This window comes from Stegodyphus dumicola, chromosome X2 (assembly GCF_044657685.1).
Source record: "Stegodyphus dumicola isolate Sdum_Otavi_A_Nest chromosome X2, ASM4465768v1".
NCBI classification, from domain to species: domain Eukaryota; kingdom Metazoa; phylum Arthropoda; class Arachnida; order Araneae; family Eresidae; genus Stegodyphus; species Stegodyphus dumicola.
The window spans coordinates 110,679,020-110,751,108 of NC_140781.1; the positions used below are offsets into that span (position 1 = coordinate 110,679,020).

At 32.3% G+C, this 72,089-nt stretch overlaps 1 protein-coding gene across 1 annotated transcript; it reads left to right on the plus strand.

Annotated features, from left to right (window-relative positions):
• Nucleotides 1-12,748: 12,748 nt before the first annotated feature.
• On the plus strand, nucleotides 12,749-48,202 carry LOC146992882 (uncharacterized). The gene is made up of 3 exons (XM_085809174.1): nucleotides 12,749-12,906; nucleotides 31,214-31,352; nucleotides 47,540-48,202. Exons 1-3 carry the CDS (start codon nucleotides 12,828-12,830, stop codon nucleotides 47,706-47,708), a joined length of 387 nt encoding a protein of 128 aa, XP_085665300.1. The 5' UTR covers nucleotides 12,749-12,827; the 3' UTR covers nucleotides 47,709-48,202.
• The last annotated feature ends 23,887 nt before the right edge of the window (nucleotides 48,203-72,089 follow it).

The window sequence follows — 72,089 nt, forward strand, 5'->3', positions numbered from 1 at the left end:
TTATTACATAATTTCGTTGTCTGAGTTCTCATCCCAGTACGCCGTTTAATTACAGTATCAATTTCCGACGTCATTTTAAGTTAACAGTTTAACTTAATCAATCAATAAATTACCATAGAAATGATAAAACAGCTTACTTCGAATCGAAACAATCCAGTCCAGTCGTCGGACGCCAGCAAAATGTAGATGCAAAAGATAAGCTTTCATCAATCGTGTTCAGATCAAAACAAAGAGACTTTCAAATTAAACTAAGTTTTATTAACAAATTTCTAAAATCATCATTATTATTACCAAGGATTTAATCTCGATTGAAATCAAAACTATCCGGATACAGCGCCGAAGACTCGCTTACAACCCTTATCTAATCTAATCTGCTTGACATACAAGAAGAAAAATATTTAAGGTTACATTAAAATAACTCGCCGAGAATAAAGCGCGCTAGGTTATTATTTCATTTTAGATATGCATATGGGAAGTTTTTTTTGGTTATTAGATTTAGGTATATTTTTGTATGAAATATTTTTGATCACATTAACTACTTCATACAGTCTTTCATTTGAATATCTTGGAGACATATAAGTTAATGGTTTTAGTTTTACTATGAAACACGAATAAATTTATAACTTGGGTTCAGGTAAAATACTTATTATGTTACCTTAAGAACCACTTCCTAATTTATCATGACAGGGGCAATTTTCAATGTCTCTGAGATTTAACAGAAATAAATGTGATAATGCTGTTATCAGAAACGCTCTTTTTTACCCACGTATATATCTCTACTTTTATTTATGTCTAATTGAGTTTTATTTACTTAAAACATACTATAAATGTTATATATTTATAATAACCACTTTCATAATTATTCTCACTTAAGGGAAAAATGATGAAATCTTAAATAATCGTAACTTAGAATTTAAGTTATCCAAAAAATATAGTTTAAAGTACTGAAAATAATTAAGGCTATTATTAATTATGCATATTTAGTCTAAAGGGAAAAATTGTATTATCTTCTGGTTTTAAAGAAATGATAAAATATTTAAACTTTAGAAAAATATGAGGAATACATACTTTTAAAAAAGAAGAAAAATATATTAATTATTAAACTTATTTTTCTGCATAAATCAATATGTAACACAAAGACATAATAACGATGTTTTCACAACTGTTGCAAAAAGGTGGAATTTTGCGAACATTTAGGCGTCGTTAAGCCGTCGTGATACGATGATGCTTTCACAACCAAAATATCACCTGCGAAAGACGCAATAACGACGTCTATGCGACAAAAACCTCATCTGCAAAGACGTTATAAAGACGTCTTTGCAACGGTTGCAAAAGTTTCGCGGACATCTGCGCGTCTTAAAGACGACATATTACAACGTTTTTGTAACATGACTGGCGACCAGTTTGCAACGTCGTAACGACGTGCCGTGCTACTTGGAATTGGTTTTTCTTTGTTATTGTCCTATTCCAGCTAAGACTAGGTTTTTATTAACTCTTTTCATGAACTTTTTTGCTATGTTTTTTGCTTCATTTCCAGTATAAACCGGGTTTTTAAAGTCTCTCTTGCTGCTCCTAAGGCCTTTTGTTAATTCACATTCTTCCACATAATGCCAGTTATTTCCCAGCTTTCCGCCTAGTAAACAGTTTGAATTTTCTTGAATTTTAAATCTGTTTAGGCAAGCCGGGAATCTACCGTGACCTGAAAAAATATGACAATGGTCTTTATCGATTGTAGTGTTAATATTTTTCGAGATTTCAATGTTGTCTAAATAGTCCTTTTTACGGTCTCAATCTTTTCAATTTTTATCCATTCTTTATATATATTTAGATCCCTTTTCCTTACTGCTTTCCGTTTAGATACCCGATAATTTACTCTTTCTATATTTACTTCAATAGTAGCCTCTTTTGCAAAGGCGTCCGCTCACTAATTACCCTCATATCCAATGTGCGCTTTCTCTCAAGAAAGTTTTAATTGATGCTTTGTGGAAAGATCCCTATAGAGTTCTTTCGCTTCTTGAGTATTGAAACTCGGCTGCTCCGGGCTGGAGGGGGCCTTTCTAATGCTGACAGGGAATCAGCTTTCTAATGCTGATAGAGTCTGGCATACCTGCATTTGTGTAAAATTAAGGAACTATTAAAAATGAATATTGGTATATATATATTATCCTATTTGTTTGTATATCAGGTTGGAGCCTTAAGAATTATAGATCGTATTTATTAAACAAAATCTAGGCTGTTATGTTTGTGGCTAATGTATGTAATGTTTAATTATGTTAAAAGGATTTGAATTAAATTGAATTCAAAACTATGTTTTTATCATTTTGTACCTGATTTGTTTGTTAATTCCTTTCATACAACATTGGTAAGCATGTTATTGGTATGCAGTTCTTAAGAGTTTCGCCAAAAGAATTATTGTCTGACCATCGGACTGGCCATCGGACCTACGAGAATAAAATCATTGTCCAGTGTCACTTGGCATGGGTCCGCAAAACATTTAACACATAAGGAGTAGACTTTATGTTTTTTTATTGCCGCTTTATCCAAAAAAATCCTTTACCCGAAGCTCAAGCTTTTAAGTGAAAAGGAAAATGTAACCTTTATTTGTCATCTCCTTGCTTTAAATTTGGCATCTTGAAAATTGTTACCTATTCTCTAAATTGAAATGTTTCGTTGAAAGACGCAATTTTGTCAGCGTTACAAAAGTTCGGTGAAATGAAACAAGAGAACGAAATAGAGCTCAACGCGTTTTCTTCTATGAAAGCATCTGGAATTGCTGTGAATATGTCAAGCTATAAAAGAACTAAAATAAATGTCTTTGAGACTAAACAGTCATAAAATTGTTTTCTTCAGATACCTTTTTTTATAAATGAATAACCCGCACTCCTGAATTAAAGCATGCTATTTCATTTCAATATGTTTATTTTGATCAAGAAATTTATTTATTTAACTGTATATAAAAGAAATATTAATCGCAAATCTTTATTACAAAAATTTAGACACGCAGAGCCATTAATTTTCAGCTGACTTCGTTTGAATTAAGTGTTGCAACTTATGTCGAAATGAAAAGCAAATTTGTGCTGAGCATTTAATGGATTTGATCGATGACGTGCAAAAGTTATTGCACGTAAATGAAGCAAAACTGCCGTTGCGTGTATAGATGAAATGTTTAATGGCTAAGAAAAACATAATATGAATTATATTGTTGTAATTAAAAATAAATAGCTCAATTAATTAAATTTTCCAGATAATAGAAACACAACAGAGAAAACGTCTGAAATTTATTTCCATCAGCTTGTAATTGAAATAAAATTAATTTAATTCTTCATAGATGGAATGGCTTAGAAGATTTTGACCTTACTGAGGTAAAGATAAGCTTATATAGTCTAAGAAAAACTTATTTAAACTTTTGTTATTCTACTTCTGAAGACACTAAACCGAAGAATATGGACATTAATCAAGCAGAAACATGTAAACCAGATTGAGTAATAAAACTAGATGAGAGATTTCGTGTTAGACAAAATATTAGTTTCTGTAATAATTCAACTGTATTATCTAGTTAAAGAATGTTTTTATTGCATTAAATGGTAAGGAAAACAATATTATAGTTTATTTTTATGTCAGAATAGCAAATTAATATTTGAATATTGTTTATATTCCACAGCAACTCGTTCTGAAATGCAAATTCCGAAATCAATATTTTAAAACAAGATGTATGCAACGTACATTAGTGGCATTTATGAAGTCTTTCGATATGGCAAAATAATTAAATTTGGTTTGGCTTATTTGATTATGGCAAAGAATGCGAGTTCTATCTATCTAAGAAGAAGAATGCTTTCGGGGAGGACTTTCTAAAATAAACTGGCTGGTATCCATGTTACACATGGAAGTGAAATTAAGTAAAAAATTTTATTACTGAAGAAAATTAGTACTGTAATAAAATTCTTATCAATGATAGATAACATTCGATTTTTTATATCTTAATTTAGAAAGGTTTGGTATAAAATTATCACCTAAAAAAGTTACTGCTTTAGGTTGTTAAGATTCCCCTTTAATATAATCTATAAATCATTAAATAAATGTAACAGTACTTAACAATGATATACAGTTGAAAGAATCTTTTTTTTTTTATTTGAAAAGAATACTGAAGAGAGAGAATTTTGAATCTATGATGAAAGTTTTAGTGTGTTTAATAAAAAGCCAAAAGGAAACGAAGAAGAAACTTAATTGAAATTAAATTTCATGTTTAAAAATAGTGAATATGTTTACATGCATTAAATATAGATCTATCGTAACAAAAGAAACTGTTTAGAACAACAATCTGAGAAAAAGTTTTATATCTAAAGGTAATTTATATTCCATTCAAACTAATTTTTATTTTTTAAATGGAAAGTTTCAGACACAAATTTGTTCTTTTTGTTCACTATTACCAAATGGATCATTTAAGTTTTTTTTATTTAAAAATTTATATCATCCGAAGATTAATATGAATTTTTTAAAGTTTTTTTAAATGGCTGTTTTGTCCTTAATCGAGATCTCATTTTGAAGAGGGAAAATTAATGAATTTCACAGAAGCCTAGTTCAAAAACATCATTGGAAAGAGTTTAGAATTTTTTTAGCGTAATACTTTAAGTTGTCTTTCTGTTTCCCATCTCATAAAACTGTGAGTAATCTTGCAGGTTCAGAGTCAGGTGACAATTTTTATCAGAGCAGAAGCAATTTATACCAGAATTATAACTAACCGCTAGAGTGTTTTTGAGTTTTTCGCCATTAATAGTTTAAAAGCAATATTACTTTTCACACATTTGTTACAGTAGTAGAATTGAAGAATATGAACTGTTGATGGTAAGTTCACAAAGAGAAATGTATTCAGCGAAGCTTCATGAAATGTAATCACTACTTAAAAACTTCGAAAAGGTCATTGAGAGTAGGTTCATGACGTGAAAGTTTTGAAAAACTATTATCTATTTTAGAGGTTGGGCTAAATTACTTTAATTACGGTAAAGCACGCAAAGGTTATCGGAAGGAAGAAGAGTATCTTTCGTAGAAGGTTTCTTAGAAGGAATAAGTCATTTACCTTTAGACTGCATGCAGAGAAAACTATGAGCTCATGCTGTTCTTGAAATCATGTTGAAGATAAAACTAATATCGCTCATCAGTTTTATGCTCTCCATCACCGGTAGGCCTGAAGTAAAGGACTAACTAGAGAATTTGCACCCATGATCGACCATAACATTTCGCGGAAGATGCCTTAATTGCAATCTTATTTCATTGTACAGCGCACGCAAATTGTGGAAATTCCTTGTCTACTCACATATTGATTTTCTTTACCCAAACCATAAAACAATAGACAAGATTTCAGACAGCCGTTATTGAGCGTAACAAAAAGGTCATTGCGTAATCGAAGTATTTCCTTTTCTAAATAATAGCACCTAAGCATTGCCGTGTAATTTTAAATTCTCGTAAACTGTATTTAACTGCGTTAATTTTTGAGAGAGATTTATACTGTGTTATTATAAGCAAACGAAACAGTTCTGATCGTTATTTATACTCTGACTCCATTTGTTTGGTCCTTATGATGTCTGATTACTCTTAACATTCTCTGATTCACTCTTAACAGTTTAATAAGCATAAACTCACTATTCATTATTTTGTGGCAATCATTGTCTGAAATGCATTAAAATTTCTTTTCTTTTTTTATTTAAACTGGCTATGTACGTTCTTCTTTTCCAATGTATAAAATCAATCTCTTAGAAGTCTTTATTATTCATCATTTGTACACGCAGCAAAACCTATTAAATGCAGACAGTAAATCTCCCAACATATAGTATTCAAAGACTTGAGAATTCCTAATTTTATCTGGGCTTAAAGCTATATCTTTTCATTTGTTGAATGATGTAACGTTATTCCATTTAGCTTAATTGTATGGTATTCCAATTAATGTCTAGATGTCTGTCTAAGGAATCATTAGCATTCATTAAAAACGTATAACATGTATTGCTTTTCTCCAATCTGCGAAACCTCACTGAAAAGAATTGTTTTAATTATTTAAGAGTATGTAACAATGCAAAACATGTGCTAAATTATTCTCTAGAAGGCGATAAACTGGGACATATCTAATGCCTGGCTCATCAACGTCTTTGTTCAAAGATCTATAAAGGAAAGAAAAAAAGATTTTGGAACAGAAATCGTAAGTTTTCCTCTGGGATAAATGAGCACAACACATTCAGGTTTTTACTTTTGCTCAGTAGGCAATGAAATTGCATATCGAAAACCAATAAAATTGCGTATTAAAGTCGTATTGCTTTAAGTTAATGCCAGTTAACTAGACATACAGTATAGGCATACAACTCTTGCTCTTATGCCAATTCTTACCAACATAACACGTGATATAACAAATATTTAACACCATAATATTCGTTTAACTCGTTTGAACAACATATTTTAAGTAAGTAAGTATGAATATATTCCGCACTCATTTTCAAGATAAGTTAACTTGTAATAAGAAATTACGTGGGGTTCATATTATTAAGGGATTTGTTAGAATTTCATAGCACAGCTATGAGAATTAGTCCGATTTGCTGAATTTTTTGTGGCTTATTTTATATTGCGATGCAATACTTTCATTTGCTGTGTCTCTACTAAGAAGATTTTCGCCGAGAAGAAGAATCTAAGATACATTTTACTCAGCATTTCCGCTTTTAGAGAATTAGACCTTTTTGCAATGCTAATCATAGTTGCAATATTCCGGGCTTACCACGTTTAGTTTTGCTTGTCTGGGAATCTGCATGTCTGTTTGTTGCTTCCTTCTTCTATTTAAAACTAACATACTATTATAAATATTTTACTGTAATAAATTATTTATTTAATTTTGATACTTATCTCAGTCGGAATAATATTAAATGTGCCAAATATGATTCGAAAGTATTGGTAAATAATTAAAGTTTCAGATTTATTTTTCATTCATCATTTATTTTTCAGATTTATTTCACAGTACAAAGTTTGTCTTACTCCCTTACAAGTTCTTATACTGTTAAGTATACACACGCATAATTAACTAATACATAAATACCTAGTTTATCATGCTTTCTTTAATAATAAAAGAGAACGCACGTCTGTGCTTATTTTAAATCCTAAAGTACTGGATCGGTTGGGGTACTTCTTTCTCCCACTCATACTCCCATATAGAAACCTTATTTTTTACGAAAGTGCTCTAGAACCTTCACAGACAAACAGCAGTTGTCCAAGAATTTATTTCTCTCAAATCACTTTAATATTAAGTTAGTAATAAGATATAATTATTCATTTAGTAATAAAACAGTAATTAATTACAAATTCTAATAAATTAATTGAGATAGTGTGAGAGAAAATAAAAAAATGAGCTAAATCCTTAAAGCGATGTTCTAATTTCATTCTGAACATGAAAGCTTACAAAATAAACCTTATAACACATTCTTAATATATGAAAACGATTTTAAACTGCAAGACATGCAACTCTTTTTTTTTTTTTTTTTTTTTTTGCTGATTGGTATTAAATAAATCTTAGACAATGGAGTCCAATAAGCTTCTACTTCGCACTAATTTATTTATGATGGCTTAGAGAATAACTGATTTGTTTCGTGCTTCAGGATTGAAAGGAATGAGGTAAGTGGTAATTAATTTATGCCATTTATAAATCGCTAAATTTCGAGAATGCTGATAACTTTGTTAGAGTATTACTACCTAGACGTTTTTCTTTATGCGAAGCTCATATTAAAGATAGACTCTGCCCTTTCAGGTAATTTGTTGTGTCTTCCTCGGGTGTCAATTTAATAAACAGTTCTTTTAAGCTTGTATTTCATTTCCGTACCTAATTCGTTGTGAGTCGTCGAACTTTCCTTGAAGTTCCCAGACAAATTGGAAGAACAGTCTTTTATAACCTCTAGTTTTCCACTTCTTTCAAAGTAAATTTTTATTCAATCTCATCCTTGGCTTCCCCTGAAATTCAATTCGGCGTTTTGCAAAATTTATTTAGGTTGAAAGAGTTGGTTCGTTCCTTAGTTTGTTCCTTATTTTCTCTTACACAGTATTGGAATTCATTTTACCTCTGTGTAGCTTTGCTCCGTTGCACGTCAAGAAGTCGAGCAGAATTTACCTCAGGACAAGAAGCTGATCTCCTGAATCTGATTGAAAAGTCTAGTTCGATAAATGTAAACTTCCGATAATATACCCTTTATTGTTCCTGTTCAAAGTCATTACTAAAGAATTCTATTCGCAGTGCAATCAATAATGTAACTGAAGAGAAAAACATCAAGCAGCACAAAGCATACAATTATTAAATAAAATTCTTTTCCTACAGTAGCAATCATACTATCTTCCTTATTTTAACTGAATGATACTGAAAGTCTGCCCGTGGAAGATTATTACATACAGTAAATTTTAATCATTCAGAATGTTTCAAGTAAGACAATGCGATGTGTAAAATTAATATTTATATTAATAATTAGTTAGGTAAGCGATTCTGTATGCTGATTTATCGCTTAGGTCAGTGGTCTCAAACTTAAACTGCACACAGGCCGAATGAGAGATCTGAAAACTGCTTATAAGGTATTTCTCCCGGGTTTTTAGCATGCCTGCGTAGTGTAGTGGTCAGCACGCTCGGCGCGTTATTGAGAGTCCCGTGGTTCGAGTCCCTGGGAAAGTGTTGCTCATTTTCATCTCTCTTTTCAAAAAAGTCCTAATAATATATATACAAGCTGAAGGGCCAGAATTGTTTTTTAATAAAATGAAATTTTTTTATTAAAAGAATAAAAATGATTTCAATAGATTTTAAGTTTAGCTCACTAAATATTTATCAAAATATATATAAGTAATAATAATAATAATAATAATATAACAAATGGAATTTGAATTTACGTTTATTTTGTGCTTTAAATCTACAGTTTGATACCTGTAATACATTTTTGCTGCTTACACTTTGTTGTTGAAATATATTGATTGCTAAATATTAAACTTTTAGACTGACGTTTATTTAGAATAGTTCTAACATATTTAATTAATCATTAAATAGCTTATTTTAATTTAAGCTGAAAATAAACAAATTATGAAAACTTTCTAACTGGGACAAAAGTTCGGAAAATAAATAAAAATAAAAATGTTTGTTTGTAAATAATTATAAATTTCTTTTATTTCTAACTAAAGATTTTGACAAAATTTGTAGCCTTGGAGAGAAATTTCTAGAAATTACCTTCATATTGATCAGTCATTTGGATTTCTTTCTTATGAATTTTCACAAAACCTCTTTGCATATAAATATATTCCTGAACAAACCTATTATTCTTAGTGCAAAAATTCGTCACTAAGCTGTATGTTTTGACAAGTACGAATAAAAGTTAATAAAATCTGTATCTTCAAATCTTTGAATAAAATTTATATCACACTGTAAGTTAATCTACTTATAGATTTCCTGGTGTTCAGAATCACTTTTAATGGTAATGAAACTAATGTAAACTTTGACTTCAAATAACTAAAATCTTGAGACTTTTGCAATACCGTATTTGAAATGAATACATATTTAAAATGTAGTAGTTGCGAAACGCATATAATTGCTTCGGGGGACGCAAGCCGCTCGCGGGTCGCCAATTTAAAAACCACTGGTTTAGGATATTATAAAAATGTACGTTATATAACATAATTAGCCTTTCTAATTTAGCAAAAATGAATGTATCATTTTTCAGATACATTGGTATGCAGGTCTGTAACATTTTTTGGAAGGAGTGCAAAGAAGGTATCAGTGCCATTTCGGACTTAAAAGTCCATTTTCAGATTAGAGTACATGATATTATTTGCCCCATAAACTATTTTACAACAAAGCTATCTGAAATCCACAGAAAGTCTTTGGTCAGAGCAAGATTAGTTTCATTAGTAAACGTGATAGAATTCTGCTTCTTTTGATCAAATTTTAACTGAACCATAGCAGAATTCTTTTAATCTGCGAATATCTTTTTTACGCAGTTAAGGTTTTCGCATAAAACTGCTGAACAGCAGCAGCTTTCTTGGGTTTGGCCCAAGCCAAAATTTCGAGTGAGTGGAGCTTTCGTACTTTCCTCCAGTTAATAATTGCCAATTTTCCTAGAGGGTTCTACGAAAACATTCGTCTTTATGAGAAAAATTGGTTAGTGGTTAATCGATGATAGTCTTTGTATTGTTAATGAGTCACTGAATAGTTAAGATTTTTATTTGATGTTAGTAGTATAAAAACCAGACCTTTTCTTAGTACTTTACGTAACGATGGTAAGCAAGAATATTGCCGTGTTTAAATATTTGATTCCAGTGTTTATAAGATTATAGCTAAATTAAATTAAATTTGCTGGTTATATACCAAGACTTGGAAAGGGTGAAAAAGCCGTTTCATTCAACTCAAGAAGTAATCTACAGACGAAACTCCTATTGCTTATAAACTTGGCCAGTACTTTTGGCTGCAACTCGAAATAGAAATATTAAATTAAAACTAAGTTTAATAATCAGCCGAAGCTACACAGAAGTAATTAACGCGAGTTGGCTCTTAGCCCTATCACCGATGTACACAAACCGGCAGTTAATATGCACAATCGTAAAAGAGCAAGCTTGACTCAGTGAAGTAACGCGGTTGAACGGCAGAACACGGTCTGTCTGAAGTAACTCAGACACCAGCTTAAAACAGTAGCTTTCTATCTTAATTTGCGTAACGCGCGAATTTGAAATATCATTCTGGCAGAGAATGGAAATGAGGGAAGATAGGGGAGGGAATGGAGAAATGTAACTGAACAGAACTGGTTAATTTAAAATTAAAATAACATTCCTTACAATAATTTCAATGAAAGGAGTTCACCGGCTTTCGTTGTATCACAAAGCATTTAAAAAGTCTTTTAAGCGAATTAACAACATTAGTATGATAATAATTATAAGAAAACGTTTAATCTGAGCGCACTTTAATTTCAGCAATAAGTGAGGATAAATTACGCACGATAAATTTTCTGTATGTAGTAACGGATATTTTAAGATTAGATTTAGGGCTATTGCTAAGTCTTCTTTACAGTAAAAGACTTGAAAAATGGAATAATATTCCATATTAACTAACTTTGCCTTTGGTATTAAATATTATAAATGAAACAAACTAGACGACCTTAAAGTGACTTAAACTTAAAGTGAGACTTCAAAAGAGACTGAAAAACTGTTGTCCTGGTTTTTATACTCATAAATACTGTATCAAGTCTTACCCATAGACAACGTAAAAGCAATATTACTTAAAGCTAAATGGGATTGAAATAACTCAGACTATCAGGAGAGCTTGGAATTAATGGCTTTACAAATGCGTATTTTGATCAAGGCAATTAACTCGTGGGTCATTTCTAAAGTTGTTAAAAGGATATTAGGTTGTGAAAACGCAGTAATCTTCAGACGCTAAAATATACAGATAAAGCTATTAAGATACTATTTAAGAAAATAATTTTGATTTGCTACAAATTTAATAAACAATATTTAAATTGTATAATGTTATTTTATTCTTGGGTGTAACGTTTTCAGTCATAAAAAATTTGTCTCTCGAGTTAATTCTTTAAGAAAATAAAATTCCTATCGTTTTATTTTAAAAACAGTAGTACTTTATTGCTGCCATTTATTGTAAAAACTTATCTGTTTAGGCCTAACTTAAAATTTAAAATTCTATCTTTAAAAAGTAAATAAAAAGCAGTGATCTCAGTAATTAGCAAACAGCAGCTATTTTGAAAACTTATATTTAACTAAAACTACGAAAGTATTACAAAAACGCTTTATATTTATATTTTCATAGGATACTGAGGACACTGTAAATGTCACGATGCTATTTTTAAAATTCTTATCCTCAACATGAATAGTGGTGTTGTAATAGCAAATAATAACAAAAATGAAATGAAATGCTTTGTAGTTTGTTATAATCAAAATAGAAACGGTTCACTTTTAAAAATTTTGTTATTATTTAATGCAATAACTCAAGCAGATAAAGCACCTGTGACGTACGTGTCTGGTTTTGATGGAAAAGGTTTTATTAGGATCCAACGCTCAAAAGGTGAAATCATTATAATATGCGTGAATGTACTTGCATTTTTAAAAACATTTTGAGCAGCTAGTTCATCTGAAAAGTAGTAAAAGAATGTATTTCCTAAACGTTTCTCGAGTTGTAGATTCTTCTGGGGTTCTTTTCAGTTTCTATTAAGGTTTCCATTATTGATGCTTAATTACATCCTCTTAGTTTTATCTAGATCTTCAAGATGTCTCATAGCTATTATTAGTAGTCTATAAGAAACTATCAAAAAGCCTATCTTCTGGATATATTAAAAGAACGTAAGTCTAAACAGAATCTATAGGCTTGAACAGTTGTAGGGTTAATTCATTGCGTATAAAATGATATTATAACAGAAGTGCAGTTAACGAAAAGCACTGCATTATTTTGTAAGAAATTTGAAGTTTTGGGTATTAAGCATAACTCTTGCAAGTATTTTTAAACTCACATCCACTTATGAAGAACATTTTAGCGGTGTTAAGGATCTGCATTTTCTGAATTACATTTGCCCTTACTACATACTCATTATACAGCAGATATTTTTAGATTCTTGCGTCCACGATCCGTGACCCTCACTGCAACAAAAGAGCAGAGGTGTGGCAAAAAGATTCTTGCGATCAATCTCGGAATCATCTGGTGTAACCATCTCTATAGCAACTCAAAACAACATATAATCCTAACTATGCAGGCATCCATTTCTTAGTAAATGACTTCAACTTGATCACAAACCATTTTCCAAGTCATCATCAGAACGGAATCTTCTTTTGAAAATATGGCTGTTACATTCATGAGGCGTTTATTGTGCATTGTTGTTCTCTCTGTCATCTCTGTTTACAATTGGAGATGTGAAGGTGAGTAACCGAGTGAATGAGCATTAGTAGTTTTTATGTTGTTGCCAATGATATAAAGGCTACAAAATAATGAATTCCAAAATGCTTGAAGGTTTCCATACGCCATTTCCTTTTAAAAGTAAAGCCATTACGATTAGCTTGTGATTTCGATGTAGAAATTTTGTATCATTTTTTAAAAGTTGTATATGACAAATTTAACTTGAGGTTTCTGAACGTAATTAGGTTTTTGTATCGTGTATTCCTATCTTGGTAATGTTGTGAAATATTTTATTATTTCATTGTTTCTATTTGTCATCGTAAGAGATATGTTGCAGGTCACGAGATAAAAAAGACAAGACTTCTTTTCTGTATATGTGCACACTAAATATATCATTGGCTTTCTATAAAAATATTTAGCAATGCCTGATGAATATTTAACCTATTAGTGAAAATATATTTGGATATGAGATTCACTAATAATATGTAAAAATATGCAAGAAAAAGAACAGTTATGGTCCACATTTGCTCTCTAATTACCTTTATGTTGTAAAAAAAAAAGGAATATCAATTTGTTGCACTGTAATTACTTCAGGAGATAGGAACTTTCTCCTGTTCACTTGAAAAGAATATTATTTTTTTCAAGAGAAAAATTCATAAAATACCACCATTGATAAAAAAGAGTTTTGTAGCAAATTGTTTGTATAGAAATGAAGGTGATGAATTGATAAAATCAAGTAGTTTTTGTAATATAATTTTGTAATATATTTGTAATATAAATATTATAAATTGTAATATAAATATTATAAATCTTCAAAACTATCAAAAACTTTAAAAATTTACATTGAAATGAATATTTAAGAAAAATCTGTTTTCCGTTGTTGCTAATATTATAATCTTAATTTCGTGAATACTGCGAAACTTCGTATCTTTATACATCTAGAAACATTAAAAGACTTACCTTACTTGAGCCATCTGCTAGAACTAAGTCCTGTTGACATCCAAATTCATTACCGCAGCAAACTGCATTAGGAGATCTTGCTCTTTGTCTTCATCAGCACTCGTGTTTACATTTGGAATAATATATTATATGTACTTGAATATTAATTAATATTTTTTAGAAAAGTTGTCGGATTTTAGTCCATTTTTTATTTCAGAGATTTTTAACGCCAACTTTATTGCATAATTTCTGAGTTTACTGACCATTCCATTTTGTTTGTGTTGTCAACAAAACAAGGCTAATAATGATAAATTTTATAAAAGTAAAATGGGTAAGTTTAATGTATACTGGGAATCATATTTCCTGTCTAAAGTAATACACTGTCTTCCTGATGGATAATAAAGTAGGAGGAGGTAAGATAAATGAAGTAGGTGGAGCACGTAGGGAAAAATAATAAGAAAGAAAGGAAAAGCTCCATAACTTAATCCTTAAAAAAGAGGCTTGGAAGATAATTATTACTAAAAAGTGCAAAATGGATAATTCATAGCATTTGTTAATTTTTCAGTTTTAAGGAAATTGTTTTGCATTATAAAAACATTATTTCTCGAATTCTAGATAAACTTTGTAGAGTCAATATGTTTTTTTTTTAATGTTGGAGACTGGAAAAATGCACAATGCTTTAGCCAGGACTCGAATCTTGGACCTCTCAAAAACGCGCTGAGTATGCTTCCAATTACACCAACTTCAAGGCATACGGAAAGAAGGAAGAAAATACCTTATAATTTAAAAAAAAAACTAGCATGAAGCATTATTAAAGAACTTGCTGTGATAATTTACGGTACACTTTTTATGATTTATTAGGTTATTCATTACCTTTAATTTTTTATTGTTCGACAGAGAAACATCTGTCACTAGTTCGCTTTTTTAATACTTAATCCACTTAATGTTGATTCTTAACTTTCATTTATTTTTCCTCACTTCTGATAAAACAAAAACTAATACTTCTTGTTTATAAGTAAACAATTTTAATAAAATTATATTACACATTATTTATAAACAATTATGATGAGCAGCTTATCTACTATTCCATTTTCAGCACTTTTAAAACTACAGAAAAAAGAACAATAATAAAAAATGATGCTGTTAATAACCTTTAAAGCACATTTTCATTCATATTTTGTCACATAAAAAGTGAACAACTTAAATTTGAAGAAATAAAGAAAATATTAAAAAGTAACTTATTATTTACTTCTTACTAATGAATTTGAGGTGAATTCATTAATATTATTTTTAAATCTCCAGCAAAATATTGTAAAATAAGGTAAAAAAAGGGGAAATATGACTAAAAGTAGCAAAAACTGCTCACGTTTATGAGTCATTTTTTTTCTCTTTTGGAAAGAAGAAAGAAGGCTATTATTGGACTAAATCTTCATTTTAATGAGTATTTTGTTCAATTTTCAAGTAATTTAAAAATAAAGATGCTCAGTTAAATGTTCAGAGAAGGGAATTAAGATCTTTATGGATTTTTCTAGGACGCACAAATACTATAGCATTCTAAATTGAATTTATATGAGCGGTTTAAAGTGACAGAATTCCTAAACCTTTTATTAGGCGTTTTATTCAAAGCTGTTTTTAGTCTCAGCTTTTGCGACAGCTTTTGACTAATTTAGAAAATATGAAATGCTACGCAATTCTAGCTTCTTCTTGAGAAATTTTAATTCCATTTTTATGAAAAATTAAATTAGTGTTTAATACTGTCCACTACTTTACAAGCATAAAATTATGTTTGGTAATCTTCCTGCCGTGAAGAAAATCATAAAGTTTGAAAATAAATTTAAGGAGTTTAAATCTACCCTTTCTCCATAAGCAGCCGTTTTTCCTCTGAAACCTTTTGCGGACTTAACAAATTAGGTCATGCCTTTAGGCGAGTTCTAATCTGAAGAGTTTAGCAATTTTATAATAGAAATGGATGGGCTCGCTGTTTTATTTGTTCAGCATTCGATTGGAAAAAGAAAGCTCTTGCCTATTTATTCCCTGAAGAAATCTTCTTCCGGGCTGTTAATTCATGCAAATGCGGAAGTTTCTGAGATGAATGCATTAATGTTATTTCAAAATCTCCAGTAAAATAGTAAAATAATATTAAATTATCCAGGCATTTCTACTCTTCATCAGTATTCAGGGTACGTGATATTACGCGCTTAAATTAAGCCGGTTTGAAAGAGTTGATTTCATTACAGAAACCCTTTTAATGTAAAATTTATTTGCCTACAGTTACTGGAGTTTAAAGATTTCTTGGGTATGATCTCCACTAAGGAATGAGTAAGTAAATAAAGAGAAATGATGAAAAGTGGCATGTAAATATGTATGATAGAAAAACATTTATTCAAAGATTAACGTTATAAGAGATCTCTCTATATAAAATTACGCTTTCTTTCTGTTTCCCTTTTAAAATCTGGAGCTTTTATTACTTTAATTTTTATCAGTCCTTTTCTCCGTCTTATTGTAATATGCAACTTATTCAGAATTTTAAATGTAGACTTCAGAATTAATTACTTCTCACGACATGTATATGATATACTCAATGAAATGAACGACTATGGCGTAATCAGTTTGCTGCTAATTTATTTCCTTTCATTTTATCTTTCGAATTAGAAATCTTAAGCACATTGTCATATCTTATATCGAGCATGCTCTGCATTAATAATCCACGTTACCATAAACATCATCATGCAGTAGTGAGTTCAGCTCATTTATAAGAAATGCGTTATAAACTTTAATACGAGATAGAGTTCTATATAGACGTACCAGTGATACTTAAACTTCTGCAATTTCATATATAAATAAATGAAATTTCAATGAAATAAAACAAAACTGAACTAAGCAAATTTAGCAGATGAAGCCGTATAGCATTAGTAGTATTTTGCGATCGACTGACGGACTCCCAAGTAGCACACAACTTTGCAAACTGTTCCGAGAGGTTGAAAAGTGGTCGTGGTAACTTTTACGACGTCTTTACAACGTTGCAAGACGCAAAATATTTGCCGTTGCATCTTGGCAATTTGTCGACGTTCCTGAAACATTATTATATGACCGCTTTTAGACGTGGTCGTTTTACCATTTTTTCATAGTTCATCAGCGTTACTTTTAGAAAGAAAAGAGACTAAATCTGCCATTTCAAGAATCTTAAGTCCGCATAAGATTTACTTTCAATGTTTCATTACTTTATTTCATTTAAATATATTAATTTAAGGTAGATTCATCTAATGAAATACAAATTTAATATAAATACTTTGATTTATTAAATTTAATTAGTATTAAAAATATGTGCTAAATTATTGTTTAAAATTTTGTTAAAATAACTAATACTTAAAATATTTAAAAATATTATAGCAAAATATATAAAAATGAAACTAATCTATAAAGTTATTAAGTTATGCATTTTATATATTTAAAAAAATCCTATTTCCGAAATCAATGCAAATCACATGTTAGCAATTATTTCACTACTGAAATATAACTTTATTTATTATTTTTAAAGTAAGGACGAATTTATTTGAATTAATATGGTGACATAAGATGAAACATTTTACCACATACCAATTTTGCAAAACTGAAATATAACTTTATTTATTATTTTTAAAGTAAGGACGAATTTATTTGAATTAATATGGTGACATAAGATGAAACATTTTACCACATACCAATTTTGCAAAAAGTACAATTGTCGCGAAGATATGATTGTGTATGGAGATGTATTCACGGATAAAAATGGGGCGATTTTAAGAATTCCGAGAAAACGTCCAATGTTAAAAGACGATGCATATCTATGCATATTTAACGGCTGTCCAATATATATATGACGATAAACTCACCGACAGTCAGGGGAAGCAGAGCAGAAAAATTAATACTAAACGAGAAAGAAATATTAACACTTTTCATAGAAAACGACAAAATTAATTGATTTGATAAATTACTAATAAATGTTGACATAAAAATTAGAGAAACTGAGAACAAAAATACGAAAATTATTACGTATAAAAATTCTGATGAACTGTTTGTTATGTTTTTACGTTTTTGTCCACCTCCATGCATTCAAAAATGCTTGGTTTAAACTTATACCTTACACTCGGGATTTGGTGACATTGACATTACAATTGTTTTAGTGAGTCCGATAAATATTTTTTGTAAATAATATAATCTTGTGAACATTATTCGTAATTCTATTCAGTTGAAATAATTTTTCTAGGCCATTTAAAAGAGATTCTGTATTAAATTATCAGAAGGACCGTCGAAAGGTTTAATGCAGTCGTATAAATCTCTGAAAGTTATACTGCATTGGGTTCTTCAACCAAAGACATTCCATGCACATTATTTCCTGAATGCTTATATAAACAAACATCTCGAGATTTTGTGCGCTTTGACTAGCTGCCAAATTCGAAGATGTTAACTGCACAATTACTTAAGTTTCCAACAGTTCATTCAAGTAATTTGGTATAAAGATGCCAGATTTGGCATTTGAAAATACTGGCTTCATGTTCGAAAATGAATCAAGCAATGACTGATATATATAATATTGCTTACATTGAAAGTAAATGTAACGCACTGTCAATCAAAGAATGCACTGTGAATATTATTATTGTTTTGTCCCTATCTACTTATTTCAACTGCCTTCAGCGAGTGAAGTTGGATTGCTGTGAGTTCCTTTGGAAGCCTCTGAATCGAGGAGAAATCATAGTAGAAATGCAGATTTTGTGCTTATTTTGTTTCTGAATATCTGCTCTACAAGAAGACACCAAAAGTTTGGATAAATCATTTAGAAAATATCAAATGCAACGTGCTACAATGCTAAAATGCTAATCGTGAATAAAGTGTTCTGTTTTGGTGTTTTATGTGTTTCCGTAGTTGGTGTTCTCCAATCTTCATTGTTTCCAGTTGTGCAATATTTAGATACACGGATTAGCGATTAGGTTATAACGTCCTAAGTATACCATTCATATTAAACGATTATTGTGTTGGTGCTCAAAATTAATTCATGTAAAACCAAAAGTAACATACAACGGTAAGGCATTTTCTAGTTTTGCTGAAAATGCAATCAACGCAGAAGCAATTAAGAATTCAAGCTGTTATGGTATGTTCATTAGTTTCAAAATACAAGAAAAATTATTGGACTGGTGCCGGTACTTTATATGACTGCTGAAGATAATTAGATATACGTTATAACAAGAACCAATACATTAAATTTAATAATAATATATTCTATAGTATGCAGAAAAGGTTAATGATTTTAAAGTGTATGAAATGTATGATCGAAAAAATAGTGTTAAGGAAGCATTAGAATTACTATGAAATATTGTAATCTATAATTATGTGATATTAATTGCGTAACATTAAAAATATAAAGTATATTTTATGATTGGAAATTGCAGTTTTATTACTTTTCGTTGGGTGGTGATGGTGGTGGTGTACTTAATTATGGCAAAGCACACTAGGGCTATCTGCCTAAGAGGAGGGATGCTTCCGTGGAGGACTTTCTAAGGGAAACTGGCTCGTATACACGTTATACATGGGGAAAACCACGAAAACGCCCATGCAGCCAGTCCGTTCGCGGGATTCGAGCCTCGGACCGAACTACCAGTCTTTTCGTTGGGTATCTATTCTTCCAAACACTGTGAAATTCGCGTTTTTTAAATATTGCCGTTATGTGTGTTTATTAGATTATCTCAATAAATGAATGTTGGAAATCAGGTTTTATTTTTTATTAAATTTAAGTATATTGTATTGCCTTTAGGTATGTTTATTTACTTTTTATGTGCTTGTGATAACAAGTGCATTCATGATAAATAGAAACAAAAAGTTTCATCGTGTGCTATTTAACAAAGAGCTTACTTTTAACGTACTTAGCTTACTATCGTGTACTATATTATTTAAATTATTTCTGTACAGTATTATAAAAAGTGCATGAAATAATCATTGCAATTTACCACTATTCTAACATGTAGAAACTAAAAATAAGTAAACACATTAACATATGATCGAAAGAAATGGTGTTAAGGAATATCATCATAACTTGTAAATACTGCAATCCATAATTATGGTACTTTTAATTGCTTACTATTTAAAAAAACACAAATAATTTTTCGTTAATTGGAAATTTTATTTCTGTTACCTTCCTTCTGCTACTTATACTTTCAAACACAGCTATTTCATGTTAAATAGTGCTGTCATGTATGTTGTTTGTTAGGTTATTATTTCATTTTAGATATCAATATGGGAAGTTTTTTCTGGTTATTAGATTTAGGTATATTTTTGTACGAAATATTTTTGATCACATTTATTAATTACTTTATACAGTGTTTCATTTGCATATCTTGGAGATATAGAATTTAATGGTTATATTTTTTACTATAAAACGCGAATAAATTTATATTTGAGTTCAGGTTAAAATACTGATTATGTTACCGTAAGAACCGCTTCCTAATTTATAATGACAGGGGCAATTTTCAATTTCTCTGAGATTTAACAGAAATAAATGTGATAATGCTGTTATAATCAGAAACGCTCTTTTTTACGCGCATATATATCTTTACTTTTATTTATGTCTGATTGAGTTTTATTTACTTAAAACCTACTATTAATGTTATATATTTATAATAACCACTTTCATAATTACTCTCACTTACATACTAAAGGATTAAGGAAAAAAAATGATGAAATCTTAAAAATAATCGTAACTTGGAATTTAAGTTATTTAAAAAATATAGTTTAAAGTACTGAAAATAATTAAGGCTATTATTAATTGTGCATAATTATTGTAAAGATAAAAAATTGTATTATCTTCTAGTTTTCAGGAAATGATGAAATATTTAAACTCTAGAAAAATACAAGGAATAAAAATTAAAAAATTAAAATAAAAATACATTAGTAAGCTTAACCGAAATATAACCCAAGAAGGACGTAATAACGATGTCTGTGTTTTGGTAGCTCTTTCCAACAGACAGTTCTCAAAAGAATTGCTTGAACGTTTGCTTGGAAATGTAATAATGGATAAACTATTGGTAACTACCATGATAGTACTTCTTTTAAACAAACCTACATTACGGTAAGAAATCATAGAAATATTAACATTACAATATCTGAGTAACTGGGCTGGACACATCACACAGAGCTCGAGCGCGACGTATCCGGCTTAATTACTTTGCAAAGTTCCGGGGTACTCTCACATAAATGAGTTTTGATCGCAGTTTCCAAGAGGGACATCTGATGAACGAAGGGAGGCGAATAACTGACCTGTTTTTCAGAAGATTGAGCACATCAATAGTAGATAAGGCTACTAAGGCTGTATAATAAATTGGAACGTAAATGAAAGAAGTAAGGTGAAATCACATGTTTGGAATGTTTCTTAAGCGTGAGAGCCACTTCCGGGTATCTTAAAGAAGATCCTACACAAAATATATGTCAAATAATCAATGCAAGGGAAAATAAAATTCATGCAAGAGAAAATAAAATGGAATACACGCTAATACAAAATTGCGATCACAAGCTGAATACACTGAATAAAAATAAAAATAACTACAACACAAGCACCAATAAACTATTCCTCAGAGGGAAAAGTTATGTGTAATACAAGAAGGAGAAAACTGTGGAAATATTTTTTAAATTTTCAGAACCTAGCGCTAAAATGTTACAGGAGAAATAGTCAAGGAAATAACGGTAGTTCTTATAAATGTTAAATGGTAGAAGAATAGTTAATAATGATTGACTCAATTTATAAAACGTTTAGAAAGTACTCCTTCATTATCAAGTTTCCAGCATGCTATTTTATATGCCTATGTTCTTATTTATTTCGTACTTATCTTTACTGCATTGTAGAAATTACGTTACTGTCTTCATTTACTTTTGCTTTTGAAAGCAATGCGACTTTTTTCCAGACTTAAGAGCATAGCTTTCAGGAAAGGGAAATGAACTTATTGTGATCTCCCCTGATACAGTATTGCATTTTCTTAGTGAGTTCCGTATTTGCTAATAAATGTTCAAATTCTGTTCGTGATTATAAGATGAAAAAGTTTTATTTCTTTTCACGGTGAAAATACCCTCAGCACGTCTCTGCTAGTAGCAATTCGAAAAGTTTTATGGTCTCTGTTTTGTGGGAAAAGTTTTAACACTTTTAGTTTAGTACATATAGCATTTAGGAGACCGAAAAAAAAGTTTCTCGCATAAATTCGATTTTATTGTTCCTTTTAAAATATTAAAAAAATGTTTTTGAAAAAGGAACTATATGAAAGGAGAATTTAAAACTATCCTGAATATTTTGCTTGCAATAAACCTAGCACAGAGTTTGGATTTTAAATACAAAACTCATTTTTAAAAATAATTTCTACGTAGTGTGTGAAAGTACTTTTGTTGATTGCTTCGTAAACCACTTGCTGATGCATTTTGAAGAATTGATGCTATCTGGACAAAATCCGTAATACGTAAAGGGTCTGCCTCACAGATTAAAGTGGTACGCGAACATTTATGACTTCGAGCATGGCTCTTCAGAATAGCAAACTAAGCGAAAGAGATTCAACCGTTTTACAGCGGAAGTAGCGTAGTTAAAAAGGTCCTTCTCAATAAGATCTTCCGAAAGTGGTTCTTTGTAAGAATTTCTTTTGTAAAGCATATTTCTGCCAGATACGGAGATGTTTTCTTCTGAAACTTTCAAATCTAGTGCCTTAGGACTTTTTATCCGGCTCAAGTTACATACGCACAATTATTTAAACAGATTTATTTTAATCTACTTGGATGCTATTATTATATCCAGGCATACCACTATCCTTTAAGATCCTTTAAACTGGATAACATGTAACTGAAAAATCATAATACATGAAATTACATGACAGGTTAGGTAATATGAATATGGAAAAGCACACAAGTGTTCTCTTCTTAAAGGCAGGAATGCCTTCGCGGAGGACTTCCTAAGGGAAGCTGATTCGTAACCATACCAGATAGTTCGTTATCAATTGGATTAGTAACTCATACTATCAGGATCAATGTTCCTTCTAACCTTCTTCGGGAACATGCGAGGACCTGACTCGGAACAGAGAGCTTACTAAAGCTATGTTCACTAATTGTGGGAAGTAGACAGGATACACAAGAAGGGTATACAAAACCCTTTATTTTTCTCTATTTACAAAAACTTCCGTACTTCGGAATACACCGACCCGCTACTTGGGGTCTAACGTAAAAATATAAAAAATAGAACTAAACTCTAATTTAACTTTAAAATAATAAACGTGGAAGATTGGCCTTATATTAACAGGAGGCGTATGTAGTACAGAGAACTGTGAACACTACAATACGTTTAAATTTATCAAGAGGATTAAAACCTCTGGCCTGGAAGGCAACCAGCAACTGCGTAACTTCTAAGGTAAGCGGCCTGCTTCGACTCACTGCTTCCTCTCTCTCGCTTGGCAAAAAGCCACAACTTAAATACTTGGCGTTCTCCAGACAAACTTTGCATAAAAACCTTAACGCTTATAATTCTGGCCGGAAGTAGAAAATAAGAAGTGATAGTAAAGATTTAAAATAAAATAAACGTTAGTAAAACTTAAGATCCTTACAATACCTTTTTTTGACGTTAGAGATATCAAAATTGAGTTTTCCCATTTTCCATGTTCATTATATTAGTTCATTATCAACTGGATTGGTTACTCATACCTTTTTTTGACGTTAGAGATATCAATATTCAGTTTTCCCATTTTCCGTTCCCATTAAATTACGTTACGCTGTTATGGAATTAAGCATCTCCACTTCCTAGTGAATTGCTGGCTTTTAGAGGTGTTGTTATTGAATGTTTCAAACGATCTTTAATTTATATTGTTAGTTAAAACAACACATTGTTTAATTAACCGAGGGATTCAAATATAGTATATACAGTTCTTAGTAATATAGCGTATCTTTACTTCATACACATAAGTGGTCAAGTGCATAAGACTACCAAATGCTAGTAATTTGACGCAGGTTTGAATATTAAAGGACGGGTTGGTTGCCACAGTGTGGTTTTCTTAGTATTCCTCTCATGGAACACTAATAAGAGTCAATTTCTTTTAGAAAGTTCTTTACAAATGCCTCCCTTTCCTGCAGCAGATAGCCTCTTTTACTTGCCCCCCTAAAAAAGCAAATAGTTTCATTTTAAAACACGAACAGTTTTGCTTTAGGTTTTAGTAATATCGTTAACTGATGGGATTTATAGCACTACTTGTAATTCGTGTGATTTATAATATATTTAATAGATAAGTTTTATAAACATTTGATACCTTTTTATGGCTAACAAAAGGTATTTTTAACATCCTTTCGTAGATGAGTTTTTATTTATTTATTTATTCATTTAATGTTGAATGAAGCGGTATTATTATTGAAAGTTTACACTTACTTAGCATTTGCAGTTAAAATTAAGAATATTTTTTCTTCAGTCCCTTTTCCTTTTAGTTTTTATTTTAAGGCTTTAGAATATTTGAGCATTTCGCAATTTGTGAAACTCCTAAGTTGATTATAAGTGATATATTTATTTATGTTACATAATAAGATGTGAAACATAACTATAATTATAAAAACCATCAGAAAGTTTTATGGATAAGTCTTTTATGTCTTTAAGCATCGAAATCAATTTTATGTCTACTTACAATAAAATAAATATACTGCATCATAAGAGACTGAATGCAGTGCCCTTAGAGGCGAATTTTGTAAGTTAACGATCTTGTTCCGAAAACTATGAGATATAACGAAAGGAAATCAACAGTAAAGCTTAGAGCGATACTTATTTATTATGAAATGATGCATTACATACACCAATAATTTGCACAAAACCCCCGGAATTTAGATACTTCTCTATCGGATGACCGATGTAAATACATCACTGAATGCATGTGGTTGATTTATTTGGCTACGGCAAAGCATTCAAGAAATATATGTCTTTAACTGCAAATGTCACATTATAAAGAGGATACAAATTTCCTAATAAAACTAACATGCATCAGCAGGGTACAAATTATTATATTAAGAAATTTATATAGCAGTAAGGCAATCCGAAGAAAGAAAACACAAAATAATGTTCCAAAATTACTAAATACCATGCTAACAGTTGATCATGCACGAGGTGCCCACCATCAGCAGAAATTTACATTTGTATTCAAGCCAGAATACAGAAGTCCAATAGAGTTAGGTCAAGTGAACGCGGTATCTACTCTACAGTAACACCACAGCCGATGATCTTGTGCCCAAAAATGCCCAACAAGAATCTTTGCACTAACGTGGTAGGGCACAGTAATACTGGATTGCCAGAGAACGCAGTCTTACGGGAAGTCAAGTACTGTGGTTTCCAATAACTTCAAGGGTTTTCGTCCAGTTAAGTTTTGTTAGAAGAACATAGATCCTATGCAGCGAATGTTTCAAATGTCACACCAGACACCGAGGATACTTTGCGCCTGATAAACGAACCTGCTGTTGTCATGATGGACTTTCAAGTACTGAGTTACATCGACTTAAAGCCTACTGCAATCGAATTTCTTCTCTTCTGTCCATTTATTGTTTGCCGGGAAATTCAACTATAAATCCAGTGTGCTCATGATGAAGTTGCACCTGTTGTAAAGTGTCTGATAATCTCTTGGCAGCAACCCTTACGTTAGTGGTTACACTGCACCGATGAAATGACAATTAGTTCAAAGTTTGCCGTAAAAGGCGGTTCACTGGCTACAAGTGCACACATAAACAATTGTCTGTCTGCACGGTATGGAGACAACATGCAATACGCCTTGTTTCACCAGATCGACAAATGACACTGATGATAACAAGCTGCAATAGGATAAGAAAGATTAGGGACAGAAATGCATACTGTGATGTCATTTTTGTCAGACGAACTGAATTTCCCTCATAAGAGAACCATCTCCCTCTACTCTTCGTTAGATAAACCATGTTCAGACTCGAAGATACAGTCTGCGTATTATCTAACTGCCAGTTTATACTTTCTGATAAGGTTTGACAAAGAGTTCCAATTTGCATATTATCATCCAACCGTCACTATTTTTGAGGCAAATTTCGTTTAAAGACGTTCGTTTCGTTTTGCTTTTCCGATGCCATTAGTGATATATTTTGTGTTTCCATTGTAAATTCTACATAACATTATTAATATATGTTCAATAGTTTTGTAAAGTTAGTGCATATGTACTGGAATATAATACTGCAACATGGTATTTCACTTGTATTCTAATAGTTTTATATCTTTAGAATATGTACTTGTATTGCTGCCCTAGTATTCTGTTTTTATAGAAGTGTAGAATGTTTTTAATAGTATTTATTTAATGACTCGTAATATATATTCTACAGTAGTATTATAAACAAAATACTACTGCAGAATATGTATAACAGTTAATTGCGATTTATATCTAATTTCAAATAATGTGAACCAGTACGCTTATAACAATACTGTACTTTAAAAATTGCGAAATTTTGGGAAACCTGAAAAAGGTAGCTCTATTTTAAACTGAAAGAAGAGCACATGCATTCTTCTCTTCTTGCCGGATTCAGCTTAACAGCTGAACAAATAAAATAGATTGCTTCTAGCTGTATGTACTTCCATTCTCTCCATTGTGTTTTTGTTGCTCTTCCCAAGAAAATCAGCTCCCGATAATCATGTCTCCTGACGTAGTGTGAACGAAGTTAAAATCACTGAAAGGAATTAAACAGGCTGAGAAGCACCATCTCGAAATGAACCAGCTGCTCAGTCGGTGAAGTATGATAAAGTGATGTAATTATACCGGTGATTAGACACCGAGGGATCTGTATGTCAGCGCTTTCAAGTTGTTAGTGTATATAGGGCATCACTTCATATTAAATTGGGAATTCTGTATAAGTTTTCAGCTGACATATGCTTACTATTTACCATAAGTTTCGAGATAAGATCGTTAATCTCCAAAATTAGCTTGTAAGGTTACCGCAATCTGTATCATATAATAAAGCATAGTCCCTTTACTGTAGGTGAACGCTGCTTCCAAAGCTTTTTGAGTTTAAAAAAGTACTTGAGGATTTTATTTTACATACTTGAATCCATTATTGTTTCATTACTTACAACATACGTTCTATACTGTTTTTCATATACCATCCATTACTGTGTTTTTTTATACTTTAATCTGTTACTTTTTTGTAAAATTTTACGGTAAACTTTAGAGTATATTTATCTCCGAAGGAAATAAATAAGGTAAGATCTTTTAACCTATGATCATTTGGACGATGTTTCAAAATTTTTTAATTTGGTTTTCATAATTTATATTGCATGTAGTGGATAAAAGTGCAATATAATGAAATATTTACAATACATTTAAAATAGGAAATTTGTTTAAAGCTGTAAGCTAATTACGACATACGTTCGAAGGGGCACAAAAACAGCAATTAGATTTAGTGTAGTACAATTAAAACTCGTAGTCTGAATTTTAAATATTTGAATGTACTTACTTCTTTGGCTACGAATAAAAAACGTGAATGTAAAATTTCCACCTTACTCGTATTTATTTTTAAGAAGAATATACATTCATATCTCGATGCACATCTTGTAAATTTTACTTATAGTATTCCAATTTTTGTTGCTTAATTTTGTGTGTTTTTGAGCTTGGCAGTTTCTAGCATATTGCGACATATTGCTGTAAAACACAGATTCGTTATTCAGTGTAATCAATATTGCTTTTATAACTTAACCTCAGCATTTTATTTCAGTTCGTTTCATTCGCAGTAAATTATTCTTTTTTAAACCGTACTATACTTTTCATAACAAACTGATATGCAATCAATCAACTGAATAATGCATTTTTTGAAAAGCCGCACATCTGAGTAATATAAATAAATAATATTCGGAATTTATCAAAATAAATTTTTGCATTTGGGGGAATATATGGAAAAAAGGAACAAGCTGAAGAATATCAAAGTTGCTTACAGTAATATTTACAGTTGCATTCATAACAAATCTTGCTTAAAAAGAAATCTATATCTTAAGGATTTTATTTTCTTATTGCTCTTTCTTCGTAGCTCTTATATAATGAAAAAAAAGTGCCCCTCTGCTACTGAACTCAAGTAGAATAAAACTGATAATCATGTAACAATATACGAGAATGTAAAGAGATATTAACTTTAAAGTTTCAAAGGAGCCGGTATTTGCCAAATTCTTTTTTCCTTAGATGTTTAAGTTGAGTAATTATTGGGAAGTCGACCGCAACTAAAAGCTAAAAGAAAAGATAAAATGATGCCGCAGAGCAAGAGACTAAAAATGAAATTTTTTGTGTAAGTACAGCCTAATGCTATTTTTAATATATATATTTTAAAAATGCAAAGTGCATATTTTTAAAATATTTTCTTCACATCGAAGAAACTGAAGAATGCTATATTCAGGGGGAAAAAACATTTCTTTATAAAATCTTTTAACCGCTCGAGTGGATTGTAAGAAACATTTTGGGGCTTTAAAAGAAACACAGCGTAAAAATTTCACTGAAATTTTAGTGTTTTAAAATATTTAATTTAATGTAACAAAAAGACTTAAGAAACATAGTCCTGATTAATAATGTTGCTCATATTTACGATTTTATGGAGAATAATTATTGTTGGATTCAGGGTAAAATTATTATTTTAGAATTTAAATGCATTATTCTTATGGAAATGAGAAACATACTTGCGCTATGAAAGCAATCGAATTATTTTCCGCCCATGCATTTTTTTCTTTGAGCTTTTATTTGAATGGTAATTATATAAATATCCGAATATATATATATATAGACTGGTTTCATAATTCAAGATAACTTTTCAGTTTGTCACATGAACTTTACTCCCTTCACCTTTTTTTGAAATTTTGCATGACGTATTTTAATTGTGAATTTTGAAATGACTTACAAGTGGTGAACAAACCGTAAAAAAAAATTTGGTGAAAGGAATGCATATAACGAAAATTTAAATTAATCTAAATAAAAATGCTGATGATGACTTAGCTGCTTATATTTTTTCGCGTAGCAAGAAAGCTGTCAAACCTGTTAGAAGTCGTAGGAGCCTAGATGTAGTTGTAACTGTAAGTGAATTCACTGTAAGTGAATTTAGAATTCTGAAGAAGAAAAATGTTGGAGACAGTACAGCGACTGGCCACAATAGTAGAATTTTTTTATGTGCAGTGAGATAACATCTTCAGTGACACTTAGACTTTATACTGTACTTGTATAAGGTCTAAGTGTCACTGCGTATATGCAAAACTGCTCGTTGAAAGAGAACGCATTCTTTAGGTTTAACAAAAATAAGAAAACAATAATGGCAAAGTAATTACCTTTTATTACGTTATCTCAAGCCACGCCATACTCTATTCAAATACTATAATAAAGCTAGAATGATGTATAAAACAAATTAAGCAAACAAAACAAAAAAGAAACAGTTTTTCACAGACGATTGAGTATTTCTCATTCAATTAATTCAGTTCTCACTTCGCGAGAAGGCAAAAATACATAAAAACTCAAAATATCTATATTAAAAATTACGAAGTAAATCTCAAACACTTATTTCCTCGAAAAAATTCCAGAAAGGATTAAGCATGATTTAATTGGCAATAATAAATGAAGGCGTTATCTTTGTTGTTGCGAAGCTAAGTTTCTCTAGATTGGCAGCAAATCCACTAGTCTGCTGTTTCAAATGTAAACAATGAATGGCCGTCATAGGAAAAAAAAAAAAAGGCTTAGCGGCACTTGAACAACTTTAAAATTGTTGATAATTCTAAAAATATTGCATACAGATTTACTAAAGGCATAAAAACCTTAACCGAAAGATAAAAAAAAACATAATTCAATCATTTTTAAAGCAAAAAATGTACAATTTACAAACATATAAGAGTAAAGAAACTGAGATCACTGAGCCGGGTAACAGAGTGGATATATATATATAAATATATTTATATACGTTTGGTGCGGCCGATTGCAACCAAAATACGAGGTGCACATCTACATGTTCTAGCAGTCCTATATACAAAATTTCAACGTTCTGAGGCTACTCGTTTTTGAGTTATGCGAGATACGTACGTACGCGTACGTACGTGCGCACGTACGTACATACGTTCGTACAGACGCCACGAAAAATTCTCTTCAGAATTAATTTTAAAGCAGTTTTATAATTTTTTGGAGGAAACGAGTCTTTTATACTGTCCTTACGTACAGATATCACGCAAAAACATCGTTAAATTGCATTCGATAGCGGTCAAAATGGATATTTTCTTTGAAATATGCTGCCTGAAACTTTTCGTGATTACAATACTTCCTTTTTACTTCGTACAAGGAAGTAAAAAAACATATCATGCTTTGACATGAATTGTTTTTTACCGACAAAAAATTGACCAAAAAAAACATGGTTATGGTATTCTTATAAGGTATTTCTCCTTCTTTTCTAGCGTGTCTTCGTGGTGTAGTGGTTCTGCACGCTGGGCCGGTATTCCAGAGGTCCGTAGTTCGATTCTCGGCGAGGACGGTTGCTAATTTTGCATCTCTCCGGCCTAAAAACAAATCCTAATGTCTCTACAGTGGCGCCCGAACTAAAAGGGTTGTGGATGATGGCTCTCCGTACCCAGGATTTGGCGATTGGATCTTCTAAAAACCCTAGTCGCCCTTTAAAAAGGCGAGTATATAAGGTATTTTCCCCTCTTTTCTAGCGTGCCTTCGTGGTGTAGTCGTTCAACACGCTGGGCCGGTATTCCAGAGGTCCGTGGTTCGATTCCCGGCGAAGGCGGGTGCTAATTTTTCATTTCTCCGGCCTTAAAAAAATCCTAATGTCTCTACATTCTGCAAGGTATTCTGCTCGGATATTTAGCAAGGTCATGTTACTGACGAACACTTTATAAGCATTTTGAGCTACCAGGTACATCCTATAACGCTATCACTCTTTCTTGCGCAATTATCAAGATGAAAAGGCCCTAATTGTCTTTGGGGATTTTTGAAGCAGCAGAGTTGAAAAATGTGTTATGCCCTCGCCGGGGCTCGAATCCTGGCCCTCTTGAATATGCTTTGAGAATGCCTCCAATTGTACCACAAAGGCATGCGGAAAGGAGGGAGAAAGTAAAGTACCTTATAAGATTTCCGATTTTTTATGGCCCATTTAATCGTCATATCTCTGTTACAAAATTCTGTAGTAAGTTTGGAAACTAGTTTCAAGTTCACACTGTCCATCTCCAATTTCTTTACAGAAATATTTTTAGATAAAGTGCCATCTGATTTGCAAAAGTTTATTTGTTTATGTCAAAATATATTGAAAGAACTGATTAATTTCTTAAACTTTGCTTTAAGTTTTGTACATTTAAAGCATTTATTTAATATTGCTTCTGTTAACTTATTCAAAACTGCTACATTTCAGCCAAGAAAGATTGTACGATAGACAGCGAAAAGGGATGGTTTGATATGGATAATGTCTATACTTGTGAAGAAAACCAACGTTGCTGCAAGGAATATGGAAATCCGTCATGTTGTGCCGAAAAGAACAAATGGTTAATAGTGTAAGTAAGGAAAATCTGCTTATTCTACTTCTAATTTTTATAATCTACTTCTAATATAATGCATGTCAAAATGTCATGTTCTTGCATCGTTATTAATACTGTTGCGTGCGTACGGGTTCATTATGAAATGAATGCACAAGTCCGATGAAAAATGAACAAAAATTTATTATTATCACAACAAAAATGCTTAAATTTTCTCAAATTATCATGCAGTATTACAATATCTCACAGTAGTTTTCTTTTAACTACTCAAATGTCCAATAGAACGTAATTCAAAACAGCTAAAGAACGCTAATCCGCGAATTCGCTACAATCAACAACAGTAGTTTTCTAAACAACAACAAACTAAGCAACTACTACAAACTGAGATGTTTTCCTCCTTTTATAAGATTTTAAAATCACGCGCTAGAATTTTCCAGTACTTTCTCGAAATCAAAAAGAGATATTTATTTATTTAATGCACGCGCTTTTGTATTTTCAATTTTCCGGCTTAGCTTTCTTTTAATATTCGTCACGCGCTGCACTGCGCGAGAAATAAAACCATTTAATTTATAATTGAACTAACATTAGCTTTTTAAATACCAAATTCGTAACACTGCCCCCTTCCCAAGGACTGCACGTCCCGGGCAGTACAATCCCTGGACAGGAAGCTAAACTTACAACTGTGGCATAAATGCATTAATAAGCATTACATTACAATAATAAACAACATGAACAATAAATGCAATACATAAAACAAATCAAATGCTATCAAATACAAATCAAATACACATTTAAAAACAAAATGGACCATGGTCTTATACTATTTACAATTATTTACATTATGTACTGTGGCCATAGTAATGAGTTAACCTGTCGTAATGAACGACTTTAGGTTTAGAGTTCGAAGACTTACGAATTCGAACCATGACGTCATTTAGTCTGTTCAGCACTGTATACGGATCATCCGAAGGTGACTGTAATTTAGGACTCAGTCCTTTTCGTTGAATCGGGTTCCACAACCACACCTTGTTTCCTTTGTTGGATCTATGTCTAGTAGCTCGCGTGTCGTATCTGGTCTTCACTTTCTCCGTCGCCAAGTTGACTCGCTTTCGTGCAGAACGGTGCATCCCCTCAAACCGGGCCTGGACATTTTGGATGTGTTCCTCAGGCGATGAAGGCGCATCCGTACGGCGAGCAAACAGGCGGTCACAAGGCAGACGAAGGTCTCGACCGAAGAGCTTCTGAGATGGAGAATAGCTGGTAGTCTTGCGTTTCTTTTCGACCCTAGCATGATTTCGGCGGCTTCCCGAGTTGGGTCTTTCGGACAAGGCGTCGGCATTTCCAAGTGAGGATCTCTTCTGAGGATGGATAGTCATGTCACCAGATGTTGAAAGCAGTTTGTTGTTTTTGAAGTCTAAGGAAAACATGTATTTCCTTAAAAAGTCCAATCCGAGTATGCATGGATCTGTGATATCCGCCACATAAGCCGTGTGATGGTAGGCGGCACTTCCAAACGTGATGTTTACGTTTAACTTCCCAGTTATGTCGATCTTATCACCAGGCGCAGTCTGAAGGGTAACACAGGATGGCGTCCAAATAAGTTTATCTTTAAACTGTCCAGCTAAATCTTTCCTAATGATGGTAACATTAGCTCCTGTGTCAATGATCATATCGCAAGGAACTCCATCGATATTCCCATTAATGGACATTCCGTTACTGTTGCCACTCACTGTATAAATTTTAAGCGCTTTAAAACAAGGTTTTTCATTATCTGACAACCTCCGTTCCTTGATATGGTCACTAATTTGTTTACTCCGTCGTTGCTGGGAAATGGTCTTATTTTCCGTACCTCGGGATGATCTGCAATTTCTTCGTATGTGGCCTTCAACTCCGCAGTTCCAGCACTTAACGGTCGATTTCTTCTCACCAATATTCCGTCTCAAGGCGTTCAGTTGTCTAGTTAAATCGTCAAGTCGAGCGGTGACTTGATCCCCTGGCTCCTGGACTTGAGCAGCTCTGACTGGGTGGCGGTCTCGACGAGTGGCTTGCTGGGCTGCCTCAAATTTCATGGCGTACACTATAGCACTTTTTAAATCTTTTACATCCGCCATTCGTAGAGCTTTCTGTATTTCAGTATCTCGGATGCCGTCGATAAAGTATTGCAAGGACAGGATTTCCCTTGTTTCTGTCGGGCATTCCGAAAAGGCGAGATGGGACAGCCTTTCAACATCCGCGGCGAGCTCCTGAAGTGTTTCGGTAGGCTTCTGTTGACGAGATTTTAATTGGAGCCTGCTGTAGTCTTTTAAACACTTCTCCCCAAAGCGCAACTCCAAGGCGCCGGACAGAGCTTCGAAATCTAACCTTTTGTTTTCGGGAAGAGTCTGAAGGATATCCGCTGCGTCGGCTCTTAGAGAAGCGGCGAGATGACAGGCCTTAGCTTGGGAATCCCATCCATTCGCATCCGCCACGATAGAAAATTGTGTCTTATACACCTGCCAGGAGGTCTTCCCATCATATGTGGATAGCTTCAGAGGTGGACGAGCAGGCATTGGTAAGAATTTAAAATCATCACTCCTGCTCCCTGCCGACGCTACGAATTTCTTTAAAGTATCCATTTCTTTGGCAACTGCAGAAACTCTCTCATCAATTTGTTGTTCGATTTGGTGTTGGACGGCACAAACTTTTCCTTCAATTCGTTCCTCCACAGCAGAAACTCTCCCTTCTATATGTTCTTTTACAGAAGAAACTCTTTCTTCTATTTCTTCTTTCACCGAAGAAACTCTTTCTTCAATATGTCCAACTTTATTTTCAACTGCGTCAATTCTGCCTTCCATAGCTTCAAATTTATTTTCTATTATGCAAGTAATTTCTCTTTTCATTTCTTCTTGACCAGCTTGAACGGCTTTCATTTCGTCCTTAACGGATTCCTGGCCCAATTTCATTTCTTCCTTAACGGATTCCTGGCCCAATTTCATTTCTGCTTTAACGGATCTAATCTCTGCTTTAACAGAGTCTTTCATCTCTTCTTTAAATGATGCTTGGCCAGCTGCCATCTTTTCTTGGAATGCAGCAAAAGCACTAATGAGCTGTCTCAATTGTTCTTCCATCGCTCTTGTTATTGGCATTCAAATCCCACTTCTGACACCAAAAATTGTTGCGTGCGTACGGGTTCGTTATGAAATGAATGCACAAGTCCGATGAAAAATGAACAAAAATTTATTATTATCACAACAAAAATGCTAAAATTTTCTCAAATTATCATGCAGTATTACAATATCTCACAGTAGTTTTCTTTTAACTACTCAAATGTCCAATAGAACGTAATTCAAAACAGCTAAAGAATGCTAATCCGCGAATTCGCTACAATCAACAACAGTAGTTTTCTAAACAACAACAAACTAATCAACTACTACAAACTGAGATGTTTTCCTCCTTTTATAAGATTTTAAAATCACGCGCTAGAATTTTCCAGTACTTTCTCGAAATCAAAAAGAGATATTTATTTATTTAATGCACGCGCTCTTGTATTTTCAATTTTCCGGCTTAGCTTTCTTTTAATATTCGTCACGCGCTGCACTGCGCGAGAAATAAAACCATTTAATTTATAATTGAACTAACATTAGCTTTTTAAATACCAAATTCGTAACAATACTATTAAAATGCCTACTTTTAACAAACGTTAAGAATATTTGAATGAAAATGAATTTTCAAGTCATTTAATTTAAAGTGAAAGGAGAAAACGGAAGCAAGCTTCAGACAGTACAGCTGGTTGTTTTGCTTTAAATTAACTTCTGTTAAATTAATAACTCCTCTTTTTGTATTTACTATATTTAATTATTCCTTTCCAAACAGCGATACATTAGATACACAAAAGTTCATTCATATATATACCAGTGCGTAAAAAAGGCTAAAATGCAGCATAAAACGTCTTTATCACGACCAAATTAGAAGCTTAGTTTGCATAACAACGAATAAAACATTCAATAAATCTTTCAATTTATACGGCAAACAATCTGATATATATATCAGATATGTTTTTTAGGTTTAAATGTTTTTGTCTTTTATAATTTCCAATTTGTTTTTACAGTTAAAATTGTTTAGTAGTTATTTCAGTAAGTTTTTTTCGCGTAAACTTTAGCTGCTTTAGTATTGTATTATTGTTTATTCTTGGTGTTACTTGTGTACTTTGGAAATGCAGTATCAAATGTACTCTAAAGCATTAGAGAATTTTAACTTTCCTCTTCTGTGCAAATATATATATATGTACACAAGTTCAGATAGACACACACACACACACACACACACACAAAAAAAAAAAACTGAGCTTACTGAACTTACCTTATATTAAAACTCAGCTTCCTGAATATTTACCATAATTTTTTAAAGAGGTAAGTTAGGTACAGAAAGTTATACACTATATATAAGTTGTTCATAAATATAAAAATTTTTTATTTTAAATCTTCAAGATTTTAATGACCAATCTAAGGAGGAATAATTTTTAAAATATCATAACAACAAGGTTTTAAATAATGATTTTAATAATATTTTAAGACTGCAAGACTGTTGGAAGTTCGACCGCAGAGAAATAATCACATTGTAAATCTTTTTATCAGGTGAAATATTTTTTAAAAAGAAGAAATTTGTTAAAAAGAACTGATTGCCAACATCATTATTATTCTGATAACCATAAAGATGCTGGCAATCAGAAACAGCATGATAATGAGAAATTTCAGAGTTGAACTATAAGCAAAATGTTTACTATTTGTGTAATGACTAAAAAAATAGCAAAATTATTTTTGACCTTTATTAAATGTGTTCCCTTCTTTGTTAAATACCTCCTTATCTTCTCATTAAATATATCTCTCGGTACCGCTTCCGATTTAAGCAGTAGCAGCTTTCAGTACGCTTTGAGATTCATCTTTCCCATAATTTTTGCTTAATTACGATATCAATGTGGTATCCATATACATGCATACACTATAGCTTACAAACTTAAACTCGTTATATTCTAAAGATTATTCCTTTCAATTACGAATTGCTTCTTTATCTCTTAAATTTTATTTTGACCGTCCATCTTTAAGTACTGAGGATATTTCTCTTTGAAGTATGGTTTGGTAATATACAGCTGTGTTCCAATAAACTAAAAATTTTTTTTCTGTTGTGTAACAACTTAAATGTAAATGATTATGGAAAAGCTAGGTAGTGACCCTTTTTCATGACCAACAGTTCTAATTTCTGTATTAGAAACTACGCGAATTATGTGAAATGCAGACCGACTCGAAATTAATCATATTCTTCCTTCTTCTGACTTAGAAATTAGACTCTTATCTGTTCCAAAAATAACTTATTTCTCTACTCGCTTCTCTATTGATATCTGCAATAGCTGCGTATAAATATTTAACTGTTAAGCCATAATTTGTTTACGTCTACACCTATAGAGAGATTTTTAGAAGGAAAATATGGAATTTAGCTAAATGAAAAAATTAAGGCATGGCAGAATTCAAAATAACACTAAATTCAAATAACAAAAATAATTAAAACTGCGTTTTAAAAGTATGCGAGAAATCTCATGACATTTTTAATTGTTTTATTTTATTATAGCTGAACCAAATACTGCCACAATTGCAAATATTTGTTTCACACTCGATCTCAAGTGAGTCTGAAAAATTTATATTAGTAATAATAAGTTTTTTGGATTTTACATTTCGCAATGGAGGCTAAGGGAAATTTTGAAAATTTTTGTTTTTTATTTATGATAGTTTATACTTTGCAACTGATTCATTTATTCCCTTGAGCAACTTCTGATTCTTAAGTATTTTTCAGCTTGGCTAACAGATACAAAACAATTTAAAGTTTGAGGCCTTTAGTATGGAGTTATGAAAAAGTAAATATGCCAGTATAAAGGACTGTACATGGAATATGAGAAATTATCGATCCAATATCCACAAGAATACCAAACGCTTTGTTTTCAAAGTTTGTCTACGAAGGTGGTATTTTTAATCGTAAATTCTGTTTGATTAAAAGCTGGAAAGTCAGCTTCGGTGATAGGTCATCGGAGGATGTACTTCATGGAAGTCTTAATATGGAAACTGGGACTATACTTATGTCATATATAGAAAAACCATGGAAACTCAACTGTTCTTCATAGAACTGAATAGAGGAAAAAGCAGGTAGTATTCAGTGGTTTATTACCAAATAAAATGAAAGATTAAAAGTGAGATTGAAGGAACATGAAACTTAAAAGTCTTACGAAGTTGTGCAAGCCCATTAGGCAGTTACTGTGAACAGTCTTTAGAATGAAATTTATAGAAGTTAATCTCAAGAAAAGTAACAGATACTTGCAACATTTGCGACATCCAAGACACGAGTGCTTTTTAGCGTAAACAAATTTAATAAGGTTGGGAAAATTTAAGTATTCAGTGAAAATCTAACCATCTATGTGTCCTAAGACAGATATGAATAGACAAAAAGACTGAGAATAGATATATTGATAAAACTACTGAACTATTGTCTTTAAAGAAGAGTTTTGAGAGTAGTCGCATTGGAATCTTATCAAAAGAAGATTTTATTGGATTCTGAAGCGTTTGCACACTATGCAGTTTTAATTCACTGAACAATAACTACGATAGTTAAATTATTGTTGCGTGTCATTTTAGCTTTAGGCATACTACCCAGATTTTGTAATTCAGTATAGCACTGAAATTCGTAGACAGCAGAGTTATCGTTAATAGCTCTCCGTATTTTATTACCAATATAAATTGCTCAAACTTACTTGAGGTCGAGTATGAAACAAGTATTTGCAACTGTGGTTGTATTTGATTGAGCTGTAATGAAACAAAACAATTAAAAATGTCACGAAATTTATCGCATATTTTTAAAATTGTTCTAATTATTTGTGTTGTTTTACATGTTGCTATTTGCATTCAAGTGCCAAAGGAGGAAAAACTATATTGCTTTAGACAAGTATAATAAGGTTTCAAAATATTTTGGGATGACAATTATACAAATGTAAACTCGGCGTCTAGGGGATTTCTACGCTGACAACATACATTTAGGTGACTAAGTATTTATTTAGTTATTGATGGAGATACAGTGATGAATATTTACAAAATGAAAAAAAGAGTTATAATTGAGAAGTTAACAGCTTCGCCATCTATTAGTACGTCTTAGTCGAAAACATGACTGTTCTCTTTCGCTTCCATCGTCCATCTCTCGTCTCACTGCAATGCCGTTCGTTGTGTTGAGTTGTAGCACTCCTGCTACTCACACTCCGGTATCCTGACACTACAGGGCCTCCTGGCGATGATGGAGTTACAACAAAATCTGAAAAGAGTAATTAAAAAAAAGAAAAAAGAAATAAAGGAAAAAAAAGTCGTTTGGATGAGAACCATCTTGGAACGTCTTGGAAAAAATCGGGGACGGAGTTTGATTCCAGTTCCAAATTGATCACCAACTTTGTATAAGTTTGGCTGTTTGCGGCGTTTGTTATATTGACGTCGATTTTCTTCGTGAAGTCTGAGAATATTGTTTTTAGCTTCGTCACGTAATCTTTCTTTTTCTTGTAAAGTGGATTGGAAGTGTTCCTCTTCAAGTATTTGCTTAATTTTGATATCGTCTTTGTTTTTCATCTTTATTCCAAAAAGTAATTCAAAAGGCGTGAACCTAGTGGCTTGAAATGTAGTGCTATTTATGAATCTCTACACAGAAGCAACATGTTTAAACCACTTTTCGGGATCGTCTAAAGATAGCTTAGTTAAGACGGGAATTAAAATACCATGCATGCGTTCAATCTGTCCATTTGCACGTGGAACGCCCGTAGTTATTGTGATGTGTTCAATATTATCGTCAAGACAATAGGTCTGAAAGTCAGTTGAAGTAAAAGCTGTACCCCTGTCTGAGATAATGCGTCGGGGATTACCAAAAGTTGTTTGCTGTAATTTCAGTTTGTCGACAGCAGCTTGAGTGGTTGTGGATTTAACAGGATAAAGCCAAAGAAACTTTGAGAATGCATCAACAACTGTAAAAGGATATTTGTAATTCATGTTTGTTGACGGCAGTGGTCCCAGAAAGTCTATATGATAAGTATCAAGTGGTGTATCGCCTTTTGGAATCGGATGAAGAAAACTTTCCGCTTTACCAGCCTTTCTGGAAGAAAGAATGCAGGGTACGCAGTTCAAAATGATTTTTTTAACAATCGCAGATAAATTAGGGATGTAATATTCATGTTTAATAATGGATTCCGTTTTGAGAGCAGAAAAATGACCTTTAGAGTGAGCATTTTGCACTATTTCGGTTTGCATTGCCTGAGGTACAACTAATAGTTCTTGGTCTTCAACTATTTTATACAGAACACCGTTCTTTAAGGAGTAGTCATCTAAAGGGTTTTTTTTCTAAAGTATGTTTGATCCCCGTAATGAAGTCATCACTTGATTGTGCGTCAATAATCTTTTGAGTGACACTCTCAATGGCAATTAACATGACAGGGAAACGACTTAGAGCATCTACATGTTTCATAAGCTGTCCAGAGCGGTGTTTTATTGTGTAATCAAAGTCTTCAAGGTAAAGAGCCCATCCAGCAATTCTGGGTGTCATGTCTTTTTCAGACATAGTTTTCTCAAAAGCAGCGCAATCTGTAACAATATCAAATTTTGTTCCGGCTAAACAATGTCTAAATTTTTTAAGGGCTTCAATGATGGCTAAGATTTCTAGTTCATAACTGGAGTATTTCTCTTCTTGGGGGTAGTTTTCTTGCTCATATAGTAAATTGGGTGGAAAGAACCATCAGTGCTTTGTTGCAAGAGAACAGATCCGTAACCGTGTTTACTTGCGTCACAATGAAGTTGAAGCGGTAAACCTTGTTGGTAAAGGTGCAAAACAGGATCACTGGAAAGTGCTTCTTTGAGTTTTAAGAAAGCGTGCTGTTGTGCAGGACCAAACTCAAAAGGAGTGGAGTCAAGTAGTAAGTCGCTGAGGGGTTTTGCAATTTTGGCATAATGTTGAATGAATTTTCGAAAGTAACCAGTTAGGCCAAGAAAACTTTGCACCTGTTTAGCTGTTTTGGGTTCAGGAAATGACTGTACAGCGCGTGTTTTGGACGGTGAAGGTCGAATGGTGCTATCTTGAATAACATAACCTAGAAATTCAATTTTGTTCTTTAGAAAGTGGCATTTCTGAAAGTTTATTTCTAGACCATAGTCTGAGGCAAGTTGAAGGACTCGTCGTAATTTTTTAATTCCGTCGTCTTCGTCCTTAGATGGAATAATCATATCATCCATATAAATTATAACAGTCTGATCACTAATGAGAGGTCTGAATATGGTATTGATAAATCTTTGAAAAACGCTAGGAGAGTTGCACAGTCCGAAGGGAACTTTAAGGAATTCATACTGGCCTTCATGAGTAACAAATGCAGTGTATTTGCTGCTTTGGGGATTCACGGGAACATGAAAAAAGCCGTTTTTCAAGTCAAGAGATGTAAAGACGTTAGAATTTTGTAAATTATCAAGAATTTGCTCTATAAGGGGTAGAGGAAATTTGTCTTTCACTATTTTCTTGTTAAGACGTCTGTAATCTATACATAGTCGGTAAGATCCATTTCGCTTTTTGCAGAGGACAATAGGGGCAGCAAAATCGGAGCAACTAGGTTTTATAATTCCTTCGTTCAGCCACTGTTGGATTTTAGCTTCTACAATACGTTGTTCGGCGACAGATAAGCGGCGAGGACGTTGACTAACAGGGATTTCATCCGTTAAGATTAAAGACGTTTGCAAATCAGTTGTTTTGGTTTTATTAGGTTTGTAAGCCGAAACTAGGTGTTTGATTTCTGTTCGATGGTCTGGATTGGTAAGATGCGTTAAATCAGGAGAATCAGGTTCATCGAAAATATTTACAATATTAATTAGAAAATTATGGTCAGGAGTTTCTGCTATTAGTTTAATACCATGCTTTCCAATAGAAAATTCAGCTTGCTTGATACAATCACTTCCAATAATTGCATTAACTGATAGTAGATTATCTTCAATAACATGAATGCCAGTTTTAAAATTTGTATATTGAATTTTGAAACAACCTGTGAAATATCCTACTGGGTGTACAATGCGATCACCAAGTCCTGATAATGTTATAGAAGATTTTTGAAGCGTTGGAGAACCAATTTTTTGATATATTGATGTGTTAATTATAGTAGCTTGACTGCCAGTGTCAATCAATGCTGGAATGCTAACGTCAGAAATATTGATGTGAATCATCATAGAATGTAGAAGGTGTGACTGTACGACAACTTGATTGAGAATTGTCTCTGATTTTTGTGACGATGGAGGTGATGCACGACTTGGTTTCTGAGTACAAGTAGACGATTTATGGCCAAATGAATCGAAGGAAAAACATTTAGGTTGTTTATGAGAACAATTAGAACTTTTATGGCCTTTAGACCCACAATTGTAGCAAACTATAGGTTGAGTAGGCTTCTGAGAGATTTTGCTCTCTAAGTGATGAGAATTATTTTGTTTAAATTTCGGATCACTAAAGCATTTAGCATGTTTGGAAGTAGACACTAGATTCTCATAAATTTTTAACTTATTTTTGAATTCACTTACAGTTTTACAACCATATAATAAAATTTTGTTAGGGTTTTCTGGAATACCATTTATCACATAATCAAAAATAGAAGACATATCAATTTGACCTCTAGAACCAATTTCTCTCATAGCAATAAAATAATCGAATAAGGATTTGTTTGGCTTTAAATGTCTTTTAAACATCAGTTTATGCAAATCTGCACTGTTAAGTGTAGAGGAAAATTCTTCTAACAAATATTCTTTTAACGTAGTAAAAGTTTTGACACCATGTAAAGAATTTACAAAAGTTTTAGCAGACCCTGATAAGCATTTTTTGGTGAATATAATCTTGTGAACATCATTGGTAATTCTATTCAGTTCAAATAATTCTTCTATGTCATTTAAAAAAGATTCAATTAAATTATCAGAAGAACCATCAAAAGGTTTAATACATTCGTATAAATCACGAAACGTTATGCTGAATTGTTGTTCATTTACCAGCGATGACATGACAGGCGTATGATGTGTTCGATGTTTATGTAAACAAATACCGAAGCTGGAAGTCTGCGCGTTTTGGCTAGCTGCCAAGGTCGAACAAGTAATTGACTGCGTAGTGGTTTCAAAATCTGTTTGATTTTCGGCAATTAATTTTTGTGCTGCGTTTTCTAATTCGTGGTCAGAATCAGAATCGGAAATAGCAGTTTCCAATAGCAAATCGAAATTAGTTAAAGCATTCACAATTGTAGTATAACATTCATCAGCAGAAATGGCACAGTCTAAATTTAGAACATTAAGAATTGAAATTAGATCAGCCAGAGTGAAAATATTTAATAAACGTTCCTTAACTTCGGCAGTGTGAAAAGAGTTATCTAGTCCTGTGAATTCACGAAGTCGTTTGCGATTTGCACGGTCGCCTTCTTGACCAAACACAAATTTATGTAGTAGCTTAATTGTTTTCGTGGAAGCAGATTTTAAGGATTTAGCGATATGTGGTATATCATTTAAAGTTGACATTGTCACAACTTAACTATTTCGGAGAACACAAGTGAGACACAAGTTTATACAATAAAATGAACATTGAGTTTCGATTTCGAAAGGAAAAGTTCTGGTTTTTCACACAATTCGTTCTAATGGTAAAAATATAGTTTCAGTTCATCAAAATTGAATTCAAAGAGTCTTTAATTTCACTTCATCAAAATTGAATTCAAAATATTTGTTATTTGATTCTTAAAGAACAGCTTACCTTGACTGAAGAAGAACCGGTTGAAGCTCCCATGTAAACTCGGCGTCTAGGGGATTTCTACGCTGACAACACACATTTAGGTGACTAAGTATTTATTTAGTTATTGATGGAGATACAGTGATGAATATTTACAAAATGAAAAAAAAAGAGTTATAATTGAGAAGTTAACAGCTTCGGCATCTATTAGTACGTCTTAGTCGAAAACATGACTGTTCTCTTTCGCTTCCATTGTCCATCTCTCGTCTCACTGCAATGCCGTTCGTTGTGTTGAGTTGTTGCACTCCTGCTACTCACAAAGGTTTCAAAATATTTTGGGATGACAATTATACAAATTTTTATGTTAACAGTCTTATTGATTACTTCAGCTAAATAAAATTTCCAGCATTAGAACAAACTGCGAAAATTTAACATCTTTAATATACAAGTCTATGTAATCCATCTGTGGATTGCATGTCTTATAAAGGTACATTTTTTAGAAATTTTTGCAAAACATAAAATGGATTTAAAGATTAATTCAGTTTTTCCTATGTGTTGAAATATTTTGTTGGATATAAAATATGTCTTTATTAAGATAGAAAACAGTCAGTAAAGAACTAAACTTTTTCTTCAAAGCATTCAAGAGAAAATACAAGTTGTTTCGTACAGTCTGAGAAATTAGCCCTTTGATACTGGTTTTTGAGGAATTTTCCTTTTTCGTTTCTTGATATGAAGATGTAACATCATTCACGTCGTCTTGGGTGTACTCTAACTAACCGTCCATAAAACTTCATGATTTCATGATACGAATTTCGCATCTTGATAGCATTAGTATTTAGAAATTTGATAAATATAAATTTGATATAAAAACATTTCTGATATTCAGATGTACATGTAATTTCATGAATTTCCTTCTGCAAAGCCTTGAATTCAGTCTTGACCTCGTTGATAGATCAAAACAATTTTCATCTAACGCAGTCACAGTGATGTTTAAATCTATCGATTTTTAAAAGTGTAAATAAAAAACGATTAACTTATTTCACAAATCCGCTAACGAGGCACTCTTTTATTTTTATATTTCCTTAACTGGAGAAAAAGAATTGCCCACGAGAAGCATAGCAATCATTCGTAGCTTTAATTGATATATTAAAGAATATTTTAGAATTAGGATAAGAATACTAAAATGTTAAAAAAATTACCAGATACTTTGCTGATAATGTAAAAAAAAAAAAAAAAAGCAAAATAGCTTAACACAAAATGCCTGCCAGAAGAGATAAGCCTTGATTACATTCAAACATCAGACATGAAAATGAGTCCTAGGTTGGATGTATTAAAACATAAACAGCGAAGAATTCATTAAATGTATCTTGTGGAAAAGAACTCATTCATACTGCTTGTCCGAAACGCCAGAAAACTTCCATTCAGCTTGTTATTATTCCATCTCAAACTATTGGAAGTTTATTTGCCCCCAGCGTTTCAATGTTCTACATTCGCCACAGGGAGAAGCTTTATTTAAATAGGTAACACAGCTGTAAAGACCGCTTTGTCTAATAGCGTTTATTCGTATATTTTCCATTACTTAGTTTAATGAAATGAAAATTAAATCTTGTGACAATATTTAGCCGTATGTTTGAATCTGAATTTTGAATTAATTAAACCATTTCTTAATTTACCGCAATTAAATGAAAATATTCTTTTCCTCTCATAAGAAGGAAAAAAAGCTGACCGAGGTAAGCAATTTACATTTTGCTTATTTCAAAAGATTTAACATTTTCTGCACTCAGCAATTTTAACTGGAGTTTCTGTCCATGACTTGCGAAATGACCGAAAATTAAGTACACATAAAACGCACTTTATGGAAATTGTTATAATAATATTTCTGCTGAGACCCTATTTCGTTTTTAGAATTCTGTTTGAACAATTTTCTTTTTTTCAAAGTAATGATTTGTCAGATTTTAAATTATATGCAACTCTCATTTTACATCTGTTTTCACATAAAAGTGTTTTGAAATGGGATTTAATTCCTTCTTTTTGAACAATGTAGATTCTGAGGATATTTTTCTCATATAGTTAGGTGATTTTATTCCTTTCTGCTGATCACTTAGCATTGCCGAGTGACATGCAATACCACTTTATACATCACCTTACCACATAAAGATAACTAAATTTTTTTATTTCTCTCTTGTTATGTATACAGTATAAACTCTTGTTTTAATTCATTAAGTGCTTTCAATTATGTTTTGGGAGATGGCAATTTCTTGATGAGAAACACCTATATTTGCAGTTAAAGGAAATTAGATTAACAAGTCTACACACACAAACATACATACTAAATTTTTAATTGAGGATTTTGGAACCTTAAATTGCTTTTTTTAATCAAGTTTAAATCTGTGCTTTTCTAACGTTTTGCTTCCTCAAGTGTACAAGCTTATGAACAAGTACTAAACTTAGAGCTTACAGGCATAAGTATTGGCAGAGATTTGAGTTCTATTTTAAGAAATAATTATCGTTTGTTTTTCTGAATACATACAGTAGTCATTAAAATTATCATACGGGAATTGAATTTGAAATTGGTTTCGTTTCTTTCAATAAATTTTTAATTAATGCATCATTCATTTTAAAAATACATATCTTAAATATACGGTATTCAAAGGTTGGAGAGCACATAAAGTTTTTATTATGAAAACCTTTTTATACATGTTTTTGCCTTCTTTGTTATAAATGGTTTATCAATGGAAATCAAACCATTATCATCAGGGTTCGGGGCTAATCAGGGTTATCAACAGAAATTGATTGGTTCGCTCATATAGCCATCCAATTTCTTTTAGGAGCAGCTGCTTACCATCTTCTGCTTAATGTAAAATTGGCAATACTTATAAATCGTTTAATCAATTGAGGTAAATCAAAACGGGAAAAATCAACTTTATTTACTGCTTGTTTATTGGTAATCATAATTACAAAGGGTTTTTGCACTTTTTTAGAATGATTTCGATAAAGAATTTTTTAAAAAGCAATTATTTTGGAATAAAAATGTCTGGCAACAGCCTATTATTTGAAATGAGAAATATTATCTGCTACTTTTATTCTTTTTTCAAAATGTCGCAGATAAACAAGCTGTGGGTTGAAGGATATGCTTTTGTTCTTTTCGAAGGGAAGTAATTCTATTCCATAATTTAAAGCGTTATGAGATGCATAGCAATAACATTTTTAAGTGCAAAATAAGTAACATTGTTAATCGGAATGGGGAAAACTATCATTCATTACTTCTGCATGGAAAGAAGAATCCAAAGTATTGTTTCTAATATTTTTATTAAATATCTAATAAATAAATTTTTATCTAATATTTTTATTAAGTTAAAAATCTTTGATAAATACAAAAAATACGCCCACGCAGAAATCAGCTGCAAAATCTTTAAATACATATGTAGCAACACTAAATAAAATAATAAACCAAGATTTACAACTTAAAAAAATCTAAAAAATGTTTAGTAGCTTTTTTGGAGGCTTGTGGTTCAACGCAGAACAATTATAGGATCTTGTACGAAAACTAGTAGTAGATAAATGAAAAATACTCTAGCAAGAGATAATAGAAATATACTGTTATCCTTGATGGAGCATCAGTTTACCCAAATGACTGCAACAAAAAAGTCTACTTATTATCGAAAACGAAAGAAAAAACTTTACAACCTGATTGCGTAATGAAAAAATTGTTTTAGTATAGATATTATGACTGTTGTCAGATTCTCTTACAATAGGAAATTAAAAAAAGAAGAGTGGAAAAAATATTAAAATCAACTCAACCTAATGTCAAGATTAAGATTTAAGTACGATATTTACAGAAGTTTCATTTCTTTACCCCAATCTTTTATCAAGACAAAGCAGCAAGTCGTACTTCGAAAAGTACCATTGCATTCCTCGAAAAAATGAAGACTGATGTATTGCATAGATAGCTTTTCAACGTATTCCTGCAAATTTCCCTGACGTTTTACCTATGGACTACTAGATATCTTGAAAAGAGCTCTTTATAAGCCATCAAGATTGATGTACTCTGAAAAGAAGGGGAAGAGGAACGGAAATCAGTACACCTAGAAATTTTGCGAAGAACCATCTACCATGAAAATCACGATGCAAATTTATAGTCCAAAATCAGGTTGAACATTTAAAAATTGCTCTTTATATTTTAAACATTAAATAAAAATCCCCAAAATCGTTCTAAAAAGTGTGTAAACACCTTTTGTACTGAATGATTACATGCGATGAATAAATTTAATAGTACTTCAAGTTAAAATTTAACACCAATTGTTGCTGCTATTTATTTTAAGATCTATTATTCGTGAATCACACTAATATTTCAAAATCTGCAGTATGTCTTATGCATGAACCCAGAATATCATAGCTATATCTAAGAAGAAATGTGATCTCTTTTTCAGGAAAGATCAACTCATACTATGGGGTGGACTGTTTGGTTTTCTGTCTTTCCTTGGCTTGATTGTGTATTGCCGTCGCAAAGATTTTTATGTTCTCGAGGGGACCAATCCGTGCGCTTCGTGTTTGGGAATCAAGCCCCAAGAAGAAGAAGAGAAACCAATAAGAACTTAATCCCTTCACAAGATATTCCCTAGACGGGATGTTTACATTACATTTCGAGTAGTCTCTATATCATCACTTAAAATACATTAATTGTGTATTAGTTCTTATTTTCAATTAGTTTATGCATTCATTCAGTGAAAATAATTGTAACAAATTTTTAATGTAATGCAATAATGTGTGAAATACAATAGGCTTGATTTTTGCAATATAATTCATGTTTTTATGTATATATATATATGTATCAACTGTACGTCTGTAAGCATAATTCACGATATTCCATCATTTTTATTTATATTTATAGCTATAAATGTATGCATATAGTAAAATTTATCGCTATTTTATTCTGTGCTAAGATGCAAAAACGGTTTAAATGAATATGCAAAGTACTCCTTTTAACATCACAAATTAGATTTTAACTATAAGAAAGCTTCGATGTTCGATGGAAATGATTAGCAGACTTCTGCCGTTGGTAACAATAAAAAAATTTTAATGAACTGTACAAATATCAGTATTCGTTGTATAGAACAAGAGTGATGACAATTTAATAGATTTTTTTTTATGTCACAGATTCACGACATATTAATACTTCAGTATTTAATTCGCAGTACCTATAAATCATTCATAATATACAGAGTGCCTCAAAGCTAATGAAATAAACTTTAAGAAATGATAGAACAAATCCAAACAAACGATTCTCACCACAAAATGTATGGTGGTCCATTCAACTGTTAGGCGCTGAAGGGCACTTTTCATTTAATCCACACACCATCTTTTGCAATACAAAGACACAAGACGCTTTTAAGTGCGCATATAAAAATTGTGGTTTTTCGAAGGCCCCTGAGTTATTCTTTTTATTTTAGCATTTGCATTTAGTAGTTTTTCTCGTATTTTGTTTATGTTGAAGGTCTTACGAATTAAGCTACTTATTTGTTTGCATTTTTTAAATTGTTATTGCATTTGCTAAACTATTACGTTTGCTAAACTATTTGTTTGCATTTGTTAAACTACGTTTGCTAAATTATTTGTTTGCATTTGTTAAACTATTATGTTTGCTAAACTATTTGTTTGCTGTCGTTAAGGGGAGAAATCTTCTAGACCAATACGAGACTTTGTTATATGCTACTTATCAGATTGCCTTTTTTTAATTTTTGGAAACAATGTGTTAATGTACTTCAACTGAAAATCCACGACTGAAAATCCAAGAGAGCTAAATAAGCTTGTTAAAAGAATCAAAGATTCAATTTTTTTTTCTTTTCTTTTTTTTTTTTTTTTTTCTACAGGCACTCTGCTTTTTCCTTACAATTCCAAGTAAAACCATCACTTTGCTTTTTGCTTTCCTATTTTTTAGCCAATCTTATAAATGCTTTTTGCTTTGATATTGATATTATATGCAAACTTGATGATTTACTCTAAACGCCTGTGATCCATACTGATAGTTGGATACGTTGTTGGTGGTTTGCTATTGAAAAAAATTAATACGTACAATTTTCATTTTAAATACACATTTTATTGACATTCTATACACTTTGGGCACAGCTGATTTTTTTTTTTTTACTTTTATTTTCTTCACATAGATTTCGGTAGTCTCTCTTTGCAAGATGTAATATATATACATAATACTCTCGATTATCCGGATGAGAATTATCCAGTTTGCGGTTTATCTTTACTTGGTGGTGCCCATGCTTTCGCGCTCAACACTATGCGCGAAAGTGTGGAAAAAAACAAATACGCGCATGCCCAAGCATGCTCTAAAAAACGCTGAATAGCTTCTTTAGGCTTAGGTTCGACGATTACCTCGTTCTGCATGTGTACAATCGAAGGCATCATTTCAGTTTAAAAATTTTTTTTTGTTTGTTTGTTTGGTACGTATGTAGTGCAAATTTTCATCTTATTCTTCTGTAAATTGACTTAAATTTTAGAACTAAAAATTAACAAATAACACGTTACAAGTACTAAACGCAAGAAAGTTTCTTTTTTTTTCAATGGCGGGTAGTTGCCTATAACGGCATTGGCCACTACTAAGGCCAGAAGTGGTGACCATTTTATTGTGGAAGCACCTAGCAGGCGGCCACAGCTAACTCATGTGGATTGGATTGGATTGGATTATTCAAATATGACAAAGCACACGAGGGATACCTTTGTGGAGGACTTTCTAAGGGAAACTGGCTCGTATACACGTTACACATGGGGAAAATCACGAAAACGCTCATGCAGCCAGCCAGTTCGCCGGATTCGAACGTCGGACCGAACTGCCAGTCAGCGCCTTTACCGCTCGGCCGCTGGTGGGCCTGATAACTCCTATGAAGGAATAGACAATTTTACATCCATGCCTTCTTCGGGATTCGAATCCGGGTCTTTCAGCATCGCAGTCAGGCTCCCCTAACCACTATACCGTCTGAGCGGCCGCAAGAAATTTGTTTTAACATTAAAACGAAAACATACGTTAATACTGAAAATTAATAGATATTGAAAAGTGAGAAAGAGTATACTGAAAATGCAAACAGAGAAGATATTGACAGTTACATTAGTCCCTGGACAACAATGACTTCTGTTGAATTTCTTTTGGACTTTTTCAATCAAAGGGGATTTTAATGCAATGATAAAACAACCCTTCGAAAAATACGCATTGAAATTTGTAAACTATTTAAATGTTCTCAAAAAGAAAATAAACTTATAGGTTTTTTAAGAAACAAACAGATGAAATATGCCTGAAAATTGATAACTTGGATAATCTGTGTTTTGTAGTTATTCATGACTCGCTTATCTGGCTTTAGCCCAGATAATTAAGAGTGCACTGTATACACACATGCGACAGATGTATCTACATACGTCTCTTGAAGTTTTTCATTAGTTGGTTGCGTACATTTAAAAATAAAATAATACTTAACCCTCTTATAAAAAGTTTATTCTTGTCAATATTTATGCTCTTTTGCATCAATGTTTTCACTTTCTTTCAAGTTTAATGGAAAGAAAGGGGTAAAGAAGAAGAGGGACGGTGGGATAAAATCTCAGTTAAGACACCACGTTTAAGAAAAGAAACTGAGGAAAACGTCTTCACTGTGATAAAGCGTTAAACTATTTTGCCTTACTTGAATGATTTAAAAAAATATTTCCAAGATGTGTAAGAAAAGGACGTAGTCGGTAAATTGTTTCTCTTTGCGACATAGAGCAATGAAGACATGAGTATTAGCAGCCTTTTTTTTACTATGTAAACGATGATTTGAAAATTAAGAAGATAAACACTGACGTCATAATGATGCCATAAGAAGATTGCAGTTGTGGCAGAATTAAACATTCCTTTTTTATTCTAACGGACATTTACAACCACAAATAACGTGGCAAATAATCATGTCTGTTCCAGAATTGTTATATTTTTTATATCGTTGAGGTAAGGAAACAGTAACGAGGTTGCGTCTAACTAGCAAAAGAAGCAGAAAACAAGTACGATATGTTCGAGACAAAATCTTAGTTCAGAGTGAGTTAGTTTCGATTTCGATAAAATTTGAATGGCTAACTAACAGCTAAAATTATTATTGGCTGATTAAGTTTAGGTCGTAAAGTCATCTACGTAACCAGCGTTATGTAAAAATCGTATGACGGCTGTTAATTTGGTAATGGCGTAGTTCAGAGAGGTTTCTCATAAGCAATAACTATTTTTAGAACAGAAAGGGGAAATACCGAAATTTAGAGTTAAGGGACTATTGCAAATTAAAGTTAGAATTTTGATTTACACATTTTGTTTATCTTATATACATAAATCGCAGACACTATAAATCTTAGAAACCTTTTAACATATTTCTTGCAAAGGTGGCCTATGCAGGTAGCGAAATTTAATAATTTTTGCTAAGTTATCATTTATTCATACTTTACTTATTGCAGAAAAATATTTTATAAATTTATAGATGATTTTTCTTTTCAAAAGTCATCAAAAATTCTTTTTTTTATACTATGCATTTGTTTTAAAAATTTTGTTTAACTTAACCGTAACAAACAAAATGTTCTGAAATATATTTTCCTTTGTTTGAAAAGGCGTAGTCATTATAAGCAAAACAGATACAATTCCATATTCGCAAATCTAATCTTATCGAAATCACATATCCTAATTACATTTAGAAACTTCACAAGCATTTTACATTCAAATTACTAGAATCTAACAAAAGATAAGCGGAGGAAAGGCTAAACTTCAGTGGTCTTAATTCCACAAAATGAGATGTCATTCTACCATTTAAATTTCGGCAAATGGAAACGTTGTTACATCATCCCTGTATTCTTAATATATTTAAATTTAGTCAAGAGTGCAAAAAAGAGTTTTAATCTCTAAGCTGCAGTTGAATAGCTTGAAGCTTTCCCGAACTGCAGCCAACCGTTATTTAGCTAAATTGGGAGTCAGCTTTTAAGATGATCGAGAGACAACCCACTTAGAGAGAGAAGTAATTAGGGATGCCAAAAGCGCTCCAATTAGCGTGCAACAAATTTAATTATTATTGGAAGAAGGATTAAACAATAGTAGAAGATTAAAATCTCAGTAAAGAATAAAGTAACTGTATTTTGAAGGAAAAAAAAGACACAGCAAGGTATCTTGAAACAAAGAACGTTTATTCCTGAAAAACAGAAAAAGAGTTTTATTCTGAAGTACCACGTATAACCATAAGTGCTTTACTAAGTGAAAGTCGCATGATTTTCTGATTCAAAATTAATTGTAATTTACTTTTTGAAACATAACTAATTGCCATTTCGCTCTTAGAAGCTACAGAGGATTTCTTTTTTTCTTTTTTTATGACAACTGTGTTTCAACTTCGCTCTAAAAAATCCAGTAACTTCCAGGAATAAATATTTCGCTGCTTTTATAAGCATATTCTTCAGCTCCCGTCTTAGCTGATGTTGAAGGTTTACGAAATCGTAGATTTATTTTGCTTTAATTCATCTTGTAGAGAATATTTAGGAACATAATATCTTCGAAAGGATTCAAACCACAGATCTTCCACCTGTCAGCTGGGCATACCAACCACTTATACCGCAAAAGCAATCACGAGGGATTCCATAATTCCTTTTAATCATTCCACTCTTAAAATGTGACTGGGAGAGGCACGAGAGCCAGCCCACCAAATCCAGGTTGCGACTAATTAACGTCCATCATATCTTAATTCGGGCACCACTGTAAAGGAATCCCAGGAGTCTGATAAATCAACTTTACCGTCACCAGGATTTGCACAATGAGAGAAGTGACGAATTATCAACCATCACATTTTTGTTAAGGTGACACCGTAAAGAGCATTTAAATTTTTCGAAGTCGGAGGGAAGGGTGATTAGTTAATTGTGTCTTAGCTACGATCTTCTACTTTGTAACTAAATGTATTAACCACTTACACCATAATAGTATGCCCGGGTAATGTGATAATTATTTAAGTATTGATCTCAAAGATAACTTTATAAAAAGACAATGTTTTCATCAATGGTTTATCAGATTTCCAATTATTCACCTTAAAGGTACTTATATTATACCAGATGTTTTAAAATGACTATCGGAATGATAGATGAATAGCTCAGATTCAAAAAAATTATTCATATAAAGTAAACTTTAAAATAAAGACAAACTTGCTCACATGACACCGTTAATTATAATAACAGGAAATTTAATATACAAATCCTATACGGAGAAAGTTCGAATTAGTAAATTATTCTGTAAGCTATTATATATTGCTTGGCAAAAATAAGGGGAAATAAGTCTGTAATATGTAACACTGGTCCCACAGATATCATTAAAAATTTTAGTTAATGTTATTACTTTTTTCCCACCATGAAAGTGAGTCGATAATATTTAATGAGAATATAGAAATGAATTTCTTAGCTAAAAAGTTCGAAATCTTAGCGTTTCTACACAGTGTAATATGACATAATGCTTCTAAAGTAATGCGATTTAAAGGAAATATATCTTTTAGAAATCTGCATTCGAAAACCGAATACGAATTGTTGTTTTCCGCAGTCTGAGGATATATTTTCCAAACATTTTATTTACAATGATATCTCTGGTAATTTTTATCCTAAGAACATGGAATTTTCTTTTAAATTCGGTTATGGAAAATGTTTTTCTCACAAACGCTTTTATATCAAAGGGATCGTATCAAAGTATACGTTTAACATAGTTTAAAAAACATTTTTGCCAAAAATGTAATAAAAACTGTTGTTATTTTAAGTCAACTTATCCTTGAACTAAAACTGTGGGCCTGTATTCAAGCAATTTTAGTTCGTGCAGTCCTTTCCCAATGGCTAAGTTAGGTTAGATTTTATGGATATAACAATGCCACAAGGGGCTATCTACGTAAGAGGAGGGATGTCTTCTTGGAGGAATTTCTGTGGCGAACTGGCTTACATTCATGTTGCATATGGAAAAAACCATTAAGTCCAACTATGCAGACAGTGCATTCGCCTGGGTTTGAACGCAAGCCAGGTCGAAAACTACCAGTATTTAGTGGTTTTAATTACCCGACCACTGGTGGGCTGCAGTTCTTTTTAAACGCTGTCTGTGAATACTTATTAGAGATTAACAATTTTGAACTTTTTGTTTTGCACATATCACTAACATACTTTATTTAACCATATCCAAGAAAGTAAATAATCTTTAACATTCCGTTTGTTTGAACATATCAGAAAAGTACGATTTTCCTCCAAATTATTTTGAAGAAGTAAAATGCATGTTCGAAACTAAAATATATCAGGATGAAAAAAAGTTAAAATTTCGGTAATTCTTAGAAACTGGAATGATGTTAAGTTTTCCCGTACTTGAACAGTGCGGGAATATATTTGCAAGTAAAAAATTGTAGCAGCTAAGAACGGAAATGTATTTGTCATATGCAGTGCTAGGATTGGATTGAATTGGATTATTTAATTATGGCCTGAGGGAAGGGATGCATTCGTGGAGGACTTTCTAAGGGAAACTGGCTTGTATACACGTTACACATGGGGAAAACCACGAAAACGCCCATGCAGCCAGCCCGTTCGCAGAATTCGAACCTCGGACCGAACTATCAGGTTTCAGCGTCTTTACCGCTCGTCCGCTGGTGGGCCCAATGCTAGGATTAACTTGAAACTTTTGTACGTTAATGTCGTGAAGTTGAATGCATTAATCTAAAATTAAAGTACCTGTGCTGTACTTGGAGGACGTGTTGCTCAGAATATTTTTCCATAAAAGGAAAGGATAGTAATTTATTAAAACAACCTTGTTTTTCACCACTTAACAAAAATCACTTATCCAATTGAACGCAAATGCATACATTTCTGAATTCTGGTTTCGAGAACAGAAAAGTACCCTCTACTTTTCACATAATTTAGTTCCTATAGTAACTGCGATGTAAAGATTAGGCAAAAATGGTGTTAATACGTTTCGTAGAGGGCTAATGAAAACATTGCAAGAAGAGCTTAGTGAAGAAAATCCAAGCAGAAGAATATTACATAAAGAGTGGTGGGGGAACCCATTTAGAAATTTCAGAATAATTTATGATGTATTTTATAATGCCAGTGTTTGATAACTCAGTGAAAATTCCGTGGCAATGAAGCACGTATGAAAACGAAATATACTCTTTAAATATTTTCTAATATTTATTTTCATTTCTACGAAAATAAAATGCTTTAAATATTATTATTATTTAAATATTTTATAGTTTAATTGGCTGGTAAAACCTGTAAATTCTCCAGAGGTTTCATCATTCCCTAAGCAAGAAATAATTTATTTGTTTGCAGCATAAAATCAATTCGTAATAGTTTCAAAAATGTAACTTCTTCTTTTAAATGTCGTTCAAATTAAGGAAATAGCGTATTTAATTTAAGAGGGAAAAAAATTCGTTATTTTCACAAACATAATTTTTTACATTGCGCAACGGTCGTTTTAGTTTTTCAAGTTTCATTCTCGACGAATACTTTTGGAAATTTTGCTTTTTCAGTCAGTTTGTTGTTGAAGTCTGCTAATTCATTAATTGGTAATTAGCTGATCAAAACACCGCATTTTCGTGGTAATTGGACTATGACATAAATTTTGTAGAAAGAAAGATACCTTTAGTAATTAATTTATTTATTTTCAATTAATTTTTGAATTAATTTAGCCCTATAATTAATAACTGATTAAAAAGATCATTAATTGTTTTAAAATAGTTTAATATAATTTTAAGAATATAGTCTTGCAATAGGAAATCTTAGTTAAACAAATTCCTGATTTCAGAAGGAACAGAAAAAATGCAAGGGTGATAAATAATAATCAGTATATAAATGGTGTGAAATATTAAACAAATATGAAATTTAAATTTGTAACACTTTTTTATCAGAATTTTATTTTTTATTCAAATCGGGATACCTGTACTTCAGCTGTTACCAGTTATTCATTACTTCAACTATTACCAGGATAATCTAACAACTCCTGTATGATCTACTTCATTTTTTACTTTCTCACCACCGCTCCTTTACATTTGTTCAAACACTGGCTTAGTTGTATTTAGATTTCATATACAGTGGTACTTCCGTATAGGTCCGCTTTGAGATACATTCAACGTGGTATACATACTATTTGACGCGAAAAGTTCTATCTGGTTTATAGTATTTATTTGGAATACGACTCGAGCTCGATGAGTCACGACTAGGATGACTGCTCTTGTTTTCCTATTTCGAGACAATGCAATAACTGCCCACAAGCGTCAGCACAATTGTTGCTACTAATCAGTAAACCCTCATTACAACTCTGAATTTTCAAGTGATTTTGTGCTTTTTAGAGTAAATGTTTTTTAATTCATTAACAATGAGTTTTAGGAACGGTAATGAAAAGCGTCAAGCAATTTAGGATTTTGTTAGGGTCACTATGGAGGTGAAAATATAGTATAGGTCTGGCCTTCTAGGTAGCATAAAATTAGGTCAGAACTCTAAAAGACAAGTAGCGAATTATCACTATGACTTGTAAGTACCACACAGACAGGGTAAGGGTGTAAATTACCCTTTATTAATCCAAATACAGTTTAACAGACTGCACCAACCTGTGATTACAGAAGCCAACAACTCTGGCTTTGAATCAAATGTAATGGATAAACTAAAACTAATGAAATTTAAGTATAACGTAACAGTGTAACTAGTACGCAAACTGACTCTGACCGAAGTCGGCGAAAGTAAGCCTGATGGCAAGAATAACTCAACACCGCAGAATGCTGATAGCTAAAGAATCAAAGTTAGCAACTTGGCCTTCCAAGTAGGCAGAACACGCTCTGATTTCACACTCTAAAAAACTTCCTTTAAATACTTTCTTCTTTCCTCCTAATCTGAATATTATGCGAACTAGAAACTTACATTCTGGCAGGGAAATGGAAAAGAAAGTGACAGAAAAGGAAATAAATAACAGAAATAATAGGTTAGAAAATAATTTAAATAAGTTAGAAACTTAAATGATGCTCTACAAAAGATCACTGAAAATAATGAAGATAGCATGTGTTTTCGGGACTTGACTAATGCATGCCGTATGCGCGAGTGCGATGATGCCTACGATTGTAAAAGGCAAAGACGCTATTAAATCGGCGAACATTTCGAAAAGGATGTGAAAAATTGATTTTGATCTGGGTTGTAAAAATACATTTAAATAGAGTATCATGTGTAGTATATAGTTCACCCACTACATTTGTATTTTATTATTAAACAATGTTACAATAATAATAATATGATTTTTTCAGAACGTATTAATTATTTCTTCTCTATTTCTAATGGGAAAAAGTCGTTTGGTATACATCAAAGGATCTGGAAAGATACCTAGAAACCACTGTAATTTCTTGTGCCGGATGAACTTTTTATTTTTTTATTTCACACTGCTTTACACATTGCAGTTGTTTCAGCGTTGCTTTATGTATAATTGCTTGTTTACTTACAGTGCTCTTGCTATCCATCAATCTAGCAGAATTCCTTTGCTCTTGATGAAACGAGAGCTGCATCATTGTCTCATGAATTGCACTGAGACTTGAAAGCAAAGCTAGATTAAGATGTCTCTCACTAACTGTTTAATTTAAACATCGAATCTGCTCAAAGAAGTCAAATTTTGCTTGAATATTTCAGGAAGAACTCAATTACAGTAATTTATTCACACACAAACAATCGTACTTGCAATAAAAATTGCAACGATCTGGATAAGATGGGATTTAAGCAGGAGATCTGCAGCTCCGTTGTAATCCTCCTTTGAGCTATCAAAGCCGATAGCTAACTTGGGATAATTTCAAATTGCTAATAAAACAGAGAGCTGACGATGAGATCTGATTAAGTGTTAAAGGAAGAGCAGGTATTCTTTTCACAAATTCAGAGTAGGATTGAGCTTCTTGAAACTTTCGAACAAAAAGACATATTATTTGACCAGCAAGTTTTTATAATTTCTGAAGCAATATTATGTGTTTCTCTACATACACACACATATAAAAATATTTTAGACTGAATGGTATTTTATCTCATTGTTCTCAAACAACTTTCCAAGGTCTAAGGAGGTTATAGGTCGACGTTTGGACAACGCGCTTTTTAAAAGTCCAGAAGCGCAAAAAGACATTGGCACATCAGGAGATTTAGTAAGAATATGAGTGAGGGGTATGATCTTTACACCCATTTACCGTTCCATTTTCTCCAGGAAATTAACAGTAGACGTTAACGTGTCGCTGCTTGCTTTTTCTTGACGCAGTTCTACTGATTAATCACACTGTTCGTAAAGGGAAGGTATTTCATATCTGAAAATTGGATATAAAATATGTTTTTTATAATATGTGGAATTGATCTTAACATTTTTTTACACTCTCTTTATTTTTAATTTGCCGTCATATAAAAAACTGCCAACAATCATAAATCCCCTAGAAAAACTTTCTTTATATTCATTGAAACATATTTTAAGATTTTTTTCCTTCTCTTTGATGGTAATAAATGGATCTCCTTTTATTGCAGTCATTTAAGCATATGCAAGATTCATCTACTGTGAAAACATTTTTCCATTTTTGTCAGGATAAATGCTTCTCATAAAGAATTCTGCAGCACCTCCTGCGTTCGGCAATATGTCGTGGAGAAAAGCGATGCACAGGGTTTTTCGCCTTTTTAAGATTCAAATCAGCATTAATCACTTCGTTTACAGTTGACACTGGGCATTTCAACGAATTTGAAACAGCCTATGATTTAGCGGATTTTCTTCTAACATTAAAGATCTCAATTTTGCAACATTCGAAACATTCCAGTTTTTCCTTGGATACGTACCTGGAACCCTTTTTATACTTGAAGCTGAGTTTTGACGTTTTTTCTTCTTTGTTGTTGACAACATTACCTATCGTAGCTTTAGATATAGAAAAAACATGGCTTTCACAACGTTTTTTAATAACTAGATACGAATAATTTTCTTCGAAAAGAACACAAACATAGCCTTCCACCCATTACTCCTTTAAAAGCGATATTTTGCACGAAAACAAAACTCTCAAGTACCAGATGATAATTTATACTTTCGGAAATATAGTTGCAGTTAGAAAAACATTCCAAGCAGAATTTGTTTTTTTTTTTACAGCAAAGCGTCTAAAAAAGTGCGAACAGCCGCTGTAAAACCGTAATAGAATAAAAATTTCTAAAATGAACAGATCACACATAAGGTACAGCAGAAATGAAGTCAGATTGATATATATTTAGAAATGTAAAACTAATATGGATAAAAGCACTGTGTAGAGCATATTTTTCAAGCTAATGAAGAGTAGGGGCTCTCAGCCAGCGGTGGCGGGGAGTTTCATAGTTTGGTAGGGGGAATGTGGTGAGCGTTTTACTTAGCTGTTAAGTATTTAGTTTCTGAACATTGTAGAGACATTAGGTTATTTTTAGGAATCAGGCAAGATGAAAAATAAGCAATCGCATTGGCCGGGAATTGAACCACGGACCTCTGAAATACCGGCTCAGGGCGCTGACCACTACAACACGAAGGCACGCTAGGAAGGCGGGAGAAATACTTTATATACTCACCCTTTTAAAGGGCGACTGGGGTTTTTTCAGGGGACCAAATCGCCAAATCCTTGGTGAGGAGAATCATCATCTAAACCCTTTTAATTTGGGCAACCCTGTAGAGACGTTAAGTTATTTTTAGGAATCAGTCAAGATGAAAAATAAGCAGTCGCCTTCGCCTTGAATCGAACCACGGACCTCTGAAGTACCGGCTCAATGTGCTGACCACTACACCACGAAGGCACGCTAGGAGAGAGGAGGAATCCACGTAGGGAGAAATAACTTATAACATAAAAAGCTATTTTTATTCAAGTTCTGATATTTATTAAAATTTTCTATACGTTTTATTGTTTAATTTATAAAAGCATGTTAAAAAAATCAAAATCAAATAAACATATATGTCTCTTTTGAGTTTTTGAAAGGAGGGGGGTGATCTTCTAGCAGTCTTAAGAGGGATGCATAGAGTAAAACAAGTTTATTGCCACTGATGTAGAACTTCCAAATTAAAATTTAAAATTGTTCACAAATTGCAGGATTCAAGACAGCCATGTGTATGTATGTGTGTGTGTGTGTGCGCGCGCGTGCACGCGTATGCCATGTTAATTGTGTAAGTATTTGAATCTTCAATAAAGGTAATTTGTTTCAACAAATTCACGCTCTTTCGAGAAAAAGAAAAGCATTTTATCAAATCCTTTAATGTACCGTCTACGGATGAGTGGAATGTTCTTAATTTCCTCCGCTTGTAACCATCAGAAGCTAGACTACAAATTAACCATTTAACAGAGAGCTGTCAAGTAACTGAAAGACAGTAGCTAAATGTATCAAATTATCCAATTAAATAGAGCTTAGAGTGTTACAGAAATATCTTGACTGTTGAAGAATCTGAATTAATTAAAATGCTTAATTTGAAATTTAATTCGTACTTCACTGCTTCAGTTTTTCTAAGTGACGTTTTCCTCCGCCAGCATTCAAATTTAATTCCAGTGATTTAAGAATTTCACTCCATAAATAACATTTCTGTACGAAATTCAAAACGTGTAATTTCTAAATAATAAGAACTAAATTAAACAGGTTAAAGCAGAACGTCTTTGAAATGGAATTATATAAGACGAATTATAAAATGAGTTTTTTAGTTCTATGAGAACATTTACAAAAAGCAATCTAATCTTAGAAAAGTCGGAAATAAATAATAATTATAATAATATGGGTCTATATTTTTTCAATATGAATTTTACTTTCAAATAGTTTGAAGAAAGCACTCAAGTGCTGCTCATATAGGAATCCTTAAAATCCTGAACTGTAATATATAACTTCTATATGACGTAGGGATCTGAAGCGAAGCTGTATAAAATAATGAGAAAATCTCTACGCATTTCTTACTTAACTGCAAAAAATGCATAAATGTGGTGCATTTAATGCATAAAAGTGGTGTCTTCTCATATTTAGAACTATCAGCTGCAGTTGCGTATTTACGAATTAACTAAACTAATACCACTTGGGAGTTTAATTTATTCGTCAAAAGAGAGACCAATTTAATTTTCACACTAAATAAATTTAAAAGCCTTAAACAGCATTGCTTTAAAGTGAAATAAACTAAACCAAAGCTTTTAAAATATATTGGCCACCTATACGTATTAACGATAGGAAAAACGGAAATCTTCTTGATCATAAAAAGCCAATGAATTTAAGGCTACTTGAGTTTAGACTTCAATATTTTTTGGAAAATCTCTTTTTTTTTTTTTTTTTTTTTTTTTGTGTGTGTGTGTGTGTGTGTGTGTGTGTGAGTGAAAAGCCTTATATCTCAAAGCTTTTATGTTTGTTAGAAAATGTTAGGCCATAAGAAGATTTAAAAACATTCGCAAAAAAAAAAAAAAAAAAAAAAAAAAAAAAACGTGATCGCATCATATAAATTGCCCTCAAGAGCTCATAAAAGTTGAAAAGAGGAAAAAATAACGATCTTTTATTGAAGTTTTATTCGAAGTGTCCAATACAATGAAGCCACCAAAATAAAAGTAAAATGACAAAATATTTTTCTATGTTTATTTGGCGTAAAGTGTAGTTAATGTCTAGTTTCCTGTATGATATCAAATGAGACATTTTGTGTATCGTTTTGTAGAAAAACGTCACTTAACTAAGCATCGCTTAACTGATATTCATCTTAATCGAGCGATAAAATAAGACCTAAAAGTGATAATTTCTAATTTTTTTAATAATTTTCGACGTTTTTTGTTTACTTTTGAAAAGTAAATACTTATTTCTCGATGAGAAAAAATCATTGCAGCATACTTACATGAAAAACTGGTGTGCTGCACATTGATTAAGATTAAAAAATTTGATTTCGTTAGTTGTCGAAAATTAATTTTGTTAAAATTTGATAGTGCCAAAACATGAATATTTTTGTTATTTAAAACACTTCTGTAACTGGAAGTATATGATTACGACCAATGATTGCGAAAATAAAGGTCGCGTAAAGAATTTTAATCCGAAAGAGCTTTTTAAGAGGAAGAGGCATATATATATATATATATATATATATATATATGTTTGGTACTACCGATTATATATCTCTTTCGGATTAAAATTCTTTACGCGACCTTTATTTTCGCAATCATTGGTCGTAATCATATACTTCCAGTTACAGAAGTGTTTTAAATAACAAAAATATTCATATTTTGGCACTATCAAATTTTAACAAAATTAATTTTCGACATTAATTTCGAAAAAATTAATTACAATCGGTAGTACCAAACGCACACACACACACACACACACATATATATATATATATGTGTGTGTGTGTTTGGTACTACCGATTGTAATACCGTGAGTTCAAAAAGTCTCTATACACCTGAATCGTCACATATTCAAAGAGACGAGAAAATTATTTTACTCAAAATTTATTATATTTTATGGCATCCCTACGTGATGTTAAGGCTTTACAGTTGTAATTTCCTCTCATTAAATTTACTTTGTTTCATGGCATAAAAGCACTATGTACAGGGCATAGCATATAAACACACATTTTAACACTCACAGCAAATGTTGGAAATGTCCTCCATGAGCCTCTAAACATGCTTGCACACGTTTCTTCTTGTTCTTAAATACTCTCACAAATTGTTCATGTAAAATGCTACGAGCAAAATCTCGAATAGCTGTTTCGAGTTCTTGTAACTGTGTGGGGGTTCCGTTTCTAAACATAACTCTTTGCATAACCCAAAAGTAAAAATCCGGAGAAGACAAGTCAGGAGACCGAGGTGGCCAAAATACCTTTGAAATTATTCGATCTCCAAAAACCTCTTGCATTAATCTCATGGATTGGCGAGCTCATGGATTGGCGCCTGTTGTATCCAACCATTACGAATTTCGCCTTCCGTTAGTTCATCTGTTGTTTGCCTGAAAAATATGGGGCCGACTGTTCTTCTTCTGGATATTGCAATCCACACCCCTACCTTCTGGTCATGCAGAGGAACTTCATGTATGGCATGTGGGTTTTCTGCACACCACAAACGTAAGTTTTGGGCATTGACGTAATTTGATAAATGGAACCAGGCCTCATCAGTAAATATAACATTATCCAAAACATCATCAGACTTGTCCATAACAAACCGTGTAAACCATTCACAATACTGTATTCGTTTTACACTGTCGGGAGGAAGTAACTGCTGCACCGTTCTCACCTTGTACGGGATAAGATGCAGTTTCTTACGAACTGCCTTTTGTGCCGTACCAACACTTATTGTTTCTTTCTGGATAAGTTTTCGAAGTGGTTTATGGGGGCTACGTTGCATTGCATCCGATATGTGTAGAATTTTGTCTTCATCGAGCACTGACGGTCTACCACTTCGATCATAGTCCATTACCGTTCCAATGTCTCTAAATTTATCGATCTGTGCCCTTACAGTGTGACGATTCGGAACAGGTGTATCCGGAAACCTAGCTGCAGACATATCTTTGACTGTCTGGGGGAGTTTTTGAACGCTCGGTATAAAAGGGAGGTGCGCATTTAGATGTTATAGTAATCCCATGTACAAAACGTCAGCTTTCTACTGCTAAGTTGTGTTTCTACGGCTGTATGCGAGATACATACATACATACATACGTACTTACATACAGAGGTCACGAAAAAAATCTCTTCTGAATACATTTTAAACCCATTTTACAATCCCTTTTGGAAAAAGAAAGTCATTTATTCTGTCCGTACGTGCAGATGTCACGAAAAATAAAATCTTCCAGATCGATTCGGGAACGTTAAAAATGGATATTTCTATTGAAACATGATACTGGAAATTTTTCGCGATCACAATGCTTCTTCTACTTCACACAATGAAATAAAAAAGTAATGTATCGAAAAAATGGAATTATTGCTTTCTGTTACTCCATATGGGAGACGAAATGTCTTCATAGACTAATCATCTCCATCTTTGCCTTAAAATCTGACACATTTTTCATAATCAAAACTGCATATTATTTTCGTCGTGAGATTTAAATGAAAAATATGTTTAAAATGGTAATTTTGAATTTTTTTATTATGGATGCAAAACAAAGAAACTTCCTTGAAAATAATATAGATAAGAATAATCTATCTATATACTTTAGGGGAAAAAGGGGTCTGACCAGGAGTTATTCGATAAAAAATGATTATCTAATATTGTTGTGTTCCAGTTAGTTCGGATAAACGAATTTATAACTTAATATGTCTGGATATTCGCTGTGGAATCGCTATACTCATCAACCACATCAAATTTAAGTTACCTAAAATGTATCACAAGGAAGCTTTGTATCCTCAGCGTCCATGCCATAACCGAGATTGGAATTTAAAACAGAGTCTATGAGTGTAGAACTTGCAGACGCTAACAACCACAATAAAAAGTTGTCCATGTATATTGAATCTGTAAGGATTTATTTTATTCTAATGAATTATAGTTTTCCTTCCTTTCCCTCCTGATTTTAATTTCCTGCCGGAATGTAAATTTTGTATGACGTAATGCGAATTCTAAACGTGTTTCAGAAGCAGTATTTAAGCTGCGTTACAAGACTTCAAAAGTAGTTAATACTCCGAATTTTAAGTGGAATTTCATTCTAATATATAAAATTTTCTAATTTCTCCTCACGCTGGGTCACGTGAAAATGCCGACCAATGAGTAGCTAAGATCACTCCCTTAGATATACGATGTGCCACTCTTCCACTACGAATGCAAGACAATGTTTTTCCCTGAGAAACATGAGTGGTTAATGTATATATGCATTGCATACTAAGGACATGAAACTGAATGACAGAGCAGCACCGTCGCATTTCATAATGCATTTACTCAAGCATCATTCCATGAACTTTTGAGTTGTTAAAGTATATATTTTATTGCTAGTAATTACTATACTTTGAATATTTATCTTCATTCTAAAACTGTGTATTGCATCTCCATAACTCATCTGAAGTAATTGGCTATCCTGCACGAGTCATCCGAAGTTCCTCCCACTAGCCTCTGCTCGACGGATTCCATCTAAGAAGTACCAGCACAGGAGCAAGGAGCTTCTTTTTTCTCTTTCTCACCACACATTTCCACCGTGTAGGGCCTGATAGCGAAGAAACCTTCCATTCAAGTTTCTTCGCTATCAGGCCCTACACGGACTATATCAGGAACAGGCAAGAGCAGGATATTGTTTCCCTGCTGATGGCCAGCATAGACAAGTTCAAAAGTAGTAGTTGCGGACTTTGTTCCGACTTTTATACTGCGAGTTTAAAATTAGCTCTCTACTTCGGTGTTCGAAACCTTTCAGTTTATATTGATATTCCTCGGCTCAGCTTTGCTGCAGCCAATTTAGCATTAATTAAGCTAAGTAGACAGACAGTAAAATTTTTAAATTACTAATAATTTGCTACATTCTCATTTTCTGTTACGTAGCCACAAATGGTGGTGATTTGTGAGCACAAATTGCGTGCATCTGTTTTTATTTAGTTTTAAATAAAAATGTTACTTAACTCTTTCTTCTGCTGCATTTATTCTTAAAGACATAGCGAGAATTCGATACTTCATCCTCGTAGAGATTCTTTGGCAACATACATCTTTGATGTATATTACCAAAGAATACACATAGAAGCTATAAATCTAAAACGTGTAATATAACACAATAAACCTTCCTACATGTTTGAAACACTGGCTCAGATCGCATGCATTTACTGTTAATACATAAGTCCGGAGATATCATTCAAGACAGTAAATGCTCATCATCACATACTCTTACCAACGACTGAACACTAAGTAGTTCGACCCGGGTTCAAATTCCGGCGAACGGGCCAGTTTCAAGGGCGTTTTCGGTATACATTGCGTGGTAGAATATATGTCTACGTGGAGACGATGTCTTGCGTTCAAATTCTAGTCAAAGTTCAAATTTTTGGAATTAAATTTCTCGTAAGCCTAACGCTCTCTTTCTTCCTCCCAGTAAATGGATTTGTACATATTTTAAGTACGATGCTTTGAATTATAGCTAAACGATAATTATATGCTGACATGTAGCACATCATCTCACAAAGGTTCATAAAGTTCATACCTCAAACGTATAATCGGAGAGTGTAAATTACATAAAACTCTATTTCAGAGTTCTTAGGAGTAGTTAAGATATTAATTAAGTGCTGTGTGCTTTATTATTCTCGCTTACCACGACAAAGGGGGAATATGTTTTGCTTTAAAAGGCCTCATGACAATACCAAGATTCAGTTTACTGTAGGTGAGAGCTTTTTTACAGGATGAGGATTGCCCTTTCCAGGATGGGAGTTATTTTCTGTCTGCTATAATAGCGTACTGCGTATTCATTAAAACCTATTTCGCTCTGGACCGAATAGAGCTGATTTCAAAGATTATATATCCTTCAGATATCCTTTACCTTAGGATATCCCTTTACCTCAGGAATATAGCTCCATCAGTGGCCAAGCGGTTAAGGCTAGTGAATACTAATAGCTCGACCCTGGGTTTTCGTGATTTTCTCCATGCGTAACGCGGAAACGAGTCAGTTTGTATTAAAAATTCCTCTACGAAGGCATGCCTTTTCTTAGGCAGATAGCCCTCATGTGCTTTGCCATAATCATATAAACTAACTGTAAGGTATATATAGCTGTCTCATGCTGGTTCGATTATCTGAACAAAAGCGCAACTATTAAAATTGTAGCTCAGTTTTAACTTTGAGCGATATTCTGCTTATTTCAAGTAAAAGTGTGCTTTTAGTGCATCCGAGCATTTCAGTTTCTTTTTATTATTCTACATCTACATTTAATGTTTCGTATCTAAACTTACCTCTCTTTACCTATATGTGGATTTATCTATCTATGAATCTGAACAAATATACAAAGAGCAATTATAAAAAGCTTTCGAAGATGGGTATACATATACATGAAATAAGAAAACTACTTCCGAGTTTCCATTATATTGCATTTGATAAAATTATACCAAGCACCATACTAATGAAAATGGGAAATACACCTCAGTCATATGAAACTTTAGAAGAACGGTAGATCAGATTTTCTGAAGCAAACCAGATCACAACATTTAAATGTGGGTTTACCAGAGTTTCAAATCCACTAGAATCAGACATATTATGAACAATTTAAACTAATATTATCATAATATTAATTTAAATTGTTATCGTTAATGTAGCGCATTTGGGGTGGGAAGATAGCCTGCTGAGAATTTACGTCAGTGGCAGGTTTATTCACGGTTCAGTATGTATTGTTTCATTGATTAAATAAGCATAGGAAATACGCTATGCATATTTCTCTAATACTATGATTGTTCTACTATGCGAAACAGGCACTTTGTTATTTTTAACATTTAAAAAAATAATTCTTCAAAATGCATACGAAATTAACTAGTATGTAAAGTTGTAATTTATAAATGCAATAGCATTGTCGCAATACAATATGTGTCCTTTATCTTCAAATTCAGGAAATGTTTTAAAGATATTATTTGAAAGATTTGATTTGATTTATTGATTATGGTAAAGCATACTATTTGCCTAAGAGGAGCGATACCTTTTTAGAGGACTTCCTAAGGTAAACCGGCTCGTATTCAAAGCCATGATCGACCATGATTTGACGTAGATGATCCTTGCCTGCGTAACATTAGCTGCAGGCGTAATTTGTGGGCATATCAAATTTCGTAGCGTTCGCAAAAGTCCTTCTTGGTGCTTCGATTTTTTTGCAAAAGAGTGTATTTAAACTTTTAATCATGAAGCAAATGATGTCGAGATAAGAAAAGTTGTCTGAATAAAAGTTATTTCTCCCAGTGTTTCATGAAACATTTCGCTAAATCGTGTTAAATGTAGGAAAACTATAGCTTAATCACTATAAGCTTAACTACACTTAATTATAAGCCTGAGAAACTGTAGATTAATTTTGAGAGATCTTAACCAAGCCAAACGAATATTTCTCTTGAAGGGTACTTTAAATGAAGTTCGTCCATTATATAATATCTACCGCTTTACGTTTACTAGTATTTAGTTTTTTTTTTTCAGTAAAGAGTATCTAAGAATATCAAAAACTGTAGCATACGATTTCTGATTTAAAACTGCATATAATTTCAATAAATCCTTACCTTATTTCTAGCTGCTGAAATGGGCAATTAAAGTTTGATGTGATAATGCCTTAATTATATATTCAGAATCCTTTTTCTCATGGTTTACAAAAACTATTTACAAAATTCAGTGCTGAAATCAACGGAGCAGAATCTCTTACCGGGACATATGAAAATAGAACTATCTCTTGAAAGTAGTTGGTGTGCAAAAAATTGTATTAAAATTTTTGTTTGCCGATAATTGAAGTACTAGAAATATAGAAGTGTTTTGAAATTAACGTGTCTCAAAGAAAAGCGGAGGAGAAATATTACCACCTTTAATACCAGTAATTGAACAAACATACTTCCTACTGCACATGCACTTAAAAAATATTCCAATAAGATCTTTAAAAAAATGTCTTTGCCTTAGGAGGAAATAAAATGCAGCTCATTTAAGTGTACAATACTCATATAATATGACATTAAAAAGATGTCGACATTGAAGATTTTTATTTTAATAGTTACATTCTTTCAGAAGATCCTTTGTAAAATTCCTCCTTAAGGTGTATTTGTTCCAGACCCTCTAAAAATAAATACCCACTTAGTCATCTGTTTCGATTTTCCTAAGACAATGGGTAAAGATAAGTGATACTTAACGTTTACATTTATTTCGATCTTCAACGTTTTGATGTGTCAGCCATTTCTCTCCACTTGGTCGCTTTCTTCTTCAATTGACTAACACCACAAGACACATTTGTTCAGTTAGTAGCATTAAATTTGATAAGATTCTTGTCAAATCAGCAGCACTAATTTTTATTTTGCAAGCTTCAAAATGCCATACTAATTACTTACATATGTTTAATATTTATTAAGTATCTGTTAAGGCGTATTAATGAGAAGCTATACGTTTAATAAAAATCTGTAAATGCTTTTGACTCAAAGACAGTCTAAAACCAATATTTAAGTGCACACAATTATAACACATTTTTGTGAAGCTTTTAAATTTGTATTTTAGTAAATTGACGATATCATATTACAGAAACATTTTCATGTGTTAAAATTCTCCAGTTATTTTAGAAATGGATCAAATAAGCTAGGCTTTCGAACTACGACAGTTTTGGCACTTGGTAATTTAAAGTAAAATACATGAAATCAAAATTTTCATATCACCCCTTTCCAAAGAAAGCTCCATTTAGAAAATATTTTCTTAGCCTACTAAGGATGTTTTGCGTGGAAAGAAAAATACTGTTTCAAGACCACACCCTGAACAGACACGTGTAACTTAAGTAATTTTTCCCATGCCGTGAAAAATGCCGATTTGAGAGTACGTATAAGGATTTAGCTCAGTTAGATAAAAAATTTAAAATTTTGAGAATTTTACAAATGATAATGTTAAAAAAGTCTTGATTTACCGTTTTATTAAGGAAAATAAATTTCGTTCTGAAGTTTGCATTTGAAAACGTAACACGCGTAACTTTTTTCAGGAATACAAGTCTCAAAAAGTTTAATTTTGGAGATAGGCAAATAGCTCTTATGAGCTTTACCTATTCAAGAAAGCAAATTAACCCTGGAGTAAATTGATTTAACTAATTTAGTATGGAATGTTTCATTTCATTACTTCGATCGTGAAGCATTTTTTACCTATATATTTTCTACAAGGCGTGCATAATTTTTTACTTTACGTTTAATTTTAATAATGTGCTCCATGACCAAATACTGAGGTATTTGATTAATTTGTTAAACTGGAAACATAGGTTTACAGATAAACGGTTAAAAGATATTTAATAGGACGGCTTTTTTAGATATTATGCAAGAATACATGCAGGCACATAAAAACGTAAATTAAGTGCAACTTACCAAACATGCTCTAATTTTATTTTTTTTAATACCTCCAACCATTTTATTCAATTTTGTTGAAATTCTCTTACTCATTACGGAGTTTTTTCTTTGAATCTTATTAGAAGCACCATGAACTAGTGATCATAAATATTCAACAGTGACATATTTATATTAAATTTTACTCTAATGATCATAGCAAATTCTGCTCTAGTTACAATGAATTACAGTATTTCCCGCGCGTATTTTGGGGTTAGTAATGGGAAGATACGTGGTTCGAATCTCGACTAGGACCTACTTTTACCCATTTCTCACTTAAAAAAAATTGTATTACCTCTACATTTTGATCCCCTTCGTAAACAGATTCGAGTCTCAGTTCACTAACCTCTGCTCATTCAGCAGAATTGAAAGAGTTTGCCAGTTAATTCTTCTTTTCTTTATATTTCGTTTCAACCCTAATTTTTCTTAACAAAGACGTTTGTTTACCTCATTAGTATTTTTTGGCCTTCCGCCTTTACCAGTTTATTTGCTTTTGTTTATAATTTGAGTGTAATTTATTATCTTCCTTAAAGTTGGTTTTCGTTAAGTTTTACTTTTGGAGTTTTCACTTTTGTTATAAACAGTTAAATCCATTATTGCAAATGTTTTAACCTCAGCATTATTGCAAATGTGTTGCTTACATTTCTTGCGCAACTGCGCATTCACACATATATTATCCCCATATATATATTCCCTGTCTCAAGAATGGAATTTGGAGGCCCCTTAGGGTGCATGTGATGATTCCTGGACAGCGTGTGATCAGAAGCTTGTCGGTGTTGTGGTTATGAGAAGATGAATGTTAAACTATAGCTAAATGACAGATGTGTGTTGGCTACTCCTACGAATGCATAAAGTTATAGGTATCCGGCCATTTGAAACGCAAACAGTAGCAATACGTTATATATATGTATGTGTATGTATATATACATAACAAAAGAAGTGTGCAATTAAGATTTTCAGAACTATATAGTATATATATAAGTTTATAATTTTTGTGATGCCTAAAAATTCCTGAATTGACAATTATGAAAATTATTTAATTAAGGAAAGCGCTAAATATAAAATAAAAATAGATGCTCTTAACTGCATCAATTAATTTTTGTTTCTGCTCATACTATTCAATGCATTGGATATAGCATTTTCTATAGAACTTTGTGATATTTGTGATTTAAGTTTTATTAATAGTTACCTTTATGTTAATTACGTTTATACATGCCTCATCACATTACTCCCTCATATCAAAGATTTATATAAATTTTACGGCCGGTGGCACAGTTTAAACCTAGGGTTTAATCTTAACAGGAGTTTACAGGAAAAGTATTTCAACCTCGAACTTTTAATTTTTCTCAAAAAAATTGTGTCAAATACGTAGAAACACGTAGTATTAAATAAAATAATAATAAAAGTAGCTATTAGTATTCTGCAGATAATTCGAACAAAATCGTTAAATGAGGAATTTTTGATAGATAATGACGATCGAGACCTTGATCAACAATAGCCTTCCAGATAAATTAAAAAGAAAAAATTTTGAAACTTTCAAGAAAGGGCTACGTTGTTAGACTTAAACAGATTTATATAATTTCAGTTTCCTATTAGCACTGATTGAGCAGTTAATGTTTTTAAGAACGCATACTTCTAAATGAGCTAAAGCAATTGCGGATTTGAAAATGAAACTACTAAACCCCTGTAGGTGAAACAAAATAAACTTACATTCTTTTCTTTCAATAGCCAGTTCTTTTCCTTCAATAGCCTTATGCCAAGAAAATGCTAGGACGAAGTTTCGCCTTGCAAAACGTTGCAATCTGTGCTTGGAAGTTAATTATATATATTTATACAGTTTTATGCATTTACACTTACTTTCAAGTGAATAAACGTGTTAATCACTTGAATAAATGTATTATTCACATTATATTATACAGCGTCCACGTACGTCATTATCCGCCTTTAGTTTTGCAACAATTGATCGCATATTGGTACTTCAAGGTCACAAAAATGTTTCAAATACCGCAAA

Coding starts and splice junctions, on each gene's coding strand:
- LOC146992882 (XM_085809174.1), top strand. CDS start 12,828: ATGGCTGTTACATTCATGAGGCGTTTATTGTGCATTGTTGTTCTCTCT. Junction 12,907..31,213: donor TTACAATTGGAGATGTGAAG/GTGAGTAACCGA, acceptor GCTACATTTCAG/CCAAGAAAGATTGTACGATA. Junction 31,353..47,539: donor AAGAACAAATGGTTAATAGT/GTAAGTAAGGAA, acceptor TCTCTTTTTCAG/GAAAGATCAACTCATACTAT.